Below are 72089 nucleotides of genomic sequence, written 5' to 3'. Positions count from 1 at the left end.
AACTGTGTTTAGACATAAACTGCACTTAATCATAAGTATTCTTAGAATCGGCTTTTGTATCAAAATAGTTTTTATCAAACGAACGCAGCTTTCGTTTTTAATCGTTGAAAGATTTCCGCTGCACTAATTCACCCCCCCCCCCCCCCCTCTTAGTGCTCTCAATCCTAACACGTTTATGTCATGATCATCATAATTTAGGTCTTAATTGAGTTAGTTTTGGGTGTAACTATGCTAACTCAATTAGAGGCCTATTAGGCCTGATCTAAGGCTAATTTGGGTCTATTAGGAGGCTCATTCAGTGACCTACAATTATGTCAGATGATGGAAACGCCTATGAGCTGGAACGTATGAAGTGTACATTTTTTGGAAGACCCAGTAATGGTATTACTAGTGTTGGTCGGTGGTACCACCAATACATGGTCTCCCATATTGTCAGGCGGTAGTACCACCCAAATTGGGTGATTGTACCACTAGTGGTTAATGTTGTAGGCGATGGTACTGCCCAACATTGGAGATAGTACCGCCAAGACCCCAAAAACCCAGGGATGAGACATTTTAGCTCTAATTTTTGAAGTCGTTTAGGGCCTATAAATACTCCACTCATTTATGCTTGAGATAGCAAGAAAAGTGAACAAAAAGGCTTGTGATTCTAAGTTGTAAACTCTTAAAAAGTATTGAGTGTTCCCCTCCTCTTCCTTAAAGATTAGAGCTCATTCTAAGAGAGGTGTGAGACTCATAAAGGTTCTCTCCTAATCCTATGAAAAGGAGCAAGAGTTGTAAAGATGGTAGTTAGTCTTTGCCCATTGAAAGAACATCATTAGTGAACTTCGGTGGCATCTATGGAAGAGAAATCAGGAGTGGATGTAGATCATGATGATCGAACCACTATAAATTCAGTGTGCATTTCCTTTCTGCTCTTCATTACTATTGATTTCTGCTTTAATTTCTTATTACACTTACTTTTAAGTCAAGCATACTTTCGATATCGATTTTCATCAAACAAAACTTTTAAAATCATAATTTTACAAATCACTAATTCACCGCGCGCACCCCCCCCCCCCCCCCCCTCTTAGTGTCATTACAGTCATAACAGATGTTTGGTTAAGTCATCACCATCATTACAAGATGAGTTTGATTCATTGATATGCCCTCGAGGGACTCGACTAAGCATACCATGTCCTCATATTACTGGTGATATCTCTATGTCATAAGCAAGATCTCAAATCGTAATATAGGTGAGCCTCGAGGGACTCAACCAACTCAACATACATCGAGAATCGATTTCTCCCTATAACGATGGAAGGCCACGTGAGTCAATCAAATTGTCTCATATTTACCGACTTAATATTATCGAAAGAGGAGATTTTGATTCGGTCTCTTAATATGTCATATCTCTCTCTCTCTCTCACACACACACACATAGTATGTGTATAGTCAATCATACATCACATGAGCAATCACATCATAGACCATAGCCTAATTGTTGGGAAAATCTAGGGCAACATCACATGCACAATGAAAGAACATAAAACAAAATCCCAGAATTTCCCACAGAAAAATAAGGTTTTATTGTCGTACAACGATTGGTACGCAAAAATCCATAAAATCAAAAAATTACATATACAAGGGAGATTGTGTTATCTAGAGAGATTGTATATTCCTAAAAATCTGTAGATCTATGGGAGAGGATAAAGGACGTCAATTGTCCTTCTCTCTAGCGGTGATCCACATGGTATGGGCTATGAAGACGCTCCTTAAATCGCTACACAATCCTCCTCATTACGTGCACCACATAATAAAAAAGGGGTTGCAGGTTGAGGAGGAGAGGGAGAGAGGAGAAATAGGAGGTGGCAGCCAAAAAGAACCTAGCTCATGGCCTATTGGTTCCCTCATATTTATAGAAGCCCCTTATCAACTTAACCCTAATGAGTCTTATCATATGTATCAAGCAATATAAAATGAAAAAATATCATAATAATAATAATAAGTAAAAATACTATATGTTATGTCACGCGTGCCGTCACTTACATGATTGGCTTGCAGGGTACCTATGACTAGCACTAGGCGATGGCACCTCTAGGCCAAGTGGTGGAACCGCCTATGAGCTGAAAAGTACAGAATATACTTCTTCCAAAAACCCGACAATGGTACCACTAGGGTCAGTGGTGGTAACGTCCAAACTGACGATGGTACCGCTAGGACATAGTCTCTCAAACTATGTCAGATGGTAGTACTACCTAAGTAGGTGATGGTATCGCCAGTGCTCATATTAGTTGGCGGTGGTACCGCCTAATGTAGGCGATGGTACTGCTAGTACCCCGGAAACCTAAGGATTTAAATTTTTAGCTTCATTTCTTAAGCCATTTGGGGCCTATAAATATCTCTCTCATATTTGCTTGTAAGAGTACGAAAAAATTTATGATTGTAAGTGTGTAAACTCTCTTAAAGTATTGAGTCTCTTCCTCTTTGAGTTTAGAAGTCTTTCTAAGGAAACAGTAAGGTCTTGTTGTAAAAGAGAGGTGTGAATGTTCTATTTTGAGCCTATAAAAATAGAAAGGGTTGTAATAAGGGTAGTTGATCATCACTCATTGAAAAAAGAAATTGGTAATGAAAGCCGATGGTCTTGAGGAAAGAGAAATCGAGAGTGGATGTAGGTCGGGGCGACCAAACCACTATAAATCTAGTTTACATTTTCCTTTATACTTTTCATTCTTAGTACTAACTGATTTACTTGCTTCACTATCTTTACTCAAATTATAAGTTAAAACATATTTTTGATACAAGTTTCATTAAATGAACTTTTAAATCGATATTTTTTAAAGCACTAAGTCACTCCCTCCTGTCAATGCCTGTACAATCCTAATAGAGGGGTATATAAAAGATATGTTGTATGGCATATTTCACTTAAGGAAATATAAATAAATTCACTTAAATAAAAAATTTAAATATCATCATGTATTCCACTTTAGTTTTATAGCAAGCCAAAAGTTATTATCCATATTTCATTTCAATTTGTTTCTACCAGGGCCTAACAAAATACCTTTTATTTATTTTGGGGAGTAAAAAAGGTATTTAGGAATTAAGTATTCATTTAATAAGTTTGTAACAAAAATATATGAGATATACTACTTTATATAGTATTAATTTTGTAGTCATCGATTTAATGTGAAAACATTCTCTCTATAAGTGATATTGATGTATTTTGTCGAGTGCAAACATATCATGGGTGTATATGAGAACATATTTGAAATGTACATTCAGGTCCAATGTACATTTCGAATATGAATTGGTATTTGATAATTTTTTTAAAGTTATAATTGGCTTAGATATTGCATTAAAAATTCTCAAATGCCAATGCTATCTTAGAATAATATTACTATTTCAGTATTTACATGATGCTAATATAATTTTAAAATTTTTAAAAATATCTTATGACTTTATCTAAAATTTTAAAATTATCAAAATGGTTTAGTGATAAACCAACATGATTTATATTTTGTTAGGATAATTTTTTTATTTATCTATATTTAAAAATTATTATTTATTGATATGAATATATTTTTATTTATTATATATTTTGGCCATATGAAATTTTTATAAGATTGCATATATTTATTTAATTTAAATATAAATATCTATTTTTTGAATAAATATTAAAAATATTATAAGGGTAAATCTATCATAAAATATTTAATAAAATTTAAAAATATAATTTTACTAAATAAGAATTATATCAATATATATTTAAAATATAATTTTCATCTATTGTTTACCAAACATTCAAAGCGGATTCACTCAAATCTTATTTTTCAATTGCATATTAAAAATATAAATATATTCTGAAACACAATCCATATATGCATGCACTCTAATGTTGAGTTTCGATTGATAAAAAATATTAATTATTGATAAATAAAATTAAGGTAGAAGTGATGGTGGATTTTTTTTTTCTTTTTAATGGTAGACTTTGAGAGGAAGAAGAAGACTGATGATTTTATCAATTAAAATAAAATTAGTATTCAAAACCAATTTTAACTCATAATTCAGCCTGTAAATGCATTTGTTTGATATCGCAAGTCCACTTCTTGGGTGTTGCAAGGCAAAATGCTGCAAATGAGCAAATCGCAAGTCTATGGCTCACTTACTATGTCGGCAAGCGAATGGCCTCTTTGTAGAACCCAACTGAGCATTTACTATGTCATGGAAGCCACTCATCCATTGCACGAACAGAGTTCTCACATACTCAGCTATGAAATCCCACCTCCATTAATGCACTATCTCTTTGTGCAATTGGAGTTTCACATTTTTCTTATTGTGATCGAAACTCTAAACTTCGGCGTACAAGTGTGACCTTAAGAATAATATTGATGTCTAATTGATCTTTATTTTCTGCATCAACCACTTGGGTTGGATTCTATAGTTAGCAAGTGCTGTAGAGAAGCTTCGTATTCCCATAGTATAATACTTTGTAGTTGGCAAGGGTTCTTCAACTATGTATAAAAACTCACTCTTGAGCCAATAGTCGAATATTATTGTGATAGTCGACATCCAAGTTATTATAGTAGGTGGAGATGGTAAGTGAAAGTTATTATAGAAACTTTATAAGAAGTTAGTAAAAGTTAAAAGAGCAATAACGCTTACACAGAATGGATTTTCCTTAACAGAATGAAGAATTTTCCTTATATAGTTGGGAAAATCTTATCTTCTATTACTAATATATTTACATACTAACATATCAAATAATTAATTTTGATATGTATTTATTATATTATAAATATATATAATTCGGATATTAAAATAATTAGGATTATTATAAATCCATTCTAATGAAAATCGAGGAAAGTAAATATTCATGTATTAAATCAAATATAAAAAATTTGCTTCTACCATGTTCTTTAATATTCTTTCCAAATATCAAACATAACGCATGAAAGGATCCGTGATGAACCATAGTCTTTTGGAACAAAATGGTAGAGAGGGATGAGAAACAACAGCACTTTAGCAAATCGATAGAAGATAAGAGTAAAGAGATTTTCTCGTATAGTTAGAAATCTTATCTTCTATCACAAATTCTATCAAATCAAGAAATTGATACATTACACCAAACTTATGCAGCAATCCAAAAAGTCAATGTCGAAAGAATGGATTTACAACAACAAACACTTGGTTATCAAGCACTAAAAAAAGCCTAATATCTCTCCATCATGAATACCTTCAATCATGTCGGTGGTTGAACATGAACATGGAGGGGATACAAACATTTTGGAGCATCTGTAACGGTTATTATTAAATATCTGATTTAATGATAACGTAACCGTTCTCATTAAGATTCATAATTCATTATCATGAATTTCTTCATTTATTATGGTTTAAATGATTTCAGTTTCTTATTCTTTATGCATGAAACCGTTATTAATAAAATTAAATATTTAATATCATTAAGTTCTTCATTATGGTCCAAACGTTACAAATTTGAATTAATTCTTGAACGTTATGAGTTGGTGATGATAAATGTTCTTGATGGGAGAACATCTATATATACATGAGGATTTTGGTCCCTTGGCTCAATCATCTCTTTGAAGCGAAAGGCTTTCCTACACCATCTAAAGCGAGAGTTCTGAGCCGAGAAGAACCAAAGTTCAAGAAGAAACCTCTGCAGAAATTCTTGGCGACAATGGCTGGAGGTACGCTATTTCGTTTCCGCATTAGTTTATTGTGTTTCTATTACAATGATTTAGAAACACAAGTTGGCTTCATCAAAAATTTCTTACATTTGGTATCAGAGCCGAATGACCTCTGCCTTGATATGAAAAAGTTTTCATTTTTATGCCATGAAAATGATTTGATTTTGGTTTCTTCTTGGAAACTTATTGATATATTTTGTTGAAAATTATGAGGAAATATCATTTTCAACATTTTTAGTCGGTAAAATGCTCATATTATGTATGCATATTTAGTTATATTAAATTATGTTTATGAGCAAATTTTTTATGTTTAAAATGTCTAGTGATCCATATAATCTTAATTAATTAAGAATTAGCCACAGCATCCTTAATTAATTAAAATTATATATAAAGTTAAAATAAGGATCACATAAGTAATTAGACATTATATTGTGATTGATTATATTTCGTATAATAATTGTTATCCCACAGGATCTTTTATTATATTTAATATAATTAATCAGGATAAAATATCAGATTATTTTCATAATTTACCCACAGGGATTATGAATTGAAATATAATTTTATAGTTTTATCATAAAGACCATATGAATCTATTTGAATTAAGAATTTAGCCCACAGGCAATTTTTATGTCATGAGATTCATATTTTTGCCATGTTTCACATTGGTAAAACATGTAATTTAGTCTATTAAGCTTCAAATTTTGACATAAGCATGTTTGATTTTATGCAGTTTCTCAAACTGTTAATTTCTCTGATATTCGATGTGATATTCCCGAACTTAGTGGTGATAACTATAAGATATGGAAGGAGAGGGTTCTCCTCCATTTAGGGTGGATGGATATTGATTATGCTATCAGGAAAGACGAACCACCTATAGTCACAAATACCAGCACTCCAACTGAGATCACGTTATATGAGCGATGGGAGCGATCCAATCGGCTCAGCGTGATGTTTATCAAAACTAAGATAACTGCTGGCATACGTGGTTCTGTTGACCAGCATGAAAATGTCCGAGACTTGCTAAAAGCTATTGATGAACAATTCATCACTTCAGATAAGGCACTAGCAAGCACCCTTATAATGAAATTTTCATCCCTTAGACTCACCAACATAAAGGGTGTGCGTGAGCACATAATGCAAATGCGAGATATTACGGCTCAACTTAAGAAACTTGAGGTTAATATGTCAGAATCCTTCTTGGTGCACTACATTCTGAACACCCTTCCACCTCAATATAGCCCTTTTAAAATTTCATACAATACACATAAAGACAAATGGTCAATTAATGAATTAATGACCATGTGTGTTCAAGAAGAAGAGAGGCTAGTAATGGAATTGGGTGAGAGTGCATTGATGGTAACCACTCGAGGGAAGAACAAAACTGACAAACATCAAGCCAATCAAAAGGCTTATCAGCAGGGAAAAGGTAAAATACCACCCCAAGCTGATATCAAGAAAGAAGCAAGGTGTTTCTTTTGTAAAAGAAAGGGACACATGAAGAAGGAATGTACGAAATTCCAACAATGGCTTGAAAAGAAAGGTAAACCAACCTCATATGTATGTTATGAATCTAATATGGTCAATGTTAATATTAACACCTGGTGGATTGATTCTGGATCAACAATCCATATTGCAAACTCTTTGCAGGGTATGCAAAACCTAAGGAAGCCAGTGGGAAGTGAGCAAAGCATCTTATCAGGAAATAAGATGGGCTCACATGTGGAAGCAATTGGAACATGCATTTTAACTTTAAGTAGTGGTTTTGTTTTAAAATTGGAAAGAACCTTTTATGTACCAAGTTTCTCACGAAACTTAATTTCTGTTTCCAGACTCGTACCATTTGGATATTCCTTTAATTTTAAAGACACATCATTTCGTTTATTATATAAATCTGATTGTGTTGGGAATGGTATTTTGTCCGACGGTCTTTACCGTATTTTATTACAAAATGATAATACTCAAGGTTCAATGCATGTTCACGCTGGCATTAAGAGGTGTAATATTAATGAGGACTCCTCTATATTATGGCATCGGAGATTAGGACATATCTCCATAGAGAGAATTAAAAGATTAGTTAAAGATGGGGTACTTAGTACTCTTGATTTTACTAATTTTAAGACTTGTGTGGACTGTATTAAAGGAAAACAGACCAATAAGTCCAAAAGGGGTGCTAATAGGAGTTCAGACTTATTAGAAATAATTCATACTGATATATGTTGTCCAGACATGGACATACATGGTCAGAAATACTTCATCTCCTTTATAGATGATTACTCACGATATATGTATATATATTTGCTTCATAATAAAAATGAAGCATTGGATGCCTTCAAAGTCTTTAAGGCTGAAGTTGAGAACCAATGTGGTAAGCAAATTAAAATTGTGAGATCAGATAGGGGTGGAGAATATTATGGTAGATATACTGAAAATGGACAAGCACCTGGTCCTTTTGCTAAGTTTCTTCAAGAACATGGGATTATTGCCCAATACACTATGCCTGGTTCTCCAGACCAGAATGGTGTTGCAGAAAGAAGAAACCGAACATTATTGGACATGGTGCGGAGTATGCTTAGCAACTCCAATCTTCCTAAGTTCTTGTGGACTGAAGCACTAAAGACGGCTGTGTATATATTAAACCGAGTTCCAACCAAGGCTGTCCAAAAGATACCATTTGAACTATGGAAAGGTTGGAAACCGAGTTTGCGACATATGCGCGTTTGGGGATGTCCGTCTGAAGTCAGGATATATAATCCACAAGAGAAGAAACTGGACCCAAGGACTGTTAGTGGGTATTTCATTGGATATGCCGAAAAGTCCAAAGGTTACAGGTTCTATTGTCCATCTCACACAACTAGGATTGTGGAATCAAGAAACGCTAAATTTCTTGAGGATGATGTGTTTAGTGGGAGCGATCATTTCAGGAACATAGTTTCCGCACATGATCATATAGAATCTCAACCTTCCACATCAAATGATAGATTGGTTATAGTTCATAGCACTCCTCAAGTACAAACTAGTGCTGAACAACCAATCATTGAAATTCCACAAGTTGTTGATAGTATTCTAATAGATCAAGCAGTTCAGGAATTACAACAAGCTCCTGAACAACTAGTTGAACCACAAGTTCCTCAAGGAACCATTGGTACAACATTAAGAAGATCTACTAGAAATAAAAGATCAGCAATTCCTGATGATTATGTTGTATATCTACAAGAATCTGACTATAATATTGGAGCCAAAAATGATCCTGAAACATTTTCACAAGCCATGAGTTGCAAAAAGTCAAATTTGTGGCATGATGCTATGAAAGAAGAGATGAATTCCATGATGAGCAATGAAGTCTGGGATCTTGTAGAGTTGCCTAATGAAGCAAAGGCCATTGGTTGCAAATGGGTCTTTAAAACTAAGAAAGATTCGTTAGGCAACATTGAGAGATACAAGGCAAGACTTGTTGCAATGGGATTTACTCAAAAAGAGGGAATCGATTATACGGAGACATTTTCTCCTGTATCTAAGAAAGATTCTCTGCGTATTATTTTAGCATTAGTTGCTCATTTTGACCTTGAGTTGCAACAAATGGATGTGAAAACAGCATTTCTTAATGGAGATCTAGAGGAAGAGGTTTATATGAAACAACCTGAAGGTTTCTCCTCTAGTGTTGGTGAGCACTTGGTTTGCAAGCTTAGGAAGTCTATATACGGCTTAAAACAAGCCTCCCGCCAATGGTATTTTAAATTTCATGAAGTGATTTCTTCGTTCGGATTTGTTGAAAATCTCATGGATCAATGCATATACCAGAAGGCAAGTGGGAGTAAAATATGTTTCCTTGTTTTATACGTAGATGATATTTTGCTTGCAACCAATGATAAGGATTTGCTGCATGAGGTGAAACAATTCCTTTCTAAAAATTTTGACATGAAGGATATGGGTGAAGCATCTTATGTCATTGGCATTAAGATCTATAGAGATAGACCTCGAGGCATTTTAGGTCTATCACAAGAAACCTATATTGATAAACTTTTAGAAAGATTTCGGATGAAGGATTGTTCACCAAGTGTTGCTCCCATTGTGAAAGGTGATAGGTTCAATTTGAACCAATGCCCAAAGAACAATTTTGAAAGGGAATCAATGAAAAACATCCCATATGCTTCTGTCGTAGGAAGCCTTATGTATGCTCAGGTCTGTACTAGACCTGATATTGCATTTATTGTGGGGATGCTAGGTCGATATCAGAGTAATCCAGGTATAGACCACTGGAGAGCTGCAAAGAAAGTGCTGAGGTATCTACAAGGAACCAAAGATTACATGCTTATGTATAGACATACAGACAATCTGGATGTGATTGGTTACTCAGATTCAGACTTTGCCGGTTGTGTTGATTCTCGTAAATCAACATCAGGATATATTTTTATGATGGCCGGTGGAGCTATTTCTTGGAGAAGCGCTAAGCAGACCTTGACTGCTACTTCTACCATAGAAGCTGAGTTTGTCTCCTGCTTTGAGGCTACTTCACATGGTGTATGGCTTAAGAGTTTCATTTCTGGGCTTAGAATCATGGATTCTATTTCTAGGCCATTAAGAATTTTCTGTGACAATTCAGCTGCTGTCTTTATGGCTAAAAACAATAAAAGTGGAAGTCGAAGTAAACACATCGACATTAAGTATTTAGCCATAAGAGAACGTGTAAAAGAAAAGAAAGTGGTCATTGAGCACATTAGCACTGAATTGATGATTGCTGATCCTTTGACTAAAGGCATGCCACCTCTAAAATTCAAGGATCATGTAAAGAAAATGGGACTTAGTTCCACTTTGTAATGATATTGAAACTCTTATATATTGTGAAATTTTCTCATTTATGTGCACATTATTTTGAGAAAATATATTGTTGTTGGACCAAGAATAAACATAAGGTTTATTCATAAAGTAATATTACCACATTAAGATTAAGAAACTAAATACATCGTGATACATGGATGATAATACTCGCTCTTAGAGGACTTATCGCTATGATTCATGTATTTATTTCTTAAGAAAGTTGTTCGAGAAAGATTAATTCAAATTATTAAGATAAACGTATGGACCAAGTGGGAGAATGTAACGGTTATTATTAAATATCTGATTTAATGATAACGTAACCGTTCTCATTAAGATTCATAATTCATTATCATGAATTTCTTCATTTATTATGGTTTAAATGATTTCAGTTTCTTATTCTTTATGCATGAAACCGTTATTAATAAAATTAAATATTTAATATCATTAAGTTCTTCATTATGGTCCAAACGTTACAAATTTGAATTAATTCTTGAACGTTATGAGTTGGTGATGATAAATGTTCTTGATGGGAGAACATCTATATATACATGAGGATTTTGGTCCCTTGGCTCAATCATCTCTTTGAAGCGAAAGGCTTTCCTACACCATCTAAAGCGAGAGTTCTGAGCCGAGAAGAACCAAAGTTCAAGAAGAAACCTCTGCAGAAATTCTTGGCGACAATGGCTGGAGGTACGCTATTTCGTTTCCGCATTAGTTTATTGTGTTTCTATTACAATGATTTAGAAACACAAGTTGGCTTCATCAAAAATTTCTTACAGCATCTACCTCGGAGTGGAGGAGCTGTCGGAGTATTACTATTAGCACAATATCAATTATTACTAGAAATAAATAAATAAATAAATAAAACATATAGCACATACGAATATTAACAAAGTAATAGTAAATGGATAATAATATGGTTAAAGATGTGAAGTAGTTAGTAAAGACTTTAATAATTTATCGTAAAGACTTTAATAATTTATTGTAAAATCTTAAACTCAAATCAATGATACACAAAATACGATTACCCTTCTCATGAAACAAAGAATTCATCTTAAAAATTGACTCTAATCGAATCAAATTCGTCGAGTTGCAATGTGTTTCGCTAATAATTTTCATCAACACCCACTGTTTTTATTCTTAAACCGATTAATTTCAAAATTACCATTAATTAATCAATTGAATGGACCCCACATTTCTTGGTTGGGTTGGTAGTTTAAGTTGTCATCCAACCGTGCTAATGTCCTAAACTACATAATTTTAAGTTGTACTAAAGAAAGATCAATGTCAACTCATCAGGGGACTATCCTCGACATGGGTGAGGTTATGATAAGATAGAGGAAGACAGGAAGATAGACAATGATAAGAGAGAGAGAGAGAGAGAGAGAGAGAGAGAGAGAGATGGATATAGGATTGGGATCAATTCGAGTCAAATGGTAATCGAATCATAATCGAATCGATTTAAAACTTGAATCAGGTCAAAGGTTCAGAACTTGTGGTGATTTGGTTTGGTTGTGATTTTTATTTTCAAGAATAAAAAGATATCCTTATAAATCATAGAACTTATGGGGTGTCAGATTGATCGAGGCTTTGATTTGGGCATTGCACCTTTGATTGGCTCAATTTTGTTGCCCATATTAAGCTTAGAGACATGTTTCCTAAAAAAAGTAAAAATAAAAAATATGATAAATTCATTGGTGGAAAAATTTTGGTTAATTAAACCAAAACTATTTGGAGAAAATTTTTCCATATTTTTTTACTTCGTCAATTTCATTTCAGTTTTCTTTTTTCTTTTTTCTATATTCCTACCAAATATCAAAAATAATGCACAGTCTTTTGAACAAAATATATATTCTTTTGGTAGATCAAGGCATTAAGTTTTCTTTTAATCTATCATCAAATAATGGCTAATTTCCAGTTGTATGCGGGATGGGCCATCCCGATAATGATTAGGGGACAATTCCTAACTATTTATCTTTTTCTTTTAAATAAAATAATTTTGGTGGGACAATTCCTAACTATCTATTTCATCATCTGAGTCACATATTCATACCTAATGATTTCTTTAATATTTAAGAATAATAAGAATAATGCTTTATCATTACAATGATCCCAAGAATGAGAATGGGACTCCAAAGACGTATTATAACATCAATTTCTAGATGATCATCGTTTAATATTCCTTCCAAACATCGAACATAATCTCATACATACAGTCTTTTTGAACAAAATGGTAGAGATAAGAAAGAAGAACACTGTATCCACATCAACGAGAGCAAAAGTATTGATCAAAATTCTGTCGAATCAAGGAATTGATACATCATTACACCAAACTTATGCAGCAATCCAAAAACTCAATGTCGAAAGAATGGATTTACAAGAACAAACACTTGGTTATCAAGCACTATAAAAAGCCTGATGTCTCCATCATGAATGCCTTCAATCATGTTCGTGGATGAACGTGAACATGGTAAGGGGATACAAACACTCGGAGCTGCCGGACGAGACCGGTGCGCAGCTCTCACACTTCACAACGGGAATCATCAGGCGGTGGCGCTGTTGGCCGCCCTGAGAACGTCCGCGATCTCATCGGCCACCGACAGACACGACGATATCCACCCGTCGAGCGCGTCCCACACCATGTTCACTATGTACACGGCGAGTTCCCACGGCATCGCCATTGACATCGATCGATCACCTTCGACTCCTCCTCTTAGCTTCGTGAAGACAACTCCCGCCCCTTTGCTAATGATCAATACATATAAAGAAGGTGTCGATTGGAACCCAAGCAATTCTTTTTCTGAAAGATTCCGCAAAGCGGCAAGGAATAGTCCAAGGAAGGAGAAGGCAAGTATAGTAATCTTCTTATCTGTGTACCGTAGTGGACAAAGGAAAGGAAGCAGGTGGAATGGAAAAGGTTCGTCACCCTTGGAATAAGGCGCGTCCTATGGATAATGCTTCTGACAACAAAAACACTTCGAGAAAAAGATATCTAGTTTCCATCCTGTTCTTCAAGGGCGGATATGTAATGGACATTTAGTGGCCAGCCTTTTGGATGTGTGTGGCCGTTGAACATGTTTTCTGGGGATGACTTGCGAATGCATATGCGGTCGGTGAAGGAGACTCGTGCCCACCCTATACATCACAGTACTGATTGCCAACGCAGGTGCCCACATGGTCGAGGATTAGTCCTTACGATTGTGGATTATTTGGCAGGAGAGAGATAGAGAGAGAGTCTCAAATGAAGGTGGGATAGGTTGTCCCATCAATATTTCTTTGTTGGTGATGATTGGGAGTAACACACTTGCAATTATTGAGTTGGTGGTGAATAAGGACGAATAGTGGAGAGAGGTGTCGGCGGGTCAAGGATAAGGGTGCCCACAGAGGAGGATTTCGTGTAGATGGATGGATGAAGAAGATGATAGGGTCGATCTCGTCGTCTGCATGCATGCACGTCATTGAGTTTGGTTTGGTGGGCGAGGAGAGGCGAATGAAAACGCATTCTGGTGTGGGTTGTGGATAAGGTTGAAGGGTGATGGCTGTCGATGTTTCGTAGGTGGAATGTCAAGACACCTTCCTTCCGACGTCTTTTATCTTCTCTATTTTTCTACAAAAGAGACAAATATATATATATATATATATATGATCGCTGGTTTATTGATTGAGCCGATAGGTCAACTGACCAAATAGTATGTTTGAAGTAAATTATATCAATATTTTTGTAGAAAATCCTTAGCCGTTGGTTTCTAGTAGATGTAGTTCATTCCATGAAATATGGATGGACAAGATGACATTCTCTCTAGGGTGTGGTGTTGACCACACTATTGGGAGGATTACTTTCATACAAATCGAGCATTTATCCTATTTTGAAACGTCTTTTCACTTTTTTTGGCAAGGAGCTTGGGAGGCCCACACATAAAAGACAAAAACAAGCATTTCGCTTTTACTCTCCATTAACTTTTTTTGGAGTTCTCCTTAGTTTGATTGAAGGATTTGTCTTTTGTCAATATCTAAAAAAGAAAAAAAAAAAAGAAAACTAAGATTTTAGTGGTTTTTTATACCAAACTCTATTTTGGTTACTCTCCCTTTGCCCCCAAAAGAATAAAATTCAAAGAGAATTTTTATAATTTTGAAATATTAAGACTCACCTCCTATTACAAAAATATTTTTACCTACCAAGAATCAACCAATGCAATATGTTGGACCGACCAAACCAAATACGATACTCCTCAATAGTGTTAAACTGTTTTAGTTTATTAAACTAATTATAGTGTTTTTGGATAGAATTATAATATTATAAGTTAGTAATCAAGAATATTATCAGTTGATATTTCATATCCTCAACCTTTTGTAAGAGGGTCTGGTATGCCACTACATCTGTTTGAGGTATAAAATATATTAGATAAGGTTTTGAATTCTTAACTTTGATAAGATGATTTTATATACTATCACCATATTAATATTTAAGATATAATAATATATCGAATGAGATTTTGAATCCTCAACATTTAGTTAGAAGATTTAATACAAACCTTCGAATGAGGGTCTAGTACTAAAATGTGTTAGTTGAGGTTTCATATCCTCAACCTTTGGTAAGAAGATCGAGTACACCACCATCAAATTAACGTTGAAGATAGAAAATATATCGAATGATGTTTTGAACTCTTCTGGTATGGTGATACGATACACTAAAAGAGTTTTGTACACTATCATACTAATATTTTATACATAGAATATATATTAATCGTGGTTTCAAACCTTCAACTTTTGGTAAGAGTTTCCGATACACCAACATTTTAAAGGTATTAGTTAGCTTAGTTGATAAGGATTTTAATAATATATCACAAGATCTTGGACTCGAATCTCACATTCGTCATTTATCCTTTGTATGAAAATTAAGATTTTCTATCTTAATAAATTTTACAATAAAGAGATAATAAATTCTTATTTTTCTCCTCTAACCCTTAAATTTTGGTCTATATATATGTTAGAAACCTGATAATATTTGTGTTCGTTTACTAAATATAATAATAATGAGTACGATAATATCCCATTTTAGTGTTCGTAAATGGACTTATAAACCAAAACATTATAGTCATACCTTAATTAATTAAATCCTCAACCAACATTAATTAACAACCTCATTATAGGTTTAAAGATTTTATAGAATGATGAAAATTGGATGAAAGTTTAATCGGGTTTGGGATGAAAATTGAGAAGGTTTTGACATATTTTCGATACAAATAATGATAAAAATTCTAATTTCTTGCTCACTTGACCTTACTTTTAGTTAGGTGTCATGTTTGTGACCATTTATCATGGAAGGATGACAATAAATACGAATGGGATCTTATCCTATCATAATGCCATTGAATGTGCGTACTATGTTTTCTATAAACAATCCAAACCATTGGTTACCTTATCAAGAACCTTGTAACTAAGCTTTAGTTACTTTAAATCCTAACAAATTCTTAATTATTAATCTTACCATAAGTTTTTGAATTTTATAAAATAATTTGTAGAGAATTTGGGTGGGTTTCATGAACTTAGGAAGCTCTTCATATATTTTTTATAAAAAAAAAAAAATAGGATAACATTCAAAAATACTATAACCGGTCCGATCTACCACTCGGATAGGTTTTGATTGGAAAAAGTTTCCTTTTTTTTTTAATATTTAAAAATGCCAAAAGCCGTTTACGTGCACTATGAGAATAGGAGTATTTTAATGTGTGACCTCTTTCCATAAAATCACTATGTATGATGACTCGAATTCCAGTCAAAGCAATACTAACACTTTGGACGGGTAAATAAAATACGATTTTTGTGATTTTTTTTTTTTAATCGCACGTGTCGGAATAGACATCATAATCAAAATCTCTTGGAGAAAAAGAGTAAACTTCCAAATGAAGAATAACATGATCATCATAAAAAGGAAAAAAAGGAGACAAATATGTAACCTACTAATCGAATCAAAACATCATTGTATTAGCTTGAGACCAAAATGCATTGGCCTGATCCTTTACATGATTGAGAATATAATGGCATTGACATCATGTTCTATATCGAACACACAGTATATGCCATTATTAAAAGTCCTCATCTCCTTAGGTAGCTTGCATAATGGCTTACACTGTACGGGAAGCTGAACTTGGTCGTCGGTCTTAATAAGAGTTTGCTCTACACAAAAGGAATCTGAAAACTATACTCAAAAAGATTCAACCAAGCTGTTTCACTTGGGATGCCACTTAAAAGCAGGCAAACACATTGTACTTAAAATGACTCACCCATCTTCATCTTCATTACCTGTTTCACGAGTAGGGTACGTTTCGTCGACTGGTTTATTAGCCTCCGTAGCTCCCTCAGATGAGCAAAACTGATTATAAATTTCTTCTGTTCCGTTGTACACAAGGTAGTATACAACAAAGATGCCATGATCATGATGTCCGAGTAAGAAAATCATCGACCGCAAGACTTGCATCTCCGTGAGCAACAGCATCTTCTTGTTCTGGCATGTAGAGTGTGGTGGAGGAAGCCTAAAACAAAATCGAAAGGAGCATAACAATGTGCAATCCAAAAACAAAACAACTTGTAACTTGACTAAAAACCAACATCATTCATGAAAAAGTATAATATGTACATACAGTTTGGAAATTAGTGGCTGTCTCTCTCCCATGAGAACCGACCGTAGCAAGTTATCATGGTAAGACAACAAATTCCACTTGACAAATTTGAACATTGCAATAACATAGAAAAGTTTGAATTCGACATTCTCATTAAGTAAAACTGCACCAGCAGTTTCTTGAGATAAATTCGAAGCAACTAGTGACTAATTAAAATCCTATACTCTAATGTGCTAACTACATTCCAAATTCCACAAAGTCTAGCCCCAGGAATTCACAGCTACTCATGGATGATAGCATGATAGGTTCTCTTAATCACAGGTAAGGGTCAACTCTTTTCAAGGTAGCTTGTGTTGAGTCCACATGCTGCACACTTGGCTGGATAGGGCAAGAGCTAGCTTGGCTCTTGCAGAAAATGGAAGGCTGCTTTTGATTTAGTGAGAACTGTGGCAGTAAAAAAACACCTTTTTCTTTAAAAAAACTACCACTGTATTTTGATGATTCCAGGTTGTTCTATTCTTGCTAAGTCTTGAGATAGCACTGTAGCAGTGAGGTCAAGGAACTCTTATAACTACCAAACCATTTCTACATACCACTACAGCTGAAGGAATTTTGGTAAATCTCATAAATGAATAAGAAACATATCTGGTGTAATGGTGTATGCTGTGTATTAGCAAGTTCAATTTCATTGTCTCCCCAAAATGGAAGTCATCCACCAAAACGTTTCGCAGCTATGAAAGCAATAAGATAGGTAATGCACAATACCTTTGCATCCAGCTGCAACTCTCCATTGTTATCAACAGTGAGAACAGCACCATGTGCCCTTAACCATTCCTCACATTCTTCAACTCCTTCTATGCTTGTATCCTGACTGTCATCCATTTGTATAGCTTTTGAGAAGCCCAAGGCGCAAGTAATATAAGCAACAGGGATGACTGGGCGATATGATTTGGACATGCATTGTACAGCCTCAAATCGCATCTTCTCCACGTAGAGATCTGTATCCAAGGACTTGTAATATTAATTGTTACTAAAGAAAATGATAAAGCAAGTAGATTTAAAGAGGAGGTACCCATAAGAAAAGTGTTTAAATTGGGTGCTGTCTTGTACAATCTAAAAAACAGAATAAAATTCCCTGATGAAACAGCAGAGTGAACTGCAAGAGAATGCTTAACAGCTTCATCATCTTTTGCTTTAGCTGATAACCTGAAAATGAAGACATTAAGCATATGTAAGTAGACTGTATAATAATTACTATTAAGAGTAAATATATGAGATGTGATTCCCACACCATTCTCGAATACCCAGTCAAACACTCACATATTAACAAAGAAAATGATGGTGCCATGTCTTTTAGGCATAATTAGTGGGATGATGGAGATAATTAAGCCACATTAAAGGTATGAACGTAAAAAGCATCTTTAAATAATATATGTTTGTGTTGAATAAAATAAAATTTCCCCATGACAAACTGCTTAGGTTTCTCAAAGCAGTCAAAAGGTGCGATTTACAGTTTATGCTGCTCCAACATTTGGACAGACCAAACTTGTTGGAAGATTTCTAGTCATCCAAAGTGTTGGACTAAGATCTTTGTCATATCAAATTACGAAGGCAATAGTCAATTTATCATAGCATAACATGCACGCAATTAATAGGGTAAGTGTAGGCACTAGATGGCCCTTACTAAACAAATAGCATTTAGATAAACATGCGGAAGAGCATTAATCAGATCTAGGCGTTACTCATAATGCAATTGAAGAAATACAGATAAATAAAAAGTTAAAGGTAAGTGTTGACTGTAAGGAGAGGTTGCTCTGCATCCTAGGTGACCAAGATCTGAATTATGAAAACAGCTGCTTTCCTTACAGAGTAATGTGACTTGACCATTAACAAATCCAATATTGTCAGAAATCTTGTGCACCGGGCTTTCAACTTTTTTAATATTGCTTATAAAGATAAAAAAACATTCAAGCTTAGCCTACAAAGGGAAGATAGCTTCAGGCAGAAGAACCAATAAAGAAAATGCAAAAGGTGGTTGGATACTGAGACCATACTTTGCAGAACTTCTGATTGTAATGCTTTCTATTAGAATAAATGGTGAGGATGCTTGAGCATAGCTGTTTCTCGAAGATAAATTCGATAACAGCTCTATGATACATGGTTCAGTGGGCAATATAGACACAAAGAACAACAGGAACACTAGACTTGTTAATGGTAAATATTTATTATGATTCATTTGTCGTGCTAGATTATGGGATAACAAATTGAATATGAAATTTCAGAAATAGAAAATGGTCATGACATTCTTTGTAAAAGACACAAAGGAAATATAATAGCCATTTGAAGAAAAAAAAAACGTTAAATACCTTGTCATGGATGACAATAGGTCACTTTTATTGTTGGAGTGCAAGATAATAGAAAGCAAATTGTATGCAGCAAACTCCATATAACACCCCTGGATGCCTTCCGCATAAAGTCTTTGCAACTGTGACTGGCACTGCATGTTGGGCATGTGGAGGATAGGTTAAATACAACATAATGTACCACAATGATTTTTTTCTCTCTTTATATTGATTCATGTTTCAGTTTAATATCTCCACCTGTTAAAGTGCTAAATAATCCTCCTTTTCTTTTATTTTCAAATAATGTGTTAAGTTAAAAAAACTTCATTATGTAACTAAGCTTTGTGGCTACAAAACCCTCTAAATGGAATGTGACAATGAAAACTACATAACTTTGCTGCATAAAATCTACTAATGGATGAACAAACATGCAAAATCTGGAGGAGAATACATAATTACTTGCAAAGCAAATTAGATGCAGTTCAAAATTCAAATACATGTATATCAAATTTGCCAAGGTCATGGCAGCCATTATATGGGCATTAGAAATTAGAATTCCGTAAAGAAGAAAATAGCTCATGTGGATGGATAAAGAGTCACATCAATAGGAAATTTGTTGACTATGTTCAAACCAAGGTTTTCAATTTCAAATAATACCGCTCGTACCGGGCAGTACGTACCGGTCCGTTAGCAAACCAGTACACGGACCGTCCGCTACTGGGCAGTATTATATATATATATATATATATATATATATATATATATGCGACATCACAGATTTTTTTTTACTTTTTATATATAACAATATATATATATATATATAAAGGCGATGTCGCCCCGCATGGGGAGAAGAGAGGCAACGTCACACTTTTTTTTTTAGTTATATATATATATATATATATATATATATATATATATATATATATATATATATATATATATATATATATATATATATATATATATATATATATATATATATATATATATAAGCGACGTCACCCCACCTTGGGAGCAAAGAGGCGACGTCGTCGAAAAATTTATTTTATTTTATTTTATTTTATTTTATATATATATATATATATATATATATATATATATATATATATATATATCTCGACGGTATACCGAGCGATATACCACTCGGTATATAGTACCGTACCGTACCGAGCGAATGTCGAAACTCCAGTACAATACAATATTTCAATCCTTGGTTCAAACATCATCATCAAATACTGCCAAATGTAGAACTTCTGCATCTCAATACTATTATAGCTGTAGTAAGATGATAAACGACAACGGATAGTCTGAAATGTTGAACATCCAAATGGTATGGTGAACTAACCTGATTAAACTCAGGCAAATCACCTGCTTCTAGAGCCAATCTTGCATGAGTTTCATACACCTATAACAAGAAATAAAAGAACTCTAAGCATATGACTATTGGTTAATAGTATACAACAAATGAATAAAAGCATGCGTTATGAAATTAAATGGAACTCAACAGACTCTTCCATTATGTCCCACAATGAAAATTCTGAACAATTTTGCCAAAATATATTATTCAAGTTACCCAGTCAATTCTGGCACAAGTAAAAAATAACAACGAAATAGGCTACAAAGTTCCACATTAAAACAGCAAGAAGGTAGTAGAAGAGAACCTTTACAGTAAGCGCATTCTGTATCCTTTGCACAGTAAGATCTTGGCGAATGGATTTTAGTTGATCACATTTGTATAGATAATTTTTTTGAGATGACTGAACCATCTGTAGAGCTTTTTCCAAAACTTCCTCTGGCCTTACCTGCAAAAGAACAGTTACAGCAAAAAATACAATGGAATTTCTGAAAATTTATTGGATAAACAACAGCTTGGAAACATCAAGAAATGAAGTATGCAGATCATGCATATCAGAACTGTATAGAGTGATGCAAATGACTATTACAGTTGAAGGATCAGGTGCAGATGTAAGACGAAGATAACGTTTTTCAATTTCCTGGCAAGTCCCTTTGACTGTGAGAGAATCCCAGTCAATATCTTCAACAGCCTTGTTGCAACCATCTTCATAACTTTTGGCTTTTAGCAAAGCGCCAGCTCTTCTTGTGTACATACTGCCACCACCAGCAGTTTTAGGCCTAAAATTTGTCAATTCTGCTTGATTTCCCTGTCCTTTTTCAAAACGCTTAAATCGATTTTCCCGTTTCCTCTTTTCCTCAGGTGAATTGGCTAGTGCAATTGCACTGGCATAATATTTGGTTAGATTCTGCTCTTTATCACTATCACTTGAAGGATCACCATTCTCAGTTACACTCGAAGTGTCAGAAAATCGTTGCTTCTTGTTTGGCCTCTGACCAAATTTTTGTAAAGCAGATTGCTGTTGAAAGGAAGCATACTTAAACCCACCCCAACCATTAACTGACTTGCTCTCAGAGATTTTGCTATCAACCTGCAGTATCACCAACCAAATAAGAAAGGGTCATACACTTGTAGATCAGCAAAAAACTATTTACCACTCAAAATGCAAAAATGTCAATAACAGATATTTATCATCATATAGAAATAGGGATATTGCATCTTGATCTGCAAACCCCATTTATGATGTCATACTTGTATATACTAACAGTAATGTAAGATTTTGTAAATGGAACTTACAAAATATTTCCAATTTAACCTTAACAAATTATTCACTTGAAAGCTAATTTGACATCACCAAGCACATGACCAGCACACAAAGGCTAGTGGTTGCAACACACCACATTTTCAAAAAAAGTCCAGATTTCCAGGAACAGGAACAAGACTTGGGCAAAAAAAAAAGAAATCTGACAAAAAAGTTCAACTTCGACCAAATAAATAGATAAATAAGTTACCTTTTTTTCAGCAGCTTCAACCTGCCCCCATCTAGCATCAATTGCTGAATGAGAATCAACAGATGTGAGTTTCTCACCCAACTTTTCATCTGCAATAGGTTCCCATCGACTTTTTCGCCTAGTAGGGCTCCGTTTATGTGTTGGCAAGGAAGAGTCAGAAACTAAACATTGTTGACTGCTGCAGAAGAGAAAAACCATCAAGAAGCCTTCTTATAAGTTACGGACCCTAGATACTGTGATAGTAACAGTAAAATTATAATACTTAATTGACATTTGTCTCTATATAAGACCAAAAGTGAAACGTATGTCTATATGTCTCAACCACATACATATCACCAAGAATCAAATATCACACTCTGTCCATGCATCATTTTGCTGGCACAGCATGCATGCCAAGTGCCTGGCCATACCCCTCAATGCTGCATTCAAATGTTTACATTAATGTAGTCAAGTGCAAAGTACCTACTAAAATATTTCACGTTTCAAGTATACATGGGTGTTCATATTAAATTCTGTTCTGTTTGGCTAAATTAAACAATTAATTAATGGGGCTTTCTGTGTAGGTACAGAATGGAGCAGACATCCATGCCACATGATTTTAAGCTTCAGATATTGTAAGAACTTACACACAAGTACACCTGGTAATGCAGGAAGAAAGCATGGAGAGGAGCAAAAAATAGTTATTTTTTTATAATTTGAACATATGGAAAACAAAGTGAAAAGGAAAAGATAAGTACACAAATTCACTCCAGTTCCTAAGCATCACACTAGACGAGCTTCAACAATAGAGGATTGAATTGCATCATCAAGAATAACTATGAAGCTCACTCTGGATCAAGGAATCATTCCTAGGGATGGAAGTCTAACTTCTTGTCATGCAGATTGAGAAAAATAAAAGTTTCATTTGTTTAACCATAACAGTATGTACTATGTACAACCCTTTCATCCTTTTAATAAATCCCTCATATAAAAATAAAATCTAAAGAAATAAGAAAAAATTAGAATAGAAAAGTACATCTTCCAAGTTGAGACTAATCAATCATCTTTCTTTCTTTGTGGAAGACATTTTTCCAAATTTGTTTCACCGTATAATCTTCTCCTCCCATAATATAGTTAATTGTATTGACTTTCTTCTTCACATAGAAGTTCAATTAAACCCAAATTCTTTGTCCAGCAGAATCATTAATCTACACAAATTTTATCTTCCTCCATTTCTACTTTTTCTTTTTCCTTAACCCTGGGTAATCTAGTAGATCATGTGAAGATATGGAAAATATTGTGACAACTTATTACATTTGTCAAAACAGCCTTAAGTACTATTTTTTTTCTGAGAAAAAACAAACAAAAGAGCTCCTGCATAACTGACACTAATTTTCCTGCATGACACATATACAATTGACAACAAGAATGGCTCTATCTTTTCACATGTAGCATGATGTTGGATGGTGAAGATTGAGGTGCGTAGTAAACTTAAGAGCTGCCAATTTTTATGAAGAATTTTAAAGCAAAAGTAAAAGACAGACCTGTTGCAGGTTCCCTATACTTGTATTTTTCAACTGACTGAACATTAAATAATATAAAAATTATAGACAATTTTCTGAGATCAAGTCCAGTTCCTCTTCTGTTAACCTTTATGAGGGCATAGATCCAGTTGTAGTTCTGTGTGGTTTGGAGCTCCTATACTCATCCTAATCCAAGCAGGGATCAGTAAACCCTTGCCTTCTATTGATAGGAATCTCAAGACCTTGATGTTGTAGTACAAACAATGAATGCAATGCAAGAAAAATATATTATACTGATATTGCACCTCAAGTGAGCCTAGCAAATGTGGTGCACAAAGGGTGATGCAGCTAGCAAATGCAAGCAATGACACAAGGAAAAAACATGGGAGAAAGCTTCTTTATTTTTAAAATTCTTTTGCTATTTTTAATTTTTTTTATTTTTGATATTCTGACATTTTATATGTATTTATAACTGCCCCTAATCCAAGCATGGGTCAGTAAACCATTGCCTTCTATTGATAGGAATCTCAAGGCCTTGATGTTGTAGTACAGTCGATGAAAGCAATGTGAGAAAAATAGATTATACTGATATTGCAACTCAAGTGATCCTAGCAAATGTGGTGCACAAAGGGTGATGCAGCTAGCAATGCAAGCAATGACACAAGGCAAAAACATGGGAGAAAGTTTCTTTATTTTAAAAATTCTTTTGCTATTTTTAAAAATCTTTAATTTTGATATTCTGACATTTTATATTTATTTATAACTGCCCCTACTTTGCTTAATCTTGATCCTGATGTTGTAAAGCTTGATATGGTGCATTTTATATACTTTGACTTTCCAATCGTTGTTGCCATTAATGCTCAACCCAATTATTAATGCCACTTTCCACAATGAAGTAAAATATTTCAAAACTAAGATTAAATAGTAGATGTTATATACTTCAAACGCTTGTCTTTCAATCAATGCTGAAACTAACAACCAAAATGTTATCAATTCCTAGATAACCACAAACTAGTCTTCAATTGAACAGCTAACACAACATCCAAGGAATAGTTGAGATAAATCTTAGAATGAGTATGAAGCAGCTTAAGAATCCCTGATATGCATAAGTTGTGACATACCTCTGATCAACTGGCAAGGAGAAAAGTGGCTCAGTATCCCAATTTTTTGTAAAAAGTGTTCCATCAGCAGTCGCCATGGTAATCATCTATACAGAACAAAGAGGAAAAAAAATAAAGCAACGAATAAATATATCAAAGTAGTTTACAGATCAAACAGCATCAAACGTCTATCACAAGTTACTGGCACTCCAGAATGGAAAAATTCTCCCTGTAGAAAGCCATCAATATCACAAAATATACATATTAAAAGTAATATTTTTAGCACTGAAGTGCAAAAGTAGAAAAAGATGTCTAGCGTATTTCTTGAGAGCAAAATTATGCATTTGTGGATCATTACAGGTACACCTTCAACTTCCTCCACATTCCAAGACTGTGTTGAATCATGAATTGAACTTAATAAAGTTATGCCAAATTTTACTATTCATGATAAGAGTTTCTAGCAATCAGTTCCTTCAGATGTAGCTTATTGGAAATTCTATCAAAATTTTAAAAGTATTGTTGCTCCAATAGTCCTACCAACTAAAGCGTAAAATTTCAAATAAAAAAAACATATGGTGTTAATATTCTTCTGTTGCATGGAAAACCCTAGACAGAATGCTTTCCTTAGAAAACCTTGTTTCCATTAATTTTTAGTAGAACAACCAAAATAACAAGAAATTGTATAGTTCTCAAATAATTTCATTGAAAATGAACAGTTAAGTTTTTAATCCTTCTTTCAAATTAATTTGTAGTCCAAATTTCCACAAAATAACTTTCTGTTCTTTAACTTCAAACATAAAAGGAAAAAAGAAAACTATCTGTTTACATGAAAATCCTTGTCTAGGATTTCCTTATACTAAACAGAATGTAGCTTCGCCTAAATTAAAATATTTCAGTGACAGGTGAATAAATTTGTAGTATATACCATTAAAGACAGCGAGCATGATATAAACAACAACAAGATAACTGAGTATCGAAAACAAGGTTCAACCTGCTTCAATATGCTTTGATTAGCAGACCTTTGGGCATCATCCTTGCAACGAGCAAAAGACCTCTCCACATAAGCACAAAATGACGGAGAAAATGTTCCCTGATGAAGCCATCGGAAAACCAAGCTAAAGAAAGTGAAGAAAAGACAGTTCCAAGAAGCAAAAGGAACAACTAAAACAACTGAGTAGGTCAATTTCTTAATTACTATATAAATATTGTTTCAGAAAATAGACAATTAAAAATGAGAAAAGCCTTTAACATAAATACTTCTGCAGCTCTGCTAAACAAACTAGAAGACTGAGTTTAAAAAAAAGGATATGATCACCTTGGTGATCGCCCCAGCATCATCTTCTGAAGATGACTGATTACTGGGCTTGGGCACTGAAACACTGATGTAAGCCGGTTTTGTTGCTGCACTGACAATGCAGCTGTCCTTCTGGGTTTTCAGCATGCTGACTCCCACATTTGGAGCAATCCTAGGGTTTGTAGGAATCTGCATTTTACTTACCTGGCGTGTCTCTGTCAAGGGGACTGTTTGTAGTGGCGGCTGAAAATTCTCAGGTACCTGATTGGAAGCAGCATGTTGTAAGTTGGGAGCTAGTGAATAAAGAACCTTTTGTTCATTTGCATGTTTCTCATTTGGGAGAGGAGTCGAGTTCAAGGGTTGCTGGAAGTATGAGGACTGATTAATATGGTGGGTCTGCATTCCTGGCGCAACAGCTTCCCAATTTTTATTCAAATGATATGGTGTAACAGCTTCTTTTCCCTATCAGCATTAAAAAAATAAGCACATAACCAAAATCAGTAGCAATTTGCATAGACCATATAAAAAAGATGTAGATCAAATAAAAGATAACCTCACAATTGAAGCATTCCATGATGCACATAATGATTATTCTCAAGTCGTAGGGACACAACATGCAAAAGATTATTATGTATCTAAAAAGGTTGTCACAAGTTTCATAGCAAAAGAGAACCAAACTTCAGCTTTTCATTTGAAAGAAAACTTCGTGGTCATCCTTAAAAACAAAAAATTATATTCTACCTTAGCGTGAAATGTATTTTTGCATAACGCATGTAACAAAATTAGATTCACCTCAATGATTACAGAAACCAATTAAAAGCCATAGTATTCTGCATAAAAATTAGCATTCAACTTTCTACACATTACTGCATCTTAAATTAGACATGCCGTGGTCATAAGCTCATTACCTACATCTGACCTAAGAACAAGAAGCACAAAGTTGGTTATGCTGACATGACAAAGCATTGTTGAGGTCAAATGTCACAAAATATAGTACAAGGTAATCATCAAAGAAATAGATCCAACTAATAAGTAACATCCTGGACTACATATATAATATAAAAAGCACACTGAACCAAATAAATTAACTGCTTAAACAGAATAACACATCTACCAAAAAAACATTGGATATTCAATGATTAGACAATTACTTTCCAACATATAATGAACATTAGACTTTATAACAAAAAGCTATTTGATTGTCAAAGACTATATCGAAAGAGATTGTCATTTTTTTTGACATGCCATGCATGATAAAACAAAAAAGAATGTGGTCACAAAAAACCTCCAAAAAGCTTTTGAGACTGTAAAATGTATGAACCAAGCTCATGACATCTATAAACCAAGTGCATGATTCCTAAAATCAAATGTTGCAGCTGCAGATTAAGGCACCTAGAAATAGTTCACCATTTAGCAAATAAAAGGACATACTAACATAGACATTTAGCCATGAATAATATGTTGTATTTCGTAATTAATATATTACATAAGGATTAACTATTGCTATATTTTCTCTTTGGCTAGCTAGGGCTGTAACAGCAAAAAGCCTCCACTATATTTACTTGGTAGCAAGTTGCAAATCACATGGACCTCATGATGAAGGACAAATATTTTGCCAGGGCTATGTTAAGATGAAATCAACATGGCACAAATTTCCATGTCAATAACTTATCATCAGCACGTACCAGCCAAAACACCTCCTTGTATGATCATAGAGCAAACCTTATTAATAGTGCTCATACAGAGAAAGAGAGTGGGACAAGACTCCAACAAAAATAGCTGTCAAAAGTTCATACCTGAAAAGAAGGCATCCCTGAGGGTCTAGAATCTTCTCTCCATGATGTTGTGCCAGGTGGTGGTGGCTGGTTACTGATATAGGGATAACCACTACTAGCACCTTCAGCCGAGTATCCAGCAGACTGAAGACTGGTAGCAGATGTATTCTCTAACCCTGCTGCACCATTGACAATAGGTGCAGGTTGGCTTTGATAGTAAGGCCAGTTATTATACTGCTGCTGATAATAAAGAGAATTTCCAGATATAGTAGCAGAACTCTGAGCCGAACTTGTGGATGAGGTTGTGTAGCTCGAATAATGATGGTATGGATAACTATGGTAATTTCCATCATTCCATAAGCTTGTCTGATAATTGTAGCTGTTAGTTTCATATCCTGTCCCAGTCTGATTATCACCAGCATTGTAATAAGTGCCTAAATAACTAGTAGGAGCAACATAAGACCCTGAATTCTGAAATGTGCTAAGAGGCTGATAAGCAGCACCTGAATTTTGATCTCCTCCGATTTGCTGAGTAGATGAATCATTGCCTTGTAGATGATAACCATAAAAGGAATTTTGGTATCCCACTGAAGTATAGTTATATGGTACAGTAGAACTTGAGTAAGGCACATAACCAGAATATGCTTGTGCTGCATTCTCTGCACCTAGATTAGTTGAGGTAGATGCGTGAGATGCAGTGTTAATTCCTTCTTGAGTGTCTCCCGAGACAGACATCTGTCTTTGTGGATCATAATGATAGCCAGAGCTTGAAACAGTCAACTGTCCTGATGAAGAAGGCAAAGATTGCGGCCCAGGATGTGAAGATGGGTATGAAGACCCATGAGGTTGACCTACATCTACAGCCTGAGAAGTATGAAAAAGAAAAGGGAAACAAATGTTAAGTGAGGCCTGAAATTAATAAACAAAGAATAGCAATGAACAAATTATATAAGAAAAAATAAGTGTTCCTAGAAATATGGTAAAAAGGATGGCCAATCCACGACGGTTCGGCCAATGCGAGATCTAGGAAGGGTAAACATATGCAAACCCTACAACCAGAGGAGATAAAGCCTCAAACGGATGTACCAGGAACTGCCATGCAGATTTTGCAAACAATCCTAATTAACCTACTTGTTATCCAGATTAACAAATTATATATCTCCCCACCAGATGCCGCAGCTTATAATTTCTGTATAAACACTGGAATCTACAGAACTACCTGAGGGTGCTAATGTTGAGCAACATACTTTCCAAATTGCTTTTCTTCCAATACATACAACTACTTACTTCCTTCCTACTCCATAAAACAAAAGAAATATATAAAGTGAGATGGTAACGATAAAACATAATTACCTCAGTGGATCTTGAATCAACAGCAACGACAGGCTCAACGCCCTGACTCGTCATCCCACCGGAACCAACTTCCTCAGAGAACTGAATCAAACAATCCGATGCAAGCACTTACGACTACGATTCAAGACGACCAGAAACAAGCAAACATAAACGAAACCCTAAATACCCCCCCAAAAAAAAGGGCCCCTTGAGGCCGATGATTGCGTCAAGAGGGCTCCTTTCTGGCAGATCAGAAGCAAACAGCCAAACGTCGAGAGGAAAGAGATCAAAAAAGAAACGAAAATTAGAAAAATAATCGAACAGAGGGGGAAAACTTAGACTCCTCGCAGTTGAGATACGAAATAAAAGGTGAGGAACTACGAAAGGAACGGAGAGATGGAGATCTGAAAAGAAAAGGAGAGACCAATCGGCGAAGAATCGGAGAAACCCCGGAGAAATTTGGGATATTTTTTTCGCCTCGTACGGCTGATCCTTTTCAACCCTCGCTGTTCTCTCCACCGGCGGGGCGAGATAGAGAGGCAAAAAGGATCGAAACAATGGTTTTAGCGACCACGAGATGCGCCCATCTCACGTTATTTATCTCGGTTCGACCAAGCACGCTCGAGCCATGTGGTTTGGGTTGCGGACCGACGGCTTCGTAGACCGTCACCGACCGATGAGACAACATGCTACTAAATCGCCCCTCGTCGCAGAGGCAGTCTTTTTCGGTGGAGCCCACAAAGCGTCGCCCTCATCCGTTGAGTAACGGGGTGGGTTCGTACCGAGGGCGTCGGATTAACCCGATGTTCTGCAATTATTTGAGGCCGAGCACAATTTGACTCCGACTCCGCTTGTTCTACGTGACGACCGAGTCGAACTCAAAGTGAAACTGTGTTTAATTTCCTCGACAAGACAAGCTCGAATATGACTTTGCTTGACCATGTGTGGCTCCTTGAAGGCTCGATTTAGAAACATTAATACAAATAGCACAACATATATTATCATCTGAATCGATAAATCCAATTTCGAGTTGAAGCTCATAGCAAGAAACCCATTTTTTTATAAGACCGACATAAATAAATATTTATTCTGGATAATATGATTATAGATAGTAATATCCTAAAATTAAATTGCATGGTCACCATTTATATTCACCGAATATTCGTTTATGGTGGTATACTATTGCTAGTCATAGATATTTTACGCAGTCTTTTTACTTATTATTATTATTTGATATTTTATCAACTTATATTATGTGTTATTTGATTATATTGTGATATCGATGAATATATGCAATGACAATCGAATCGTGATGAGATCACAATAATGAAATCGATTCATTTTTAAATACAGATCCTAAATAATCTCAATTATAAGTTACTCGAGAGATACATCGAGATAACCGGACATACTTGTGTATTGTATACTCGTTCATATGATGGATACAGTTTGTATCATAGCTGCTCGTGTGGGGACACTAGGGATACAGTATAGGTACTCATTGGAAAACGAGTTTACTGATTGATCCACTTACAGAATGTTGGATGGTTAATGATGTCTTATTGTCAGACAATGATTCCATAGTCCCAATGGTGTATTTGGTCCTTAGACTTAAGACACAAAGGATGTCTTGTATAAGTACTACATTCTTTGATACTAAACATGTCTAGAGGTTCCAAATCTAATACAACTGGTCATCAAGAGTGGTAGCCAACCTTACAATGACTATTCAGTGTCGATAGAGGATCATCCACTCTTAGTATCATGAGAGGAATATCTCATATATTCTTTCTTAAACAAATCTCTGGTCATGATCATTTAGATTGAGAGAGAAAGAGTTATCCGAGAGAATTTGATTATAGCGAGACTAGTAGAAACCGTATGGGTCTGATAACACCGTGCATAATATACGGTTTCTGGGATATTAGATGAATGAGGGATTATAGGTATATGATATCTTTTTACTTATTATTATTATTTGATATTTTATCACCTTATATTATATGTTATTTGAATATATTGTGATACTCATTGATATATGCAATGAGAATCGAATCGTGATGAGATCACGATAATGAAATCGATTCGTTTTTAAACACAGATCCTAAATAAATCTCAGATATAGTTACTCGAGAGATACATCGAGATAACCGAACATATTTGTGTGTTGTATACCCGTTCATATAATGGATACAGTTTACATCATAGCTGCTCGTGTGGGGACACTAGGGATACAGTACAGGTACTCATTGGAAAACGAGTTTACTGATTGATCCACTTACGGAATGTTAGATGGTTAATGATGTCTTATTGTTAGACAACGATTCCATAGTCCTAGTGGTGTATTTGGTCCTTAGACTTGAGACACCAAGGATGTCCTGTATAAGTACTACATTATTTGATACTAGATCTATATGTCTAGAGGTTCCAAATCTAGTACAATCGGTCATCAAGAGTGGTAGCCAACCTTACAATGACTATTCAGTGTCGATAGAGGATCATCCACTCTCGATATCATGAGAGGAATATCTCATATATTCTTTCTTAAACAAATCTATCATTTAGATTGAGAAAGAAAGAGTTATCCGAGAGAATCCGATTATGGCGAGACTAGTAGAAACCGTATGGGTCTGACAACACCGTGCATGATATACGATCTTTGGGATATTAGATGAATGAGAGACTGTATATATACGATAATTGAGGACGGGCAGGTCCAATAGATTAGATTCCCCTTTATCGTCTAGGGATTGCGATATAGTGGCCTAGTACATCCGCAATGAGTCGAGTGAATTATTATAGAGATAATAATTCATTGAGTCAAAAGAAGTTCTAACAGGTATGACTCATGACCAGCTCGATATTGGGTCTAGAGGGTCACACACATATGGTAAGCGTTACGATGAGTAGAGATTCGGATAAGAGATATCCGTTGGAGCCCATATCTTACTGGATATCCAATAAGCCTCAAAATTATTGGATCCTATGAATGAAATCCAATAAGAGCTAATGAGAGATTATAGGATAGAGATCCACTAATCTAAGAGACTTAGGTAGTTAGATGAAGATCCAATACCCAATATGGCAGGATCCATTAAGGTTAAGTTGATAGGGGACCTAAGAGAATTCATAGACTAGATTCTTTTTGGATCACCGCTAGAAAGAAGGACGCTTGACTTCCTTCACTCTTTCCTAAAGATCTAAAAGGATTCAGGAATATAAGATCTCCCTATAAGGATTAACGCTAGAGTCTTTTCCTCCAAACTCATGTTTGGTTAACGTCTAAATATGTTTCGATACGCATTTAGCAATGCATTGCCTTTGAGATGCTCATCCTTTATTATTGTGGTTGAATCGTTGATAAAAAAATATTTAAGCTCATGGTAGAAAAATCATCCGGTCCTTATAAATTTATTCATATCTTAGCTCATTTTTTATATGACGTTAGATTTTGGAGTGCTATAGTCTCTCACACTTCGAAATATTGACAATGACTGATATAACATCATTTGATAGTCTTTTTTTATTCGAGTATCTTAGTATATTCAATACTAATTTATTCTGGTCCCATTTTATTTTCTGATATAACATTTATCTACTAATAATTTTCATAAATATTTTTAAAATCCATATTTATAGTTAATTTTAATTATAATTTCCCCAATCGCTTACATAATTACCAACCTGATCTCCTTATTTTCCTAAATAATTCATTGTTTCATTAATTAATACCCCTCTTTTCTACTAAATTCTAGAAGTAAATCATGCATCATATCACCTTTTTTTTATACATTAAAAAAATAAAAGTAACTAGTATTCATGGATAATTAAACAATAATATCAAAAATATTCATAATTAAATTAAAGAAAAAGTAATATAAAAAATTTGAGTATAAGATCCCCACAATTCTTTCCCACGTCGATGTCTTGGCATGGCAGTGGATGAAAAGGAGGAGTAAACCATATATAAAATGGGGGAAGAGGAGGGCTTCAAAACAAAGGTAAGAAATTTTAATTTTGTTTTAAATTTAAATTATTAAATAATACCTGATTTAGAGGTATATAGTATAAACACTAACTATAACTAATTGCTTATTAAATTCCCTAAAGTATATAAATAACACTATTTTAGTTAAGAAACAAGAATTTAATTATGGAGGTTACAATCTCATATGAAACACATTTAAATATACATTTTAAATGTAAATTGATGTTTGGTAATTTATTTTAGATCGTATTTATTATGATAGAATTAGTATTATAATATTTATGGGATTCTAGTGAAAATATTTAAAATTCTCATTGTACCCTATAACATTCTTAAAATCATAATGTTACCATTATATAAATAGAAACCCTAACCTTGTAGATATATCTTCTATAAGGTAAAATTTTATTTATTTATTTTTAAATTATTTCATATTTATTTATATAATTATATTTTTATTTATTATATATTTGGGCCATACAAATTTTTTTTATAAGATCACACACACACACACACAAATAAAGTTTATTTCCTTATTAATTTATTTTAATTTTGAATAAATATTAAAAATAATACAATTTATATTTATTTATTTATTGTATTATTATTATTTTTTTGAATAAACATTAAAAATAATAGAAAGATACATTTGTCACGCTATATTTAATAAAATTTTAAAATATAAATTTTATCTATTGTGAACTAAACACTCCAAGCATTCCAAATGCATAGTCACTCAAATCTCTTTCTCTAAATAGAATGTAAATAAGTTCTCAAATACACCTTGACTTTCTTGTAATATGCAATGATCATAATAAGTAGACCCCTTGAAAGTGACAAGTCTCAATATATAATATTCATATTAAAAATGTAAATATGTTCCTAAATACGCCCTACACATTTGATCCGGTTGTTCCTTTGACCCTACAATTAGGAGCCTAAGGAGCAAATCAACAGAAATGGATGCCTATGGCATAAGGATAAAAAAAAGAGAGAAACATCTAATCTAATGAAGCTCAAATTTGCTCATCCTGTCGACAACAAATGTAATACTGATATCGACCTCTTAGACACCAAGTTACACCAAACAAACATGAGCATATGGTCATGGTGGTCTGAGACACAAACAATTACAATGACTCTTTCCATAATTCAAAGAAAAATTGTCTTCTCTGTACGTAAATTAGTAAACTTCAAAATTTGGACTTGTAGAATTACGTCCATGGAAGCTTTTCTCATGCTACTGGTAATCATGATTAGAGAAGTTCAGCTGAGCAAGAGATTGTTGAATCACATACTTAGACCCAGTTCATCTTCAATGTCATCACCTTCCTCGAAGAGCTTTAGAAAATGTGCTTGATCTTTCTCCCTCTTCCTCTTCTGCCAGTATTTGTATGCACCTACTGTTACAATAGTAGCCATTATTGAAACCAACACACTGATTACTACTACCAGGATGAGGTCGATTTTTTTGTTGGCAGATCCGTCACTTGAGCTAGAAGTTTGAGCAGAATCTATGACCCCAAAAAAAAGTTAAGATGACAATTTTACCACAGCAGAGCTCACAAGTAAATGAGCAATATTAAAAATACATGAATGGCTATATTGCAGCTGGAGTTGATAATGTTTGCCATTGGTAAATCTGATAGTGCAACAAGTAACAATGTTCATGCATTTTATATTTTGGAAATTTATTTTTCATATTTCAGGAAATAAAAAGCTTCCTTAATTCTGAAAATTCCAAAGCATGAATCCTTATCTAAAAATTATCTTCTATATGATACCATGGTTTAGGAGCAAGTTTACTCAATGTTTGTGATCTTTGATTGATTCCAGAAATTGAATCATATAATTGACCTCAGATTTGGAGCATTGTTCACTTGATCTATGAGATTGAACTATCGAAGAGTTGCTGGATAGATCACACAGGATCAGTCTGCCAATGCTGAGCTCCAGTTGAGATGCCTCTGACAAATTGGGAAACAATTCACCTATTGCCTTTCTCCTTCAAGACAAGGCTCCTCTTGTGTTTTTAGATTTGTTCCCACTAAGCATCCTTCTTTATTTTTGATTTTTATGAAAGTGGAATTAAAGTGGAATATTCGGAAATACAATTACAAACAAAAGAACATGTGCAATTGATAATAAGTGGAATTAAAGATATTTTTATGCTATGAGAAAATCATTAAGACAATAATTGATAGTAAGTGGTTTATCATCAAGATAAAAAAATTGACACAAGTACAGGCAAGAACATGTGCAATTAAATGGAAACTGCTAAAGAAGGCATCTAGGGTTTACAGAATCATAGAAAATCAATATTTAGCAGTGAAAATTACATGAACAATGGGAATTTCTTACCGGTGGCAACTTGACAATCCTCACATAACAATGTGGCATTGAATTGCTTTGCTTTATAATGTATGGATATACCATTTATGAAATCATCCAAGCAAAGGTCCCACTCATCGAACACATCATCGGACTTTATTGTGTCAAACTCATACAAACCACATCGCTTGCACTTCTTACCTGGAAGCTCTGTTAGTGGCTGGAAATAAAATTATGCATCAAAGTTAAATACTTCAAAGAAATGCATCCTATGCTTTTCAAAGTTAGAAATACCATATTGGGCAGCATTGCAGTTGTTCAACTCTAAAAAATAGGTGAAAAATACAAGTTGAGATAATAGGAGAAAAAGGTCAAGTCAAACAAAGAGGATTTGGGAGGTGAGAGGACAATGATTGGCCTGTAGAAACATTAAGTGCTGTATCAGTTTTAAAGGCTTACTAATATTCCAGCTGCGAAAGTAATATTGCCTCCGGATTTTTGCTCACGATGATCACCAGCCAGGGTGTAATAACCCAAGTCAAATATAACCTGGCTTATGCTCAGCTTGATCAGTTCTAAATTTTGACAGAGGTTGAGACCAATTGTTCAACAGCACATGTTGAAGGTTTGTCGTTGTCAAATTATCTACTGTTTATGTTAGTATCAAACATTAACAACAAGATTTTCCCACTTGGAAATTATTGGTTAAGAAAATTTAAGAAAAAAATAAATGAACCAAAAAGCATCTGCTAACTAGCTATTGAAGCTCAGTGGACTTTGATTCAGACATTAAAAATGCAGAGCCTCAAGTAAAAAACCAATGTTGGAAGAAACTAGACAAAAGGAATAAAGGAAAATACATGAATTCTATAAAAATGAATTAAACCCGGATAGATATCCAACAAATTCAGAATGCTGTTATGCTATCAGAGAGAGAAATATATAATGAATTCCTAAATATCCCATGGGCTGAAAAAAATCTTTTAAATGTCAAGGCCTTGTGATGTATTTGTTTCATGGTCATGCCCAATATGACAGTCCATGTGAACCAAAATTAGCAACACAATGAAATATTCCTGAATTATCCAGTGAAACAATCACCTAAGAATTATTTATCTTAGTTGCGATGGAGACAAAACATGAAAGAATGAAGCACAATATACATGCACAAAAAAGAGAAAGAAAGAAAAGCAGTATAAGCAAATAAAAGGACTTCACAATGAACTTGGACTCTGCCATGCAAGGCCTATCATTATCATGAACTTTGACAAAGAAAATTTTCCAACAAGAAATGTATGAAGACCAAATGTACCATTGAAATATCTACTTACTACATTAAATTAGTTTATGATCAGAAACTGAGACTTGAAGATATATTCAATATTCAAGCAAATCATAAATAATTCAAATTGTTGAACCATTTTTTCATTCTTAAAACGCACAAAAGACTGTGTATTCCTATATTAGAATCCTATATTTGAGTTGAGATTCTTTAATAAAATGTGCAACACAGAGATCACATGAGTTGTTCATTAATTGCTTCAATCTGTATTGATCATAAAAAGGGACATTAATTTTCTTCCAACTACCATAACAGAATCAACATGCTCATGGATAATGGATAGATTTACCTAGTTGCTTATAATTATAGTCAATATGATTGTTTGAATATTCTCAAGAAAGTAGTAGGAAAGTTGATAACTAAGAGTGCAAACACAAGTAGAATGAAAGGAAACCTAAATACAGACCTGCCAGGATTCTTCACCATAGAAAATATATGAAAAATGTTTCTCCTTTACATCAGGCAAGATTGTCTTGTTCTCTCCTTTGCAGTAGAAGTAGATTGTAGGATGTGGACCAAGAAACTCATGAGTGTTGTAGATTTGAATTGATCTGAGTGTTATGGCCTTTGATGAGAGACTTCCTGCAAAGAGGATGGATCCTCATGACTTTGGAAGGGACTACATGCTCCAGTTTACTCCAACAAATTTACAAGTTGTATCAGCAACTAAATTGTGTAGTGTACAAGTTGACAAAGTTGTAAAGCAGCACAGTGAGTATGCACCATGGCGATGATTGGTTAACACCAATCACAATGCAGCATTTTGATTGTCCAATATGCAGGGCAATTTCAAGTCAACAAAGATTATACTTGAATTTCAACTGGTAAATTCAATTAGTAATTTTTGGGACAATTATAGATATATACTTAAATCAATTTTATATCACAATCAAACTACCTGCAGTACATTTTGATTCATGCTCATTAATATTATTTTAGGTAAAAAACCATTTGAAATGGTATGGACAATTAAAGGAGACCAATAAATGCATTATTGAATGAGATGAATCAAGTAGAATCAGAAGTGTGAGAAAAAAAATGAAAGATATATAAAAACTTTATTATAAATAACTCCAGTAAAGATTGCCCACTCCAAGAGTGAAATGCACTCATGACCCACTCAAAATCCAAGCATGTTAATAAGAATTCAAACACATCAGGAAATTCATGGCAAATCACCTAAATTCCTAGTTTCTCAGTTGGAAACACGTGAAAGTTTCTAATTCGATTAGCTCAACTCCAGTAACCTGGTTCAGAAGTTATCACCAGAAAATATAACAAAAGAAGGAACAAGCATGTAAAAGACTTCAAGTTGCAATTTTGCTAGGGACTTCAATTACTAACGGATTTTATTTTTTCTATTTTAAATGCTATAATAATATTAGGATCTAACTGACAGTTAGGAAAATGAAATTGGAACAATAAGAATTTGAATGAAAGTTTCTTTTCTCTTGTCTAGCATGGAAAGAACATTTAACAAGAGAAAGCTGAGGGTCTGAAGGTTTTTACCTGGGAACATTTAACACAAAGTAGAGGATGACTTCTTACTGAGGGTCCGAAGGTTTTTACCTGGGAATCCGTCATGAAATCGGAACAAGAAATACAAATATGTTTGTTAATAAATGATCAGAAAGTACATCTCACAACATCTTTCTTGGATAAATACTCTTCTTCTTTGGTTTCTTTTCCTTTATTGTTACTTTTTCTTTCTTCTCTCCAAAGCACACAGGTTCAAGTCGATCTTCCAAATGCTTACTTTCACCATTCATTTTAATCACTGTTTGAATATCTTTCAAATATTAACTACAAACTAAAACCAGATGTCAACCCTCTACAAGATTAGTTAGAACAGAGGCTTCTGGTAGATAAAATAGCTGAGCAGTTAATCAAGCTCATTAGTTGCATTCTGACCTTAACATTCAAGAAACAGTTCTACATATTCCCCATATTGTCATTAATAATTTGCTATTTTCCTTCATCCCTGGAGTTCAATTAGCCTTCTGTATAGGAATAAATACGTCCCTAAGATGTTACTGCAGATGATTAAACAACTCAACGTTTATAACCTTACTCTTTTTCTCCTATGCAGCAATTACCTTTCTGTCTGTCCTAGATGAATAATTATTACCAAGCAATTCTCTAGGTTTGCTATATACATCGGATTGACTCTTCACAATCAAAATAACTTAACTGAAATGGAAGAAAAAATACATAAAATTCGAAGCTTAAAGACACAACCAAACAAAGGTCTCCAACTTTGAAAAGGGGAAGAAGCCCATGACTAAAAATTTAAAACGTAAAACGAAAGTTGGCTAAAAGAAATAGTTTTCAGACACAAAACTATTGCACTCTTAGTCAGAAATCCAATTTCCCCCAAATCCGAATATCGTCATTCAACTTTGCAAAACAAACTTGCCGATATCATGTGTGGGAAATAAATGACACAGAATGGTGCTCAAATCAGCCATCGATGCAGCACGAGATAAAACAGATTTACTCTACGCGTTGCAAAGAATCACAAGCAAGCGATCGAGATGAGAGCAGGAAAGGGTTCAGCTGGTTACTCTACCTGGGATGGAGGAGAAGATGAGAGATGAAATGAGAATTAGGTGGGGAATCGAGACGCCAGAAAGAGGCAGATATCTTCGTACCTTCATATGAATTTAGAAGAGAAAAAAAAAAAAGAAAAAGAAAAAGAATAAGAGATTGGAACGAAGGGGGAAGGGATAACAAACAAAAGGAGAGACCGAGGAACGTGGAAAAAGAGTGCAGACATGTAACTCTATTTAGGTGGACCCCAATCACAAAGTGTCAGGGATGATGGATCCTCCAATAACTGTGTTCTGTGGACCAAATCTTCCTTAAAAATTTCCAACCAGCCATGTCTTTCGGAGAATCGTAAAATTAGAAGAATTTAAAATATAAATAGAAAATCGATTCATACTTTGTCAGAGAAAAATATGTCAGCGTGAGGATGAGATAGAGTGTAGTTTCTGGACTCATTTTCTATACAAACATCGAGGTGACAAGGTCTCATGAGTCTAAGTTTAGTAATCATACTAACTCAGGAGCCATTGAGCCTGGTCTTAGATTGAGTTGCACTTATTAAGTGACCTAAAAGTTAGGTCAGATGATGGTACTATCAAATTAGCAGTGGAACCATTTATGAGCTAGAAAAGTCAAGAACATACTTTTCCAAGCTGTTAGGTGATGATACCACCCAGATTGGATGGTGGTACCATTGAGTGTTAGTGTGTCAAGTGGTGGTACCGTTAGATTGGGTAGTGGTATCGCCTAGTGTCAAATTGATAGATGATGATATCGTCCAATACTGGTGGTGGTACCGCTAGTACCTCATAAACCTGGGAATTTAAATTTTGACACTAATTTTTGAAATCATTTAGGGTATATAAAAATCCTACAAATTCCTGCATGGGAAAGGAAGAAAAAGTATGAAAAAGAGGAAAGTATACTTGTGAAAAGTATTGTAATTTCTCTTGAAGTATAAGTCTCTTCTTCCTAGTGTTTAGAGGTCTTTCTAAGGGAGGAGTGAGCTCTTAGTGTAAAAGAGAGAAATGTAAATGTTTTCTCCTGAGCCTATGAAAAAGAGAAAGAGTTGTAAGGATAGTTATTCATCCATTATAAAGAAGATCGTTAGTGGAAGTTGGTGGCCTCGACAAAAGAGGAATCAGGAGTGGATGTAGGTCACGATGATCGAACCACTATAAATCTGGTGTGCTCTTTTCTCTTACTATTTACTTTTATTGCTTACTGATTTTGTTGCTCATTATATTCTATGAACGTTTTCAAGTTAAACATTTTTCTGATATGGGCTTTATCAAATGAGATTTTTTAAATCATCGAAAGTTTATGAAAACACTTATTCACCCAACCCCCTCCCCTCCCCACCTCCCCCCCCCACCCCCTCTTACTCTCATTTTCAATCCTAACAGATGGTATAAGAGTTAAGTTTATCTACATTTGGTTTAACACCCAAGAGAGAGAACTTTTGCCGGCAATCAATAGGGTCACTCTATCACTCATCCTCATATGTTCAATGGGACAGACTATACATATTGAAAAACATGAATAAGAATTTTTTTGCTTAATATAGATTTCAATTTATGAAATATAGTTGAAAGTGGTTTTCAAAAGTCTTCCATATTAATGAACGAATGAAATGATTTAGAGAAGAAGATTTTTTCTTTGAATGGTGAAGTGATGAACGCTTTGTTTTGTACTTTAGATAAAAAATAAATTTAATCATGTTTCTATACGTGAAACTACATATAATATTTGACGCACATTCGAAATCACACATGAAGACACAAGTAGAGTTAAAGATTCTAAAATTAATCTTTTGATGCATAGTTTTGAATTGTTTCGGATGGAACCAAGCGAAACCATTGGAGATAGACATGTACACCTGTTTTATGGATGTCAATGGTTTAAAAGCAGTTGGTAAATTTTTTTTTTAACTTTGAACTTGTAAATAAAATACTAAGATCTTTTCCAAAAAGTTGGGATCCAAAAGTGACGATAATACAAGAAGCAAATGACTTAAACAATTTTGCTCTTGAAAAACTTATTGGGTCTTTAATAACCTATGCAATGACTTGTATGACATATGACGAATATGAGAACAACCTTCCAAAGAACATGAAGGATTTGACGCTTAGAACTAAAGAAGATCACTTGGGAGAAAACTTAAGTGATGATGATGATGATGACCTTGAACTTCTCATAAGAAAATTTAAGAAGTTCATAAAACAAGAATCCAAGAATAAAAATGAACTTAAAAAAGATAAAATAACTTACTACGAATGCAATCGATTCGGGCACTTTAAAAGCAAATGTCCATAACCGAAGAAGAAGATACTTGCACATCAGAAGAAGAAGAAAGCACTCAAAGTGACTTGGGATGAATCGAGCGCACCGAAGACGAGGAGCAAACAAATGAAGATGAGGTAGCGAACTACGCTTTGATTGCTCTCGATGATGAGGTAAGTGACTCAACCAAAACCCCTTTACCTTATAATGAATTACTTGATACATTTTATGAGTTGTTTGATGATTTTAAATTAGTTAGTAAGAAATATAAAATGTTAAAAAAAGGATCATGCTTCTCTCTCTAGTAAATTTAAAAAAATAAAAAATAAGCATGATAATTATATGTTAACCTCTTTACTCAATGTGAAGAGTTAAACTTAGTCAAAAAGAAAAATTTATCATTATAATAAATATTAAAAATATTTAAATTAGTAGTAAATTATTAGACATTATTCTTACTAATAAGAGTCATATTTATAGAAAAGAAAGAATCGACTTTGTGAGTAACACTTAATAAAAGCTAACTACTTTTGTTAAAGGACCCACATTGTTAAGTGTAATTTTTATGGTAGATATGGATATTTTGCTTATAAACGTTCATTTAAAAAGTATGATTCACATAAATTAGTTTGAACTCCCAAAGGAACCATAAATGAATTTATGCCTAAAATAAGATAAGTAGATCTAACTATGAGGGACCCAAAGATAAATGAGTATCTAGAATAAACTCACTTAATGTGTTATACTATTGATCTTAATGAATTCTTTTGTAATGAAATTTGGTTTTGTTGAATCTCAGATTTTGATAATGAAATTAATTGATGAGTTTTGATCTAATCGGCATTTTGAGTGACGCAGGACTAGCTTCGATCATAAGAGGTAAATTGATTAAAGCAAGAGGAATCGGATGTTGGGCCGGAGTTGAACATGTCAGAAGATTGGACATCGGGCCGGAGGATCAGTCGAAGTATTGACAGAAGGCTTCGTGCTGTGAATTCAGGCATCAGGGATCAAACATTGCACAAGGATATTGGAAGTTGCAGGTGTCAATATGCCGATTGGGCAATATGCCGAAGGAGAGGATGATACATCGAAGGATCGGACGAAGCGTTGGAAGAACCAATGACATATCGAACAATAGATAATTCGTACTTTGTAATAATTTGTCTAGATCGAGTTAGTCTAAGTTGTAATTGGGTTGGTTTAGAATGTAATTAAGCCAACTCAATTAAGAGCCAACTAGGCCCAAAGTGGGGCTATTTTGGGCCAAGAGAAAATCCCATTCAATGACCCAAAAGTTGGGTCAGGCGGTGGCACCTCCAGTGGCTCAGTCTCCGAGACACAGTCTCCGAGACACAGTCTCCAAGACTGTGTTAGGAGGTAGTACCTCCAGACTAGGCGGTGGTACCGCCCAGTGTCAGGCGGTGGTATCGCCAAACTGGGCGATAGTACCACATAGTGTCAGGCGATGGTATCGCTAGTCTGGGTGGTGGAACCACCCAGATATAGTCTCCCAGACTATATTAGGTGGTGGTATTGCTAGAATGGGCAGTAGTACCACCCAATATCAGTGCTGCAGGCGGTAGTACCGGCCAGCACAGACGGTGGTACTGCTAGTACCCCGAAAATCAGGGATAAGACACTTTTAGGCTCCAAGTTTGAATCCATTTGGGGCCTATAAATACCTCTCTCACCCCCGCTCATATTACACAATAACTGAGAACAAAAACAAGGGAAAATTTCATTGTAATCTTATGAGAGTTCTCCTCCTCTATTCTAAGTGTGATTTCTGTTTAGAGAGGAGTGAGTGGGGGTGTAAAGGTTCTCTCTTGAGCCTATTAAAAGGAGAATAGAGTTATTAGGGTAGTTGGTCTTCGCCCATTGAAAGAATACCGTTAGTAGATGTCGGTGGCCTTGACGGAAGAGGAATCGAGAGTGGATGTAGGTCACGATGACCGAACCACTATAAAACATGGTTTGCATTTACTTTAAGCTCTTTACTTTCATTGCAAACTGCTTTACTATGCTTCCGTATGCTTTCAAGTTAACATCTTTTCGATATGGTTTTTCATCGAATGAAAGTGTTTCAAAACTGACGTTTTTATCGCTGCACTAATTTACCCCCCCCCCCCCTCCCACCCTCTTAGTGTCGACTCGATCCTAATAGGTTTTAGTTTTTAAATAATGATGCATGGTTTTAACATAGAAGATTTGGGCATGCTTATATGAAGTTAATCATATAAATTGAAACTAAAAGAGGAATACATTTTTTCCTTGAAAATTTCTTTATCTTTATCTTATCGAGTTTTTCAATAAGAGATTAATAAATTTACTTATGATAATTTTATGAATATCTTGAACTATGAAAGTGATTTTGATGATTTGATGATTTGAATGTGAATGAGTTTTATCCAAATCATGATCTTGATGACTTGAGATTTCTTATGTATGAATCAAGATATTTTAACATTTTATCTCCTATGTTTCTTTTTGTTATTTACTATTCAAATGAATCATAATTTTTCTTTTGATTCTTAGAATTATAACTTGAGAATTTTTTTTCATGAATCAAGATCTCCTATTATTTGTTCTCGTATGATTCTTATTTTTTTTACTACAGAGGAGACTTATCAAAATGAGAGTTATCAAAATGAGTCATGATGTTTCGATATTTAAAACTTGAGATTTGTTTATTTCATATGACTCATTTGTGTTTATGATATCTATACCCCATCATCAAACTGATCACTCTTGATATAAATTTATTTTTGTTATTAATAGTTTTCATGATTTAAAAATTGATATAAAGGGAAAAGAATTACAACATTATATTATTCCCTTCATTTTAACAATAACAAAGGGGGAGAAAGTCTTGCTAGCTTACACATCGTAAAGAAAAGAAAAATTGCTAGCTTACACATTTTAAGGAGAGAAAGTCTTGCTAGCTTGCACATCACAAAGAAAAGAAAAATGCTAGCATACATATTTCAAGGAGAAAAACCTTGCTAGCTTACACATTGTAAAAGGAAGTAAAATTGCCAGGTTGCACATTTCAAAGAAGTAGAAAATTATTATTTTGCACATCTCAAAAGAGAGAAGCAAGAATTAGTAGCTTGAACATCTCAAGAATTGCTAGCTTACATGTTTCAAAAATTTATTAGTTGTACTTCTCCATTTTATTGATGACAAAGGGGGAGAAGTTATAATGATGGTTTAAAATTTGCATCATGTATGGTATAATGTACTTTTATATTTTAAAATTCTGTATGATGATTTAGAATTATGCATGCAATATTTCAACTTATGATGTAAGCAATGATTACGTTGATATGATGTATTATATATGATTCACAATTAAAATTATGACATATAAATAGGGAGAGTTCAAGTGAAACTCCATCATCAATTGATTATCATTATAAAAAAGAGGGAGATTGTTAAATCTCATATTTTTATGATGAAATCAATTGATGAAGTTATGATCTAATCAGTGTTTGAGTAATGCAGGACTATCTTCGATTATGCAAAGACTAATTAATTGAAGTAGAAAGAATCAGAAGTTGGGTCGGAGTAAAACATGTCAGAAGATTGGAAGTCGGCCCAAAGGATTGGTCGACGTGCCGGTAGAAGGAATTCGTGCCATGAGTTCGAGCATCAGGCTAGAAGGATCAGACATTACACCAAGAAGATCGGATGTTGCAGGAGGTTAACATGTTGATTGAGCAATATGTCAAAGGAGTGGATGATGCGCCGAAGGGTCGAACGAAGGCCAGATGAACCAATGACATGCTGGACAAAGGATTCATGCTTTGTAATCATTTGTCTAGATCGAAGTAGTTTAGGAGACTAATTGAGTTCGTTTTTAGCATAATCATGCTAACTCAATTAGGGGCTAATTGGGCCTAAATTGAGACTGATTTGGATTATTAGGAGGCTCATTCAGTGACTTCAAAGTTGGGCCAGATGGTGGCACCACCAAACTAGCGGTTGAACCGCCTATGAGTTGGAAAAGTCAAGAATACACTTTTCCAAGTTGTCAGACAGTGATACTACCCAGATTAGGTGGTGGTACTATCCAATATCAGTGTGTTAGGTGGTGGTACCATAAGACTAGACGATGGTACCACCTAGTGTCAGACTGATAGGCGATGATATAGCCCAGTACTGGTGGTGGTACCGCCAGTACCTTGAAAACCCGAGAATTTAAATTTTGGCTCAAATTTTTGAAGCCATTTAGGGTCTATAAATACCTCACAAATTTCTGCTTGGGAAAGGAAGAAAAAGTGTAAAAGGGGGAAAGTATACTTGTGAAAAGTGTTATAATTTCTCTTAAAGTGTAGAGTTTCTTCCTCGTAGTATTTAAAGGTCTTTCTACGGGAGGAGTGAGCTCTTAGTGTAAAAGAGAGAAGTGTAAAGGTTATCTCTTGAGCCTATGAAAAGGAGAAAGAGTTATAAGGATAGTTTATCTTCACCTGTTAGAATGAAGATCATTAGTGGAAGCCGGTGGCCTCGACAAAGGAGGATTCGGGAGTGGATGTAGGTCATGACGACCGAACCACTATAAATCTGGTATACTATTTTCCCTTATTATTTACCTTTATTGCTTACTAATTTTATTGCTTATTACATTCTATGAACATTTTTAAGTTAAACATCTTTCCAATACCGACTTTATCGAATGAGATTTTTTAAATCGTTGAAAGTTTATGAAAGCACTAATTCACCCCCCCACTCCACCACCCCTCCCCCCCCCCCCCTCTTAGTATCATTTTTGATCATAACAAAAATTACATCATACCATGCATGATCATCATCATAACTTCTCCCCCTTTGTCATCAACAAAAAGAAGAAAAGTGCAACTAACAAATTTTTGAAACATGCAAGCTAGCAAATTTTTTTGGAGATATGCAAGTTAGCAATTTTTGCTTTTCTTGTGATGTGAAAGATAGCAAATTTTTGCTTCTCTTGAGATGTGCAAGATAATAATTTTTTTTACTACTTGAAATATGCAAGCTAGTAAACTTTACTTCTCTTTTGAGATGTGCAAGCTAGCATGTTTTTCTTCTATTTGAAATGTGTAAGCTAGCAATTCTTTCTCCCCTTTTGTCAGTGTTAAAAAGAAGAAAATAATATAATAGTGTAATTCTATTATCTTTACATCAATTTTCAAATCATAACATGAAAGATATTAAAGATAAATTAATTTGGTGATGAGGTATACAATTCATGAATATAAGGGAGTTAAATGAAAATCATGACATGAAAGATATTAATATCAAAGATCATGAAAGATCAAGTCGTGAATTCCAAAAGACATGATTCATTTTGATCTCCTCTTTAGTAAATAATAAAAATAAATCTTAGGAGATCGAATAGTAAATAATCCTCAAAGGAAATCTTAATACATGAATTCCAAGAAATAAAAAAATTCTCTTTAGTAAATAGCAAAAAGAAACGTAGATGAATAAAAGATCTTGATTCATGTAGAATAATTCTAATTTATAATTCTAAAAATTTACAAAAAAAATTATAATTCATTTAGATAGTTATCCTCTTTAGTAAATAGCAAAAAGAAATATAGGAGATGAAAATATCTTTTAAAAATCTCAAGTATCAAGTGAAAGATTTGAATAAAACTCATTCAAATTCAAATCATTAAAATCACTTTTATAGTTCAAGAGATTCATAAAAAAATAATATAAATAGATTCACTAATCTCTTTTTGAAAGATTCGATAAGCATTTAGCGATAGAGATATTTACAAGAAAAATATATTTCTTTTTTTGTTTCAATTTATGTGATTAATTTCATACTAACATGCCCTTTTCTTTTATGCTAAATCCATGTATCCTCATTTAAAACCAAAAAATAAATTTCATTATAAAAGTCATCAAGATCAACACTTCAAATAATAAAACATCTTTAATCAAAAGATTAAATTTGTTATTAATAATTCTAATTCCAATGATCTTTCCTTTATTATTATTGTTTCGGCTAGTGAGCTTTGTAAAGTATTTTGGATCTGGTCATATGTCTTAAGCATTCATTATCAAGATATCATTTTTGCTCCTAACTTTCAACTATAGATATTTCTATAAGAAGGGTGGGTTTGTTCTAGGTACCCATTTTTGACTTTAGGTTCTTCATGGTTAGATCTACCTATCTTTTCCTTTGGCATAAAATCATTTATAGTTTCTTTAGGAACCCAAACTAATTTATGTAAGCCATATCTTTTAGATGAACAATTATATGCAAAATGTCCACATCTATCTTAAAAATTATAATTATTTTTAGGAAAAATATCTAATGTGGGTCCTTTATCAAATATAGTTGGTTTTTGTTAAGTGTTGCTTCTCACAAAATCTATTCCTTCTTTTTTATGTACATGATCAGTAAGGATCATGTTTAATGATTTGCTACCAATATTAAATTTTTCTGAAGTTTATTATAATAAAATATTTTCCTTTTTGTATGAATTTAACTCTTCATATTTAGCACAAGGTATTAACATGCAATTATTATGCTCATTTTTTATTTTTTTCAAATTTACTAGAGAGAGCAACATGATCTACTTTTAGTAATTTATATTTTTTACCAACTAACTTAAATTCATCATATAAATCATTGAATGTATCAAGAATTCATTGTAAGGTAAAGATATTTTGGGTCAATCATATACGTCGTCGTCGAAAGCCACCAAAGCATAATTCGCCATATCGCCTTCTTTGGTTTGTTCTTCATCTTTTAATGCACTTGATTCATCCCAAGTCGCCTTGAGTGACATCTTTTTCTTTTATGCGGGCATCTTCTTCTTCAATTATGAACACTCACTTTTGAAGTATCCCGGCCTTTTGCATTCATAGCAAGTTATTGTGTCCTTTTTAAGTTTGTTTTTGTTTTTAGTTTCTTGTTTTATGAATTTTCTTGTGAGGAGTTCAAAGTCATTATCATCACTTGAGCTTTCGCTTGAGTGGTCTTCTTTTGTTCTAAGTATCAAATCATTCCTATTCTTTGGAAGGTTGTTCTCATGTTCATCGTGTGTCATACAAGTTATTTCATAGGTCATTAATGACCTTATGAGTTCTTCAAGAGGAAAATAGTTCAAGTCCTTTGCTTCTTAAATAACAGTTACTTTCAGATCCCAATTTTTAGGAAGAGATCATAAAATTTTATTAACAAGTTCAGGGTTAGAAAAACTTTCACAAAGTTCTTTCAAACCATTGACAACATCTGTAAAACAGGTGTATATGTCTCTAATGGTTTCGCTTGATTTCATTCGAAATAATTCAAAATTATATATCAAAAGATTGATTTTAGACTCTTTAACTTTACTTATGCCTTCGTGTGTAATTTTAAGTTTGCTAAATATCGTATGTAGTTTTACATATAGAAACATAATTAAACTTATTTTTGTTTAAAGCACAAAATAAACATTCATAGCTTTAGCGTCGAAGGAAAATGATTTTTTCTTTCAATTATTCCATTCATTCATTGGTTTAGAGGGTTGTTGAAAACCATATTTGATAATATTCCATAAATTAAAGTTTATAGAAAGCAAGAAAACTCTCATTCGTATTTTCTAATACATGTAGTCCGTCCTAACATAGGGAGACGAGTGATAGGGTGACCCTCTAGATTATCAGCAAAAGTCATTTAGTCTCTCTTGGGTATTAAACCAAATGAGAGAAATTTGGCTATAATACCAACTGTAATGACACCAACAGAAGGGGGGGGGGGGGGAGGGTTGGTGGATTAGTACTTTCGATAAAAATATCGGTTTGAAAAATATTATTCGATAAAGCCCGTATCGGAAAGATATTTAACTTGAAAATATTTGTAAAAGTAATAAGTAAGTAAATCAGTTTGCAATATGAATGAAAAGCATAAAGTAAATGCAAACAAGATTTATAGTGGTTCGGTCGTCCTGACCTATGTCCACTCCCGATTCCTCTTCACTTGTGGCTACCGACTTTTACTACCGATTTTCTTTCAATGGGTGAAAATCAACTACCCTTTTACAACTCTTTTTCTTTTTCATAGGCTTAAGAGAGAACCTTTATACCTCTCTTTTACACTAGACCTCACTCCTCCCTTAGAAAGACTTCTAACTCTATAAGGAAGAGACTCTAAACTTTAAAAAATATTACAATACTTTTTTACTCAAGTATTCTTTCCCTTTTTTATTCAATTTCTTACTTCACTCAAGCAAGAATAACTAGGGTATTTATCGATCCCAAATGGTTTAAAAAAATGGTGTCAAAATTCATATCCCCCGGATTTCGAGAGACTGGCGGTACCACCACTTGTGCTAGGCGATACCACCACCTACAACACTGACACAGTCTGAGAGACTGTGTCTGGGCAGTATCACCACTGGATCTTTTGGAAGAAGTATATTTCATACTTTTCCAACTCATAGGCGGTTCCACCACCTGTTCTGGTGGTACCATCGCCTGACCTAGTTTTGGGTCATTGAATGGGCCTCCCAATGAGCCTAACTCAGCCCTAGATCAGGTCCAATAGGCTCCTAATTGAGTTAGTATAGGTACACTAAAAACTAACTCAATTAGACCTAAACTACCTCAATCTCAACACAATCGATTATAAACATGAATCTTATGTTGTCTAGCATGTCATTGGTTCATCTAGCGCTTCATTCGATCCTTTAGCGCATCGTCCTCTCCTTCGGCATATTGTCTAATCGTTATGTTGACCTCCCGTAATATCTAATCTCCTTGGTGTATTGTCCGATCCTTTGGCCCGATGACCGAACTCATGGCAGGAAGTCCTTCCGACATATCGGCCAGTCCTCCAGCTCGAAGTCTAATCTTCTTACATGATCCACTCCAGCCCAATGTTTGATTCTTCCTATTTCAATCGATTTACCTTTCCATGATCGAAATTAGTCCTACGTCACTCAAATGCTGATTAGATCATAACTTTATTAATTGATTTTATCATCAAAATCCAAGATTCAACAAAAATAAAACAGGTTCCCAAAAATTCAATATTAGATCATCGTGCGAAGATTGGTGTATGAAAAAAATGCAAAACCAAAAACTCATAACGTGCGTGAGATGATTTACCTATGGGAGATCATATATCTCTAAAATCATAGATCCAAATCTCTAGATGAAGGAGGTCAGATGTGTTTCTCTCTAGCGGTGATCCATATAGCAGATGGGGTAGCAATGCTCCTCCTTTCATAGTATGATCTTTCCTCTCCTTTGTGCACCACAAGACTGCGCTAAGATCAAGAAGGGAATGACCCTTCTTGCTATCCACACGCCCCAAATAGGATTGTTGGCTAAAAAGGAGAGGAAGGGAGTAGAATAGGAGGTGGCAGCTAAAAAGAGTCTAGTCTATGCCCATTTTGTTCTCTCTTATTTATAGAGGTCTCTGTCAACTTAACCCTAATAGATCTTGTCTTATTGGGTATTAGATCTCTATCCAACCACCCAAGCCTCTTAGATTAATAGATCTCTATCCAATAATCACTATTTGCTCCTATTGGGTCTCACCCAAAGGATCAAATAATATAAGAGCTTATTGGATATCTAAAAACAAGGGTTCGATGGATATCTCATATCCATATCTCTACTCATCGCAACACCTAGCATATGTGTGTACTCTAGGTTCAATATCGAGCTGGACATGAGACACACCTATCAGAACCCCTTTTGACTTAGTGAATTATTATCTCTAAAATAATTCACTCGACTCATCGACTATATGTAGGGAAATCTAGGGGCAACATCACATGTGCAGTGGAAGAACAAAAAACAAAAATCCCTAAATTTTCCAAAAATGTGTTCATCGTCGTGCGAAGATTGGTGCATAAAATTCACAAAACTAAAAACCACGCATGAGATAGTTATGTTACATAGGGAGATCATATATCCCTAAATCTTTACAGATTTGTAGGAGAGGATGAAGGAGGTCAAGAGTCTTCCTTTCTAGCGATGATCCACATAGTAGGGCTATGACGACGTTTCTTGAATCGTTACCCAAATCTCCATACCTACTATCTAAGGAGGAGAAGAGGAGTGGAGAATAGGTGGCAACCAAGATGCCTCTAGCCTATGAGTTTTTGGTTCCCTCCTATTTATAGAGCCCCCCTATCAACTTAACCCTAATGGATCCTGCCCTATTAGGTATTGGATCTTCATCCACCTACCCAGCCCTCTTAGATAAGTGGATCTCTATCCAATAATCTCTTATTAACTCTAATTGGATCTCATCCATAGGATCCCATAATTAGGGGCTTATTGGATATCCAATAAGATATGGGCTCCAATGGATATCTCATATCCGAACCTCCACTCGTCGCAATGCCTACCATATGTGTGTGACCCTCTTGGCCAAATATCGAGATGACCGTGAGTCATACATATCAAAACTCCTTTTGACTCAATGAATTATTATTTCTATAATAATTCACTTGACTCATCGACTACGGACGTATTAGGCCACTACGCTACAGTCCCCAGACGATACAAGGGAATCCAATAAATTTGACATGTTTGTCCTCAATTACCATGTATCGATAGTCTCTCATCCATCTAATACCTCAGATACCATATATCGGGCATGATACTATCAGACCCATACAGTTTCTACTCGAGTCTCACTCTAATTAGATTCTCCTAGAGAACTCTTTCTCTCTCAATCTAAATGACCATGGCCAGGGATTTGTCTGAGCAAGAACACATAGAATATTCCTCTCATGACACCAAGAGTGGATAATCCTCTATTGACACTCAATAGTCCTCGTAAGGTTGGTTGCCACTCCTGATGAGCGATTGTGCTAGATTTGAAACTTCCAGTTCTATAAATCCAGTATTAAAGAATGAGGTACTCATACAGGACATCCTTAGTGTTTCAAGTCTAAGGACCAGGTATACCACTATGACAACATAATCACTATATGACAATGAGGTATCATTAACCATCTAGCATTCTGTGAGCGGATCAATGAGTGAACTCATTCTCCAATGAGCACCTACATTGTAGCCCTAATGCTAGTCGTAGGTGCCCTGTAAGTCAATCACTTGAGTGATGGCACGTGTGACTTGACACATAGTCTTTTTACTCATTATTATTATTTGGTATTTTATCACTTTATATTACATATTGCTTGAATATATTATGAAGTCCGTGGATCTGTGTAATGGGAATCAGATTATATTGAGATCACAATAATGAGACTGATTCACCTTTAAACATGGATCTGTGCAATGGGAATCAGATCGTAATGAGATCACGATAATGAGATCGATTCGTCTTTAAACATGAACCTTAAATAATCTCGATCATAGATTACTCAAGACGGACATCGAAATAACTAGATAAATTGGTATGTTGTATACCCATACATATGATATAGGTAGTCAGTCTCATAATTGTTCGTGTGGGGACACTAGAGATATAATATAGGTGCTCATTGGAGAATGAGTTCACTGATCTGCTCATAGAATGTTGGATGGTTGATGCTACCTCATTATCATATAACAATTCTATCATCCCAGTGGTGTCTCCGGTCCTCAGACTTGAGACACCAAAGATATCCTGTATGAGTACTCCACTCTTTGATACTGTACTATAGGCCTAGAAGTTTCAAATCTAGCACAATCAGTCGATCTCTAGGATATTAGATAGATAAGAGACTATAGATATACGATAACTAAAGATAAACAAGTCTAATGGATTGTATTCTCCTGTATCGTCTAGGGATTGCAACATAGTGGCCTAGTACGTTCATGATTAGTCGATTGTATTATTATGGAGATAATAATTCACTAAGCCAGAAAGAGTTCTTACATGTATGACTCACAATTAGCTCGATATTGGGCTTAGAGAGTCACACATATATGGTAAGTGTTACGACGAGTAGAGGTTCATATATGAGATATCCGCTAGAACCCCTATCTTATTAAATATCCAATAAGCCCTTGAATTATTGGATCCTATGGATGAGATCCAATAAGAGCCAATCAGAGATTATTGGATAGAGACCCACTAATCTAAGAGGCTTTGGTAGTTGAATGGAATCCAGTATCCAATAGAGTAGGATCTATTAGGGTTAAGTTGACAAGGGGCCTCTATAAATAGGAGGGAACCAAAGGGCCATAGGCCAGACCCCTTTTGACTGCCACCTCCTATTCTCCTCTCCCTCTCTCCTCCTTAGCTAGTAGCCCCTATTTGGGGCGTATGGAAAGCAAGAAGGATTGGCCCTTATTGATTACGTGGTGCCCGTAGCGAGAAGATTTGAGCAGCGATTTGAGGAGTATCTTCCCAGCCCCTATATTGTGGATGACCATTAGAAAGGAGGACAATTAACCTCCTTCATCCTCTCCCACAGATTTACAGGTTTTCAAGGATATATGATATCTTTAAATAACATATATTTCTTATATCCGTAGTTTTCGATTTTATGGGTTTTTGCGCATAAATCTTCGCACGACAATGAAACCTTCTTTTCTACGGGAAATTCTAAAACTTTTATTTTCTATTCTTCCGCTGGACATGTGATGTCATCTCAGATTTACCAACATGTACTATATCCTTAGTGTCCCCAAATGAGCGACTATGAGACTAGCCGTTTCCATCATATAGACGGGTATATAGCACACCGGTCTGTCTGGCTATCTCGATGTCCCTTTTAAGTAACATATAACTAGGAATATTTATGGTCTGTATTTATAGGCGAATTAGTCTCATTATCATGATCTTATCATGATCCAATTCACATCGCACAAATCCAAAGACATTACAATATATTAAGCATGCAATATAAAGTGAGATAATGCTAATAATAATAATAAGTAAAAATGGACTGTGCAACATATCACACGTGTCATCACTCATATGAATGACCTATAGGGCATCTATAACTAGTAATAATTAATTAAATCTGAATTAACCCTTAATTCTATTAAGAAAAAGACTCTAGTGGCTAGAGTCCCTACCAGCTAGGAAACCTTAGCCGCTAGGAGTCCTTGGCCACTTAGGACTCTTTGGCCAGCTAGGAAAACTTGGCTGTCAAAGAGTCCTTGGTCACTAGGACTCCTTGTTGATTGGGGAGTCCACAACCAAGGGGACTCTCCTCTTAACCATGGCTGCAAGTAGCCATGGCTATACTTTGCCAAAATAAGGGGTTTTCGGTCATATGGCTGTAGGTAGCCTTTTGGCCGAGATGACCCTCGACCAAGACACTGCAAGCAGCCCTTAGCCATGGAGGATCTCAGGTTAAATGGCTACAAGCAGCCCTCTAGGCTAGATTTAACGTTGTAGCCTTTCACGGGCAGATTTATGCACCGTAACCTATTGTGGTTAAATTATGGGTAGCAAACCTTGCTTCCCTTTCACAATTCCTCGTCAAATCTGATATCAACAAGACATTGGACATCTGAACAGTTCATATACCAAAAACTATTGAATCTCAGATTTTGATGATGAAACCAATTGATAATATTATGATCTAATCTGCATTTTGAGTGATGTAGGACTAGTTTCGATCAAGGAGAGGTAAATTGATTGAAGCAAGGGGAATCAGATGTTGGGTCAGAGTTGAACATGTTAGGAGATTAGATGTTGAGCCGGAGGATCAATCGACGTGCCGGTAGAAGGACTTTGTACCGTGAGTTCAGGCATCGGGCGAAGGATCGAACTTTGCGCCAAGGAGATTGAAAGTTATTGGAGTCAACATGCTGATTAGGCAATACGCCAAAAGAGGGGACGATGCGTCGAAGGATCGGACGAAGCACCGGAAGAACCAATGACATGCCGAAAAATATATGATTCATGCTTTATAATAATTTATATAAATAAAGTTAGTTTATATAATAATTTATATAAAGAACTCAATTAGGGGCCAATTGGGCTTGAATCAAGGCTAATTGGGCCTATTAGTTGGTCCATTTAGTATCCTGTAGTAGGTCTGATGGTGGTACTACCTATACTAGGCTATGGTATCACCGAGACATAGTTTTCAAGATTATGTTAAGCAATTGTATCGCTAGATTGGGCGATGGTATTGCTCGGACATAGTCTTCCAGACTATGTCTGACGATGGTACCGCTAGACTGAGTTTTGGTACCACATAGTGTTAGACTGATAGGTGATGGTATCGCCCAGTGTCAGACTGATAGGCAGTGGTACCATCCAATACTGGCGATGGTACTGCCAATACCCCTAAAACCTGGGGATTTAAATTTTGGCTCTAAGTTTTGAAGCCATTTGGAGTCTATAAATACCACACAAATTTCTAATTAGAATATACACGAAAAGAGAGTAAAAACTCTATGATTCCAAGGTTATAAAACTATTTTAAGTATAGAGTCGCTCCTCTAAGAGCTTAGTGATAGTCCTAAGGGAGGTGTGTGAGGGAACACTTATAAAAGAGGGGTGTAAAGGTTCTCTCCCGAACATATGAAAAAGAGAAAGGGTGTAAGGGTAGTTGATCTTTGCCCATTGGAAAGAAAATCTATAGTGGAAGTCGGTGGCCTCGAGTGAAGAGGAATCGAGAGTGGACGTAGGTCATGACAACCGAACCATTATAAATCAGTTTGTATTTTTGTTTTGCTATTTACCTTTATTGCAAACTACTTTACTTCCTTATTACTTTAACTACATACTCTTATGAACGTTTTCAAAGTTAAACACTCCTTGATACGATTTTATCGTACGAAGATTTTTGACTCGACATAATTTTTATGTACGCACTAATTCACCCCCCCTCTTAGTGCCAACTTGGTCCTAACAATTAGTATTAGAGCCATATTTTTTTTTTTTTCGTTTAACACCTAAGAGAAATGGCTCTTTTCGGCTTTCAAGAGGGTCAATCTATCATTCATTCTCCTTTGTTCAATGGGATGGACTATACTTATTGAAAAACTCGAATGAGAGTTTTCTTGCTTTCATTGAATCTCGATTTATGGAATATCATTGAAAATAATTTTCAAAAGTCTTCTAATCTAATGAACGAATGAAATAATTTGGAGAAGAAAACTTTTTATTTAAATGTGAAAGCTATAAATATTTTATTTTTCATCTTACATAAAAATGAATTTAATCGTGTTTCTATTTGCGAAACTACGCATGATATTTGGTATACTCTTGAAATCACACACGAAGGCACTAGTAGAGTTAAAGATTCTAAGATAAATCTTTTGATGCATGATTCTAAGTTGTTTCATATAAAACTAAGTGAAACTATTGGAGACATGTACACCCATTTTATGAATGTCGTCAATGGTTTAAATGCACTTGGTAAAAGTTTTTCGAATCATGAACTTATGAATAAAGTTTTACATTCTCTTCCTAAAAATTGGGATCCTAAAGTAACTGCAATACAAAAAGCAAAGGGCCTGAACAACCTTGCTCTTGAAGAACTTATCGAGTCATTAATGACCTATGAAATGATATGCAAGGGATATGATGAACTTGATGAACATGAGAATAACCTTCCAAAGAATAGGAGGGATTTAGCACTTAGAACAAAAGAAGACCACTCGAATGAAAGCTCAAGTGATGATAACTTTGAACTCATAATAACAAAGTTTAAAAAGTTCATAAAACAAGAATAAAAAAATAAAAATAAACTAAAAAAGAAGAGGTTGCTAAAGAAGGAGAAGGCACTCAAGATGACTTGAGACAAATCGAGTACCTATGAAGATGAGGACCAAACCAACAAAGACAAAGTCATGAACTATGCCTTGGTGGCTCTTGATGATGAGGTAAATGACTCACCTGAAACCTCTTTACCTTACTATAAAATTACTTGATACTTTTCATGAGTTGTTTTTAAATTAGTTAGTAAAAAATAAAAAAAATATAAAAAATATCATGCCTTTCTTTCTAGTGATTTAAAAAAAAATTAAAAATTTAAGCATGATAATTGCATGTTAACTCCTATCACTAAGCATGAAGAGTTAGATTCACTTAAAAAGAAAAATATATTACTACAATAAACAAAATAATTTTGATTAAAAATGCTTTATGAAATCATGTTTGATGATGTAATGATACATAATGATGTATTGATATAACAAAAATGTTAAAAGTTTTAGTACCGTGCTTGATGATTTTATACTGTTCATGAGAATTTGAAGTAATGATGATTTGAAATTTTATGTTTTGGAATTATACGTTACATTTTTTATCTTGATGATTTTTGTGATAAATCTTATTTTTTGATTTTAAACATGATGCATGTTTTGATTTGACATAAAAGACAAATGCATGCTTGTATGAAATAAATCATATAAATTAAAACAACTAAAAAGGGAATGCATTTTGAAAATTTCTCTATCTCTATTTTATCGATTTTTTAATAAAAAATTGATAAATCTATTTATGTCATTTAGAATCACTTGAAAGTGATTTTGATGATTCGACAAATTGAATGAGTTGAAAATAATGATGAATGTTTTGAAAATAAATATTTGTATCATACTTGATGGTTTTACATTTTAAAATTATGCATGATGAGTTGAAGTAATGATAGTTTAAAAAATATTTACTCAAATGCATGAATCAACAATCTTTTTATCACAGGAATCACGATTCCTTCATTTGATGACTATATATTTTTTATGCATGAATCAAGTTCTCCTTTCTTCTTGTCATTTACTAAAGAGGAGATTTTTTTTATGAATCATAAATTTTCTTGTAAATTATAACTTGAAAATTTTTAATATATGAATAATGATCTTGACAACTTGAGATTTTTTATATACATGAACAAGATCTTTTATTCTTCTATGTTCACTTTCGCTAAAGAAGTGATTCATCCAAACGAATCTTGAATCTTTCACTTACTATATTTATCAATTGAGATTTATTCTGAATCAAGATTTTTCATATTTAGTTCTCCTATTATTCTATTTGCAATGTATCAAATAGAAGCTTTATTGAAATCATGATCTTGATTTCTCATAATTGTAACTTGAAATTTAAAAAAAAAAATCAAGATCTTTGATCTCCGAAGAATTCTTTTCATTATTTACTAAAAAGGAGATTTGCAAAAGTGAATCATATCTTTTGGTATTTATGAATTGATCTATCTTGAGCTTTCATATTAATAACTTTCATGTCATGATTTTCTTATGTACAATTCTTTTGTATTGGTTGTATACCTTATGTCATGTTTGAAAATTAATGTAAAGGAAAAATATTTATAACATTGTATTATTTCCTTCCTTTGGACGCTGACAAATGGGGAGAAAGTATTGCTAGCTTACAAATTTCAAGGAGAAAAACTTGCTAGGAAGCAAAATTGTTAGCTTGTACTTCTCAAAAGAGAAAAAGAACTTGCTATCTTAAATATCACCAAGAATTGCTAGCTTGCAATCTCAAGAGAAGCAAAAGTACTATCTTGCCTATCATAAGAAGCAACACTTGCAAACTTGCATATCTAAAAAAGAGAAGCTAAATTTGTAAACTTGCACAACTTAAAATTATTGCTAGCTTGTATATTGTAAAACTTGCATATCTCAAAAATTTGCTAGATGCACTTCTTCTTTTTATTGATGACAAAGGGGGAGAAGTAATGATGATGATTTGAATCATATGTGGTATGATATATTTTTATATTTTGAAACATTGTATGATTTTCTAAATTTGAAGGTTCTATCAATATAACATATTGATAGAGGGATTTAAGGTTAACTCTGTCATCAATTGGTTGTCATCATAAAAAAGAGAGAGATTATTGAATCTAAGATTTTGATGATGAAACTAATCGATAATATTATAATATAATCTGTGTTTTGAGTGATGTAGGATTAGCTTCGATCAAAGAGAGGCAAATTGATTGAAGCAAGAGGAATCAGATGTTGGGCCGGGTTGAACATGTCAAGAGATTGGACGTCGGGCCGGAGGATCGGTCAACGTGCCAGCAGAAGGACTTTATCTCATGAGTTCAGGTATCGGGTCAAAGGATCAGAATCATATGTGGTATGATATATTTTTATATTTTGAAACATTGTATGATTTTCTAAATTTGAAGGTTCTATCAATATAACATATTGATAGAGGGATTTAAGGTTAACTCTGTCATCAATTGGTTGTCATCATAAAAAAGAGAGAGATTATTGAATCATATGTGGTATGATATATTTTTATATTTTGAAACATTGTATGATTTTCTAAATTTGAAGGTTTTATCAATATAACATATTGATAGAGGGATTTAAGGTTAACTCTGTCATCAATTGGTTGTCATCATAAAAAAGAGAGAGATTATTGAATCTAAGATTTTGATGATGAAACTAATCGATAATATTATAATATAATCTGTGTTTTGAGTGATGTAGGATTAGCTTCGATCAAAGAGAGGCAAATTGATTGAAGCAAGAGGAATCAGATGTTGGGCCGGGTTGAACATGTCAAGAGATTGGACGTCGGGCCGGAGGATCGGTCAACGTGCCAGCAGAAGGACTTCATCTCATGAGTTCAGGTATCGGGTCAAAGGATCAGACATTGCACCAAGGAGATCGGAAGTTACGGGAGTCAACATACCGATTGGGCAATTCACTGAAGGAGAGAACAAAGTGCCGGAAGAACCAATGACATGCCGGATAATATATGATTTGTGCTTTGTAATAATTTATCTAGATTGAGTTAGTTTAGGTCCAATCGAGTCAGTATTGGGGTGAAACAATACTAACTCAATTAGGGGTCAATTGGGCTTGAATCAAGACTGAATTAGGCTTATTATTTGGTCCATTCAGTGTCTTATAGCAGGGTCTGGTGGTGGTACTACCCAAACTAGGCGATGGTACTACTTAGACATAGTTTTCCAAACTATGTCAAGTGGTGGTATCACCCAGTGTCAGACTAATAAGCGGTTGTACTTATTGAATCTCGGATTTTGATGATAAAACTAATTGATAAGTATTTATGATTTGATCTGCATTTTGAGTAACGCAGGATGCTTCGATCAGGATGAGACAATTAAAGCAAGAAGAATCATGTTGGGCTGGTGGAACATATCAGAAGATTGGAGGTCGAGACGGAGGATTAGTCAACGTATCGATAGAAAGCTTTGGGCCATGGATTCGGGCATCGGGCCAAGAGGAGAGGATATTACGCCAAGGATATCGGAGTTACGGAGTCAACTGACCGATTGGGCAATAGGCTGCAAGAGAGGACACTGCGTTGAAGAATCGGACGAAGCGTCGATGGATCAATGACATGTCGGACAATATGATTCAAGCTTAGTAATAATTATCTAGATCAAAGTATGTTTTTACATGTGCAAGATTAACTACGATAGCAAGGAATAAAGCAAAATGAAGTCCCAAAGTCAAGAACGTGATTTTGTTGAGAGTTCAAGAGTTCGTCGGATGTCCAGAAGTTCATTGGAAGTTCTGTCGGAACCAACCGAGAAGTCCAGGAGCTTACCAAAGAAGCTTGTCGGAACTTGCCAGGAAGATCGTCGTGAAGTCTAGGAGCTTACTAGGAGTCCACTAGAACATTTCCGAGAGATCATCGGAAGTTCGCCGGAAGATCGCCATAAGCTCGTCGAAAGAAACTAGACTTACGGACTTGTTTAGCTTAGGAAATGCCTTAGAATTCGTAGTTAGCACATAATTGTGATTGAAATTGGGTCAACCCAATTAGGAGCTAGTTGGGCTCATGTAAGAACTATGTTGAGCTCAATGAAAAGACCCAAACAGTGACCCAAGAAGTGGTACCGCCATGGCACAGTCTCCGAGACTATGTCAGGCAGTGGTACCACCGGTCTGCGCAGTGGTACCACCTAAACACAGCCTCCGAGAGGCTGCAGGCGGTAGTACCGCTAGTCTGGGTGATGGTACCACCCAGCACAGCCTCCCAGGCGGTGGTACTGCGAGACTGGGCGATGGCACCACCTAGTGCAGTGTTAGTGTCAGACTGACACTAGCGATGGTACCGCCCAACACAAGCGGTGGTACCGCCTGAACCCAGAAAACCCGAGATGAGATGTTTTTAGGCTCTAAGTTTAAATCAACTTGAGGCCTATAAATACCCCTATCATCTCTTGTTAAACCACACAAGACTTGAGAGTAAATATAGAAAGAAACGCTACTGCAATCTTATGTGAACTCCTCTCAAAATTTCTAAGTGTTAGAATAGTTTGAGAGAGGAGTAAGTGGGGGTATAAGGGTTATCTCCTAAACCCAGTAAAAGGAGAATCAAGTTGTAAAAGGTGATTGATCTTCGCTTATAGAAGGAAGACCGATAGTGGATGCTGGTGGCCTCGACGGAAGAGGAATCGGTGGAGTGGATGTAGGTCATGACAATCAAACCACTATAAAAATCTGATTTACCTTTACTTTGAGCAATTTACTTTAAATTGCAAATTACCTTCTCATTACTTGCTACACTCTTCCATATGCTTTCAATCTAAGCATATTTTTGGAATCGATTTTCAACATACGAAGAATTTTCATAATCGATATTTTTACCACTGCACTAATTTACTCCCCCCTCTTAGTGCCGACTCATTCTTAACAGTTGGTATCAGAGCCTCGTATTTCTCATTTAGTTTAACACCCAAGAGAAATGACTCATTTCGGCTTTCAAGAGGTCACTCTCTCATTCGTCCTCCCTTGTTCAATAGGACGAACTACACATATTGAAAAACTCGAATAAGAGTTTTCTTACTTTCCTTCGATTTAAATTTATGGAGTATTATTGAAAACGGTTTTTGAATGTTTCTCTTCCAATGAACTATTGGAATGATTTGGAGAAGAAGATTTTTTTCTCTAAATGCAAAGGCTATGAATGTCTTATTTTGTACTTTAGATAAAACTGAGTTTAATCGAGTTTCTACTTGCGAAACGACTTTCGATATATGACATACTCTTGAAATCATACACGAAGGCACGAATAGAGTAAAAGATTTGGAGATTAATTTTTTAAGACATGATTTCGAGCTGTTTTAAATGAAACTGAGTGAAACTATTGTTGACATATACACCCGCTTTATAGATGTCGTCAATAGTTTAAAAGGTCTTGGCAAATGTTTTTTGAATCTTGAACTTGTGAATAAAGTTTTACGCTCACTTTCTAAAACTTGGAATTCAAAAGTAACGACTATTCAAGAATAAAAAAACTTGAACCATTTACTAATTGAAGAACTTATAGGATCTTTGATGACCTATGAAATAACGTGCAATGCACGTGAAGAACTTGAAAACCACTTTCGAAAGAACAGGAAGGATTTCAGACTTAGAACAATTGAAGATCACTCGAGCATAAGCTCAAGTGATAGTAAACTTGAACTCCTCATGAAAATTTTAAAACAAGAATCAAAAATTAAAAATGAACTTAAAAAGAAGAAGAAGACGACTTTGGATGAATCAAGCTCATCCGAAGACGAGGAGAAAAACAAAGGCGAGGTGGCAAACTACACCTTAACGACATTCGACGATGAGGTAATCAAAATACCTTTAATTTATTTCAAAATTACATGATGCTTTTCATGAGTTCTTTGTAATTTAGTTTAAAATAATTATTTTTCTTAAAAATTACATATTTAAAAATGAAAATACAAAAAAAAATATGATCATGCTAGTAATTTTGAAAATGATAATGAAAATTACATGTTTTATGTTAATGAAATAAAATGTTAGATTTAAATCTAATGATCCTATGTTTGTTTTTCAAGAAGAAATAATGTATATCTTGATGATTTTCGATTTTAATTGAAATCATGCTTGATGTTTTAATGAAAATATTACGAAGTTTAATATCATGTTTAATGATGATGCATGGTTTTTTTTATGAAAAACTAAACATGAAAAGTTAGATTCACCTAAAAAGAAAAATGCATGACTACAATAAACAAAATGATCTTGATGGAAAATGCTTTATGTTTGATGAAATTAATTTCGATGATGCAAATGATGTAATTATGTAATGAAAATATTAAATATTTTGAAATCATGTTATGATGTCATGCATAATGATCATGCTTAATAAATTTTGAAATTATGTACGATGATTCTTGAGATTTATGGATTATCGATTTTTACGATAATGAAAGTGGCTTTTTTGATTTTTAAACGTTGATGCATATTTTTATTTGGCATAAATAAAATAAATCACATGAATTGAAACAACTAAAAAGAGGAAAGGTTTCTCCTTGAAAATTTTATTTTTCCCTACTTTATCGATTTTTCCAAAAAGGAGATTAACGAATCTATTTATATCACTTTTATGAATCTCTTAAACCACGAAAATGATTTTAATAAGTTGAATTTGAATGAGACTTATCTTGATTTTTTGAGATTTATAACTTGAGATTTCTTATGCATGAATCAAGATATTATATCATTTGATCCCCTATGTTTCTTTTTACTATTTATAAAAAAAATTGATTAAATAAATCATGTCTTGTGGCATTCATGATTTGATATTATTATCTTTCATGACATGATATACAAATTTCTTTGTATTTGTGGTTGTAAACCTCATATAATAAGTAGAGCATTGATGTGAAAAATGTATTCTTCCATTTACTTCTTTTTTCTTGTTTACAATGACAAAAAAGGGGAAAGAAAATAATTAGCATCTTAAAGAAAACCAAATTTACTAGCCTGAATGATAAACTTAAACATGTTAGATCTTCCAAATGCATAAATTCCTCTTATACATTTTTTGGATTATGATCCTGATCTCTTGAATTTTAGACTTGATCTTTCATTTTTTATGATTGAAATATTGATGTAATGATTTAGAATCATACATTTTATATTTTGGAAATATACATGATAATTTGGTATTATGCAAGCTATACTACAACTTATGATAATGATGCATGCAATGATGGAATGTTTATGATGAAAAATTGTTTTGACATTCATGACTTGATTTTTCATGTTGTTTAACCTTTGTCATAATTTGGAAATTGATGAATTGTACAATTGTTTTTGTTATTCCCCTCTGTTTACAATGACAAAAAGGGGAGAAAGAATTTCTAGCGTACACATCCCTTCTATTTGACAATGATATAGGGGGAGCAAATTTCGCTAACTTGCTAGTTATCTTGTATACTTAAGAAGAAGTAAGAAGATTTCTCATCTCAAAAGATGTAAAAATCTTGCCAACTTTCATGTGTATAAAATTTGCTAGTTCACAAATTGTAAGGAGAAAAAAAACTTACTAGTTTGCTTGCACATCTAAAGAGAAGCAAAAATTGCAAACATACATATCGCAAAGAGAGGCAAAACTTATTAGTTTGCTCATCTCAAAAACAAGAAATGTATCTTGCAATATCAAGCAAACGTACTATCTTGCCTATTTCAAAAAACAAAACTTGCAACTTGCACATTACAAAAGGAAGCAAAAATAGCTAGCTTGCATGTTCTAAAATTTTGTAAAATTTTGCTAGCTTGCATGATGATAAAACTAGAGATTTATGATGCAACGATTTGAACTTGTATCTCAAACACTTAGATAGTTACACTTCTCCTTTTTGTTGATGATAAAGGGGGAGAAGTATGATGTTATATATAAGTTTATGATAACATGTTGCGTGGATTTTTGAATCAAGAGTCTCTATCAATACGACTTATTGATAGGGGGAGTTTGTTTAAACTTCGGGAGTTAAGGTTAACTCCGTCATCAATTGGTTGTCATCATAAAAAAGGGAGAGATTGTTGAATCTCAGATTTTGATGATGAAACCAATAAATAAGTGTTTATGATTTGATCTGCGTTTTGAGTGACCCATGATGATTTGATCAGGATGAGACAATTAAAGCAGGAAGAATCATGTTGGGCCGGTGGAACATGTTAGAAGATTGGACGTCGAGCCGGAGGATCGATTGACGTATCGATAGAAGGATTTGGGTTATGGATTCGGGCATCGGGCCAAGAAGAGCGGATATTGCACTAAGGATATCAGAGTTGAAGAGTCAACTGGTCGATTGGGCAATAGGCCGTAAGAGAGGATGATGCGTCGAAGAATCGGACGAAGCGTTGATGGACCAATGACATGCCGGACAATATGATTTAAGCTTAGTAATAATTGTCTAGATCAAATTATATTTTTACATGTGCAAGATTAACTACGATAGCAAGGCATAAAGCAAAATGAAGTCCCGGAGTCAAGAACGCGATTTCGTTGGGAGTTCGAGAGTTCGTCGGAAGTCCAGACGTTCATCGAAAGTTCTATCGGAACCAACCGAGAAGTCTAGGAGCTTGCCAAAGAAGCTTGTCGGAACTCACTAAGAAGATCATCGTGAAGTCCAAGAGCTTACCGGGAATCCACTGGAACATTGCCGAGAGATCGTCAGAAGTTCGCCGGAAGATCACCGGAAGAAACTAGACTTACAGACTTGTTTAGCTTAGGAAATGTCTCAGAATTCGTAGTTAGCATATAATTAGGATTAGAATTGGGCCAACCTAATTATAGGCCAGTTGGGCCCATGTAAGAACTATGTTGAGCCTAATGAAAAGGCCCAAATAGTAACCCAAGAGGTAGCAACGTCATGGCATAGTCTCCGAGACTATGTCAGGCAGTGGTACCGTCGGTCTGGGCGGTGGTACCGCCCAGACACAGCCTCCGAGAGGCTACAGGCAGTGGTACTACTAGACTGGGTGGTGGTACCGCCCAGTGCAGTGTAAGTGTCAGACTGACACTAGCGGTGGTACCGCCCAGCACAGGTGATGGTACCGCCCGAACCTAGGAAACCCGAGATGAGATATTTTTAGGCTCTAAGTTTGAATCAACTTGAGGCCTATAAATACCCCTCTCATCCCTCGTTAAACCACACAAGAGTTGAGAGTAAAAATAGAAAGAAATGCTGCTGCAATCTTATGTGAACTCCTTTCAAAAGTTCTAAATGTTAGAATAGTTTGAGAGAAGAGTAAGTGGGGTTGTAAGGGTTATCTCCTAAACCCGATAAAAGGAGAATCGAGTTGTAAAAGGTGGTTGGTCTTTGCCTATTGAAGGAAGACCGATAGTGGATGCCAATGGCCTCGACAGAAGAGGAATCAGTGGAGTGGATATAGGTCACGATGACTGAACCACTATAAAAATCTGGTTTGCCTTTATTTTGAGCAATTTACTTTAAACTGTAAACTGCATTCTCATTACTTGCTACGCTCTTCCGTATGCTTTCAATCTAAGTATATTTCTGAAATCGGTTTTCAACATATGAAGAATTTTCATAACTGATGTTTTTACTGCTACACTAATTCATCCCCCCCCTTAGTGCCAAATTCTTACTTTGAATACACATAAAAAAAGAGCAAAAACTCTGTGATTCTAAGGTTATAAAACTCTTTTAAGTATATAGTCCCTCCTCCAAGAGCTTAGTAATAGTCTTAAGGGAGGTGTGTGAGGAAACACTTATAAAAGAGGGGTGTAAAGGTTTTCTCCTAAACTTGTGAAAAGGAGAAAGAGTGTAAGGGTATTTGATTTTCGCCCATTGAAAAGAAAATCTATAGTGGAAGCCGGCGACCTCGAGTGAAGAGGAATTGAGAGTGGACGTAGATCACGATGACCGAACCACTATAAATCGGTTTGCATTTCTATTCTGTTGTTTACCTTTATTGTAAACTGCTTTACTTCCTCATTACTTTAGCTGTACACTCTTATGTATGTTTTTAAGTTAAACCCTCCTTGATATGGTTTTACTGTATGAAGATTTTTAACTCGACGTAATTTTTACGTATGCATTAATTCACCCCCCCTCTTAGTGCCGACTTGGTCCTAACAAAAACTATGCTATTCTAATCTAAAATCAATGAGAAATACAACTAGTTTATGCAGAAACTAATTCTACACAACATGCAATAATACACGCAGTTTATAACCAATCGTTGCATGATGAACCTGGCTCTGATACTGCTATTAAAAAATCTTGGGAGAGCATCATATATATAGTGGAAAACAGAAAACAAAATTAGTTTTCCAAAAGAACGATATATAATTTTCATGCAATAATTAGGAGCAAAAAACTCATGAAACCAAAAACTGTATAAGATTCATGAGATGCTCTCACATAGGGGAGATCATATATCCCCAAAACTATATATCCAAGTCTGTGGATGAAGGTGCTCTTGCAAGCTCCTCTCTAATGGTGATCCACATGATATATGAAGCGATAATGCACCTCCTCGCTTAAGGCATTCTTTCGTCATTTTGGCACAACACCATGTAATAGGGGCAACAGCAAAGGGGCGGCTCTCTTGCTATCCTCTCATGCCAAAGAAGGGGCAGATCACTGGAGGAAGGAGGGAGGTCAAGGAAGTGGCAGCTAAAGGGGTTCAACCTTATAAACCTTTTAGTCCCATATCCCTTTTATAGAGAGCCCTTTTTACTAACCCTAATAGATCTTGCCCTATTGAGTATTATATCTCCATCCAATTACCTTAACATATTGTATATTGGATTTCCATCAAATTATCCATAGCTTAATGAAAATTAGATCTCTATCCAATTATCCACTTTAAACTATTATTGTGTCTCACCCAACGGATCAAATAAAATAAAGGTTTATTATATATCATATATCGAATCCTCTATTAGTTGTGACATCCACCATATATGTTTGACTCTCTAGGCCTAATACCGAGTTAGCCGTGAATTGCACCTATCAGAACTCCTTCTGATTTAGTGAATTATCATCTTATAATAAATTACTCAATTCATCGACTATGGATATACTAGGTCACTACAACATAGTCCTCAGATGGTACAGGGGGATATAATCCATTGGATATGTTTATCCTTAATTATCATGTATCTATAGTTCATCATTCATCTAATATCCCAATGACCATATACCGACCATGTTGTTATCAGGCCTATATAAAATCTACTCAAGCCTCACTCTAATCGGATTCTCTTGGAGAACTCATTTTCTCTCAATCCGAATGACCTTAGTTAGGGATTTGTTTGAGTAAGAACACATGTGACATTCCTCTCATGACACTAAGAGTGGATGATCCTTTATCGACACTCAATTGCCCTAGTAAGATTAGCTACACTATCGATGACCAACTATGTTAGATCTGAAACTTCCAGACCTGTAAGTCTGATATCAAAGAGTGTAATACTAATATAGGGTATCATTGGTGTCTCAAGTTTAAGGACCAGATACACAACTAAGGCTACAGAACTATTGTTTGACGATGACGTATCATTAACCATCCAGCATTTCATGAGCGAATCATTCAGTGAACTCACTCTTCAATGAGTACCTGTACTATATCCCTAGTGTCCCCACATAAGTAGTTATGAGGCCAATTACTTCTATCATATGGATGATTATATAGTATATCGGTTTATCCGGTTATCTCGATATCCCTCTAAGTAACTTATGATTGTGAATATTTAGGGTCTGTGTTTATAAGCGAATTGGTCTCATTATCATGATCTTATCATGATTCAATTCCCATTGCATAGATCTAAGGACATCATAATATATATTTTTATCTAATATAAAGTGAAAAAATATAATAATAATAACAAAAAAATTATGTAGTGTGTCATACGTGTAATCACTCACGTGATTGATTTGTAAGACATATGTAACTAACAATAACATTGCTATGGAATAAGATAGTAATTAGCAATAATCACTCACGTAATTGGTTTGTAATGCATATGTAACTAGCAATAACATAGCTATGGTTTGCAAGACACTATCCAAAAATCCATCCAATCTTATGCCACCCGAGCAACCTTAGTGTATTAGGATAATTGATATTTTATACTATTTTATATACCTAAAAAATATTTTAAATAATTATTTGAATGACCTATTTTAAAATAGTTTTATCTTTACGTAATCACCGACACAATTTGTATATATAAATTTTAAATACTATAAATATTAATTAAAATAAAATTATCTATTGTAAATCTCTATACATTATTCAAGAATGAGATTCAAAGACACAAATATATAGAATGAGATCAAAAGATACATCGAATATCGTGACAATAGGAAATGAATGCGAAGTGCCTTTCGTAAAAAAAAAGAAAAAAAAAACGGGTAGAATGATCTTTATTGATAGAATGCCTAAAAAAAACGTGTGGGGGCCCTTTAGGACTAGCGAGTTCGAAAGGACCTTTGCTACGTGTTTCAATGCAAGAAATCCTGTTATTTACGAGTCCCGTGAAGAGTCACGTTTCGGAGAAATACCGATTAATTGGCGGTGGCCGCAGAAGGAGGCTTGAGGCATCCATGGCTTCGCACGGTGGTTTCTGATGTCGAAGGCTTTGGATGAAACGATATCGGGTGAGTCAGTCTCTCTTTTTCGCCTTCCCTTCCCTGTTCTTAATTCCTCTTTTTCTTGTCTTCTACTTCTTATTCTTCTTCTTGTCCGCCTCTCCGTCTTCTTCCTTTCTTCTCCGGTTATCCGACCCTTGGCAGCCAGAACACAGTCAAATCGGCTGGTATGCTGAAAGAATGGACCAAATCCGGGTCAAGACTGGTCGATCCCAATACGAATTGTCTGATCTTGATTCAGATTGGCCGATCTTGAGAAATGATCATGGGTGCAGTGGTACCACCGGAACTGGTAGGGTCATGAAATGAATGTATGGATTTTGGGGGAAAAAGATGGTTACCGTGGTCGGTATCTATCAATGCTGATCATGGATATTAAGTGGAAATTTGTAGCCCCTGCTACCTACAAGTCAGTGGTGCCATTGTCTGACTATGTCGTCAAAGCGATCATTGGGTGTGTCGGCCAGTTGTGGGAAGGTTTCAGTTCTGGAGAGAAATAAAGGCGAGAAGAAAGAAAAGAAAAGGGGAAAACAGTATTTAACCCATTTACCCATAAATTAAAGGTTCTTTTTTTGTGCATATGTGTCCTTGGAGACTAGATTTATTTAAGTGTTCGTTAAAAAATAATGGACATTGCAATCATGTTAAAAATTCCCTGGCATCATATATAATAATATAATTATTCACTTACATTGGTAAAACATTACTGCGATAATTTTTAACTTGATAAGAACTATATCATATCTTTGGATGGAATATGATGGCGAGGGCTCCACATATAATTCTTGTGTAGGCAGCTAAAGTTGACAGGGTTGTATATGCTAAATGATAGAAATCTTCAACTTAGCAACCATACACCCCGATAGCTAAAGAGCTATGATACATATGGAATGCAAATTGACCCCCTCTAATGAATTGAAACAAGAAGGATTGTTCAAGATTGAAGTTAGGGAAACTATTCTAATCACTTTATCAATGTAAATTTGATGAAGTAATTAGAACAGCACTTTGATTCCCTTAAAACGTCACAAACTAAGAAGCTTGATGAGTTGAAAGGAAAAATAAAGATTTTTGGGTTTTGAATGCCACAAGCAGAAAAGCTTGATAAGTTCCAAAGTTCATGTAAGAACTTAAAAACAAAACACTTGAAAATTGAATACACTTTTGAATTGTATTCCTTATAAAGGGAGTCGACCTTGTTTATATAGTACAAAGGCCAAGTATAAAGTGAATGAATCCATTAAATATATTAAATGATATTCATATTCCTAATGTATGAATGTAGATTACTTATGAATCTATCTTGAATTGATTTAAATGATTATTCATGAATAAGCCCACAATTTCTAATATGGTCCAATATGGCTGAATGACCTTTATTCTTCAAAATGGACTAAGAATTCATCTTTCTCTTAAGGCTAGACTTTCTCTTCACGATGTGGATTTATTTAAATCAGGTTGACTGTTTTAGGCTCTTCTTGTATCCACAGAACCTTGACCAAGTTTTGACCAGCTTGCTCCTTTCAAATGTCTTCCAATAAACAAGTTAAGGCTTCTTTTATCATTTTAGCTTTAGCTCTTGTTATTGGTCCTCCATGAATAGTTAAATGGTCTTTAACAGAATTATAATCAACTTGCTCATTCATATCATTCCCCCTTTCATTGAAAGGATTGGTCCTCGAATCAGTGCCTTCATCACCTGCATCAAACAAAGATAAATCATAAACATTGAATGTTGCACTAACATTGCCATACTCACCTGGTAGTTCCAACTTGTATGCATTGTCATTGATTTTTTGAAATACTCGAAATGGATCATCTCCTCTTGGCATTAGTTTATACTTTCTTTGGTTAAGAAATCTTTCCTTCCTCAAGTGCACCCAAACCCAATCACCAGGTTCAAATACTACTTGCTTTCGACCTTTGTTGTGTTGTTTCTCATATTATAGAGTTTTCTTTTCAATTTGTGTCCGGACTCTTTCATGCAATGCTTTTACAAAATCAGCTTTTTACTTACCATCCAAATTG

General features: G+C 34.6%; 3 protein-coding genes across 8 annotated transcripts in view; 1 reads left to right on the top strand and 2 right to left on the bottom strand.

Moving 5' to 3' along the window:
- Positions 1 to 16455: 16455 nt before the first annotated feature.
- LOC135599121 (SAC3 family protein A-like) lies at positions 16456 to 29887 on the bottom strand. Of its 4 annotated transcripts, XM_065093871.1 has the most exons (14): positions 29757 to 29887; positions 29354 to 29434; positions 28022 to 28864; positions 26247 to 26687; positions 25923 to 26021; positions 24953 to 25038; positions 22330 to 22507; positions 21408 to 21908; positions 21126 to 21266; positions 20810 to 20869; positions 19489 to 19619; positions 18195 to 18328; positions 17888 to 18120; positions 16456 to 17035 (listed from the first exon to the last, which is right to left on the bottom strand). In XM_065093871.1, exons 2-14 carry the CDS (start codon positions 29405 to 29407, stop codon positions 16937 to 16939), a joined length of 3000 nt encoding a protein of 999 aa, XP_064949943.1. In that variant the 5' UTR covers positions 29408 to 29434; positions 29757 to 29887; the 3' UTR covers positions 16456 to 16936. The 4 variants fall into 4 exon arrangements, with proteins under 4 accessions (XP_064949943.1, XP_064949942.1, XP_064949944.1 ...); XM_065093870.1 differs by having other exon boundaries at positions 29354 to 29882; XM_065093872.1 differs by having other exon boundaries at positions 22330 to 22504; positions 29354 to 29882.
- Positions 29888 to 34322: 4435 nt separating this feature from the next.
- LOC103972897 (uncharacterized) lies at positions 34323 to 39742 on the bottom strand. 3 transcript variants are annotated; one of them, XM_065093869.1, is made up of 4 exons: positions 39563 to 39742; positions 37400 to 37575; positions 35682 to 35871; positions 34323 to 34720 (listed from the first exon to the last, which is right to left on the bottom strand). In XM_065093869.1, exons 1-4 carry the CDS (start codon positions 39648 to 39650, stop codon positions 34611 to 34613), a joined length of 564 nt encoding a protein of 187 aa, XP_064949941.1. In that variant the 5' UTR covers positions 39651 to 39742; the 3' UTR covers positions 34323 to 34610. The 3 variants fall into 3 exon arrangements, with proteins under 3 accessions (XP_064949941.1, XP_009385564.1, XP_009385563.2); XM_009387289.3 differs by having other exon boundaries at positions 34323 to 34723; positions 39563 to 39741; XM_009387288.3 differs by having other exon boundaries at positions 34323 to 34834; positions 39563 to 39737.
- Positions 39743 to 69901: 30159 nt separating this feature from the next.
- LOC103972896 (dirigent protein 17-like) overlaps positions 69902 to 72089 on the top strand; it is a 23665-nt gene continuing 21477 nt past the window's right edge. The window contains exon 1 of the mRNA XM_065093868.1: positions 69902 to 70070. Within this exon, the coding sequence (XP_064949940.1) occupies positions 70056 to 70070 (15 nt within the window). The 5' untranslated portion in view covers positions 69902 to 70055. The remainder of the gene's footprint in view (positions 70071 to 72089) is intronic.

Source organism: Musa acuminata, chromosome BXJ2-1 (assembly GCF_036884655.1).
Source record: "Musa acuminata AAA Group cultivar baxijiao chromosome BXJ2-1, Cavendish_Baxijiao_AAA, whole genome shotgun sequence".
Taxonomy (NCBI): domain Eukaryota; kingdom Viridiplantae; phylum Streptophyta; class Magnoliopsida; order Zingiberales; family Musaceae; genus Musa; species Musa acuminata.
Note: the sequence above shows the minus strand (reverse complement) of the source record. Positions and strands in the feature narration are given on the sequence as shown.

Coding starts and splice junctions, on each gene's coding strand:
- LOC103972897 (XM_009387288.3), bottom strand. CDS start 39,650: ATGAAGGTACGAAGATATCTGCCTCTTTCTGGCGTCTCGATTCCCCAC. Junction 35,872..37,399: donor ATGGTGAAGAATCCTGGCAG/GTCTGTATTTAG, acceptor TTTTATTTCCAG/CCACTAACAGAGCTTCCAGG. Junction 34,835..35,681: donor GGATTGTCAAGTTGCCACCG/GTAAGAAATTCC, acceptor TTGGGGTCATAG/ATTCTGCTCAAACTTCTAGC.
- LOC135599121 (XM_065093871.1), bottom strand. CDS start 29,407: ATGACGAGTCAGGGCGTTGAGCCTGTCGTTGCTGTTGATTCAAGATCC. Junction 20,870..21,125: donor AGAATGCGCTTACTGTAAAG/GTTCTCTTCTAC, acceptor TTCTTGTTATAG/GTGTATGAAACTCATGCAAG. Junction 17,036..17,887: donor AGTTGCAGCTGGATGCAAAG/GTATTGTGCATT, acceptor ATTTTGTTTTAG/GCTTCCTCCACCACACTCTA.